At 48.7% G+C, this 70149-nt stretch overlaps 1 protein-coding gene and 1 long non-coding RNA gene across 12 annotated transcripts; one reads left to right on the top strand and one right to left on the bottom strand.

Annotated features, from left to right (window-relative positions):
• Positions 1-18856: 18856 nt before the first annotated feature.
• Positions 18857-55579, top strand: RPS6KA1 (ribosomal protein S6 kinase A1). 6 transcript variants are annotated; one of them, XM_038531450.1, is made up of 22 exons: positions 18857-18990; positions 25252-25296; positions 33837-33953; positions 34208-34289; positions 34496-34576; positions 34752-34831; positions 35907-36013; positions 37113-37150; positions 37497-37639; positions 38029-38099; positions 38416-38504; positions 39512-39576; positions 39834-39936; positions 41377-41507; positions 42807-42932; positions 43155-43244; positions 43615-43773; positions 52199-52360; positions 52601-52677; positions 52942-53059; positions 53931-54068; positions 54609-55579. In XM_038531450.1, exons 1-22 carry the CDS (start codon positions 18928-18930, stop codon positions 54729-54731), a joined length of 2208 nt encoding a protein of 735 aa, XP_038387378.1. In that variant the 5' UTR covers positions 18857-18927; the 3' UTR covers positions 54732-55579. The 6 variants fall into 6 exon arrangements, with proteins under 6 accessions (XP_038387378.1, XP_038387381.1, XP_038387379.1 ...); XM_038531451.1 differs by lacking the exon at positions 18857-18990 and adding an exon at positions 20208-20285; XM_038531452.1 differs by lacking the exon at positions 18857-18990 and adding an exon at positions 22780-22848.
• On the bottom strand, positions 25504-40735 carry LOC102157349. 6 transcript variants are annotated; one of them, XR_005355936.1, is made up of 5 exons: positions 33817-36448; positions 32057-32111; positions 31578-31721; positions 26345-26418; positions 25507-25894 (listed from the first exon to the last, which is right to left on the bottom strand). It is a non-coding gene; the product is annotated as an uncharacterized LOC102157349 (long non-coding RNA). The 6 variants fall into 6 exon arrangements; XR_005355934.1 differs by having other exon boundaries at positions 25504-25894; positions 31578-32111; XR_005355935.1 differs by lacking the exon at positions 33817-36448 and having other exon boundaries at positions 25508-25894; positions 32057-33795.
• Positions 55580-70149: the final 14570 nt, after the last annotated feature.

The raw sequence follows: 70149 nt of genomic DNA, 5'->3' as shown, positions 1-70149 counted from the left end.
CGGGGGCCGCCGGCGTGTCCCCGCACTCCCCTCCCCTGCGTTGCAGGAACTGCTCGGGCCGGCCCCCGAGTGTGTGAGGGCTCGGCGGCTCCCTCCCTCCCCACGCCGAGGCGCGGGTCCCTGCCCTGAGAACCCGCGGAGCCCTCCCTCTCCTCCAGTTTCAACCAGGTTGCGGGAGGACGGGGCCTCGGGCCACGGGAAGCTCGGCGGGCGCCGGGGCCTCCTCTGCTCCCGCCTTCTTCGCGCTCTCCTCGGCGGAGGTTTCGTGCGCTCCCCGTCGGCGGGCGGGCGGCGGCCACCTCCTCCAGCTCCTTTCCGTTGCAGCCTTTGCGAGGGAGGACTTTGGCTGAGGCGGACTTTGAGGGCTGAAGACACGGTGCGGCTGTTGCCCCCCGCTCCCCACCGAGTCGCGGGCTGGAGCGGAGTCCGCAGGACTGTGGTGCGGCGTCCTGGAGTCCTCGGCTTGCGGCCAGGCTTGGGCCTGAGAAACACGCCGGGAAACCCTGCCCATTTGCCCCCCCCCACCCTAAATGTTTTATATAAAAGAAATTCATGCGTCTTATTAAAAAATTAAACCTTACGAAAATATAGATTTAAGAAAATGAAAAGCCCTCATCTCCACTGCTGAGATGTTGAGTATCCTTACACCTTTTCTGTTTATTTACATCCTTAACGTATAAAAATATACATAAAGGAAGGGCTCATGCTGCCCATACAGTTTTGCAACTTGCTCTTCTATGGACAATTTTTTTTCCCGTGTCATTATACGGACATTTTTAATGAGTTCATAGTATTTCAGAATATGGGTATCCCATAATTCAGTTAGCCCTCTAATGATAAACATTCAGTTTATGCCTATTTTTAGAATAATCTTTGTGTTATTTCAAATTACAAATATTTGCTCCTTGTAAAAACTTTTATTTAAAAACATTTTTAGGGCAGCCGGGGTGGCTCAGCAGTTTAGTGTTCGGGCTCCCTACATGGAGCCTGCTTCTGCCCTCTGCCTGTGTCTCTGCCTCCCTCTCTCTGTGTCTCTATGAATAAATAAATAAAATCTTTTAAAAAAAACATTAAAAAATTATTTCTTTATTTGAGGGTATGTGTCCATTTGCCCAAGCAGGGGGAGGGGCAGAGGGAGAGAGAGAATCCCAACTGACTCCCTGCTGAGGGGGGAAGCAGGAGGCAGGTCTTAATCTCAGGACCGTGAGATCATAACCTGAGCTGAAATCAAGAGTTGACCTGCTAAACCCACCGAGCCTCCCAGGCAACCTTCAATGTAAAAATTTTTAAATAAAATATTGGTAAATGCCAAAAATGGTAGTAAAGACAAAATGAGGTTCACCGTATTCCTACCGGGTAGCAAACTCCTTAATTTGTAAGCTACACTTTACAGAAAAGTTACTATATGCCAGATATATGCTAAGTTATTCATGGAACAGCAATCTAAGGGTTGGAGAAATCTCTCCTGTGAGGTTTGCCCAAGATCACACAACTAGAAAGTTCCAAGCCAGGACCTGAGCCCAACTTTACCTGATTCCAAAGCTCTGCTGGTCTCTTACTAGTAACATTTGGGTGTATTTCCTTTCAATATTTTTTTCTATGCAACAGGACAAAAATACTCACATGTAATTATTTATGGCTTTTCCTCTCTCCCAGACTTAGTTCTAAGGAGTCTTTGTAAGGAGGGCAGAGAGGAACAGATCTCAGTAGAGGAGTGGAGCGACCTGGAGAAATTTCCTCCTTGGAGAAATTTCCTCCTAGTCACACTCTGGAAAAGCTGCAACTAAGAGATGGGAGGGGATTGAGCTGGCAAAATTTGGGTGGCCAGGAATTTGGGGGAAAAAAAGGAGAGGTTTGGGGGGCTACTCTGATAGCATGGAACTTTGAGGAAGAGAGATGTTGGAGATTTTGAGATGTACTGTGTAATCCCTTTGAAGTGTCCTCCTTTGGTAAAGACTTTTGTTTTCTGGGGTGCCTGGGTGGCTCAAATCGGTTAAGCAGATGACTCAGTTTCAGCTCAGGTCATGATCTCAGGGTCTTGGGATCAAGCCCCACTTCAGGCTCCCCACTCAGCAGGGAGTCTGCTTGAGACTTCCCTCGCTCTCTGCCACCCCCTCCCCCTGCCACCCCTCCCCCCAATCTTGCAGATACTTGCTCTCTCTCTCTCTCAAATAAATAAGTAAAATCTTAAAAAAAAAAAAAAAAAGACTTGTTTTCTGACAGTGCTTTTTGGAGTTTGATCAATTTCTTTGGTTGAGGAGGGAACAAAAAAGCCCAGCTTTATTTTGGTTCACATACAGTTTGTATGATATATGTATATATTTTATTTACATGAACAGGATAGCTTTCCTGCCCTTGCCCTTCATTTGGGATGTCCTGCCTCTCCCCCTGTCTTTCTCTATTTCCCTCATCCTCTAAGGCCCACTTCTTTGCAAATCCCTCACTATAGACCAGGTAAGGGCAAGCGACTGGCGCCCCTACTGGTGACTTGGTAGTTCATCTTTTTAAAATATTTTATTGGTTTATTTGAGGGAGAGCGTGAGTGGGGCCAGGCAGAGTGGAGGGACAAGCAGACTCCCTGCTGAGCAGGGAGCCCAACATGGGGCTCCATCCTAGGACCCCAAGATCATAACCAGAGCTCAGTGAGCTGCTTAACCAACTAAGCCACCCAGATACCCCGACCTGGTAATTCATATTAAGTGACAATTTTGCCACCAGTGGAATCTCTTTGATTAAAAGAAACTGTGTGATCCAGCAATTGCGCTACTTTTCATTTACCCAAAGGATAGAAAATACAGATTCGAGGCGTACATGCATCCCAATGTTTACAGCAGCATTATCAACAATAGTCAAACTATGGGAGAGCCCAAATGTCCACCGGCTGATGAATGGATAAAGGAGAGGTGGTATACACACACATATACACGCACAAACACACATACACACAATGGATTATGACTCAGCCATCAAAAAGAATGAAATCTTGCCATTTGCAATAACATGGTTGGAGTATAGTAAGTGAAGTAAATCAGTCAGAGATAGACAAGTACCATATGATCTCATTCATTTGTGGAATTTAAGAAGGAAAACAGATGAACATATGTGAAGGGGGGAAAAAGAGAGAGGGAAACAAACCATAACAGACTCTTAATGATAGAGAACAAATTGAGGGTTGATGAAGGGATGTGGGTGGGGCATAGGCTAGATGTGTGATGGATATTAAGGAGGGCACTTGTGATGAGCACTGGGTATTGAATATAAGTAATGAATCACTGAATTCTACTCTAGAAACCGTAGTGCACTATATGTTAACTAACAAAATTTAAATTAAAAAAAAAAAAAGAAACTGTGTGGGTTTGGTGGTTTTCTATATCTTCTGGTGTCAAGCAAAGTACCGTGCACCAGTTATCAATCCCAAGAGAGTAGAGTACTGTGCACCTGTTACAAATCCCAGGGGAGAACTCTAAACCTTTCTAACCCATCTCGTCTTGGTATTTGAGCCGCCAAAGAAAACACATGCAGTCAAGCATTGGATGGAACAATGCTTTGCTCACATAGAGAAGAGTGAGATCACCTTCAGTCTTGGGCACTGGTCTCCTATGGCCAGCAGATCTCTCACAGTTGTGGATACAGGGCAATTTGCCTACATGTTCACTCTTCTTGTTCTGTGGTGGAAGGACCTCATCGCCTTCCAGAGAACTGATAGAGCAATGGAGTTGGCCAGATGCTATATGATGCACACACTCTAAGAAGAAACAAAAGAATACTCACTGCACTTAAGACAAGGAAAGATAATACCACACAAGGTGATATACCCAGCACAAGCTGTATGGGCTCTTTGTCTCTTCGTTGGGAAGTGTTCCAGGCCTAGACTGCATTCTTATGCAGCTGAGTGGGGATCAAAAGACTACAAGCATGATATTGCCTTTCTCAACACTTGGCTAGCATGACTCTTATTTCCCTCTTTGCTTTTGCTGCTAAGAAGCTCAGAACTTTTCTATTTCTTCATCTGTATTTTCTCTTTGCCCCAATTTTCTTAACTATTTATTTCTAGTCTTTAAAAAAAAACAAAAACCTCTCTATTAGGGCACCGAGGTGGCTTAGTTGGTTAAGCATCTGCCTTGGGCTCAGGTCATGATCTCAGGGTTCTGGGATTAAGTTCCACCTGGGGCTCCCTGCTCAATGCGGAGTCTGCTTCTCCCTCTCCCTCTGCCTTGCCCCCACCCCCCGCTTGTGCTCTTTGTCTATCGAACAAATAAATAAAATCTTTATAAAATATTTTATTTATTTATTTATTTATTTATTTATTTATTTATTTAATTTATGAGAGACACAGAGAGAGAGAGGCAGAGACATAGGCAGAGGGAGAATCAGGCTTCATGTAGGGAAGCCTGATCTGGGACTCAATCCTGGGATGTCAGGATCACGCCCTGAGCCAAAAGCAGACGCTGAACCACTGAGCCACCCAGGCATCCCAATAAATAAAATCTTTAAAAAAAAACCAAAAACCTTTCTAATACAGAACACTTCAAACATGCATAAAAGTAGAGAGAATATAATAAATTATCCCCTGTCTTCAATAATTATCAATGTTTTGCCAACCTTGTTTTAATTACCTCTCCACTTTTCCCTCTCTCTGGAGTATTGTAAAGCAAATCCCAGACATCATATCATTTCGCCCAAATTATTTCAGCATATATCTTTAACAGATAGGGCTTTTTCAAACATAACTATCATACCTAACAAAACTAATATAGATTCCCCAAAATCACTTAATGCCTATTTCCTGTTCAAATTTCTTTAATAGTTGGGCAGCCTGGGTGGCTTAGTGGTTTAGCGCCCCCTTCAGTCCAGGGCCTGATCCTGGAGGCCCGGATCGAATTCCGCGTTGGGCTCCCTGCATAGAGCCTGCTCCTCCTTCTGCCTGTGTCTCTGCCTCTCTCTCTCTCTCTCTGTGTCTCTCATGAATAAGTAAATAAAATCTTTAAAAAAGATTTCTTTAATAGTTGATTTATTCCAATCAGGATTCAAATAAGGTTCACACATTTCATTTTTCTCTTAAGTAATTTTTATTTTTTTAAATATTTTATTTATCTATTCATGAGAGACACAGAGAGAGAGAGGCAGAGACACAGGCAGAGGGAGAAGCAGGCTCCATGCAGGGAGCCTGATGTGGGACTCGATCCCCGGGACCCCAGGATCACCCCCTGGGCCAAAGGCAGGTGCTAAACTGCTGAGCCACCCAGGGATCCCCCTCCTTTTTGTTTTCCATGCTATTTATTTGTAAAAGGAATCAGAGCATTTGTCCTGTAAAGTCTCCCAAGTCACAGAAGTTTTCGCTGATTGCTTCCTTAATAGTGTAGTTTAACTTGTTCTTCTGTCACTTGTATTTCAGTAAACTGAAAGTTAGATCTAGCAGCTTGATTAGATTAGGTTTAATGATTTTGGCAAGAATAACTTACTGGCAATGGTGCTGTGTACTTATTAGGTCACATCTGGAGGCATATAATATTTAGTTGAAACATTTTTATTGATTGAACTGTCAGTCAGGCACTTGGCCTGATGCCTTGATTATAAAATTCCCCGTCGTGGGATGCCTGGGTGGCTCAGCGGTTGAGAGCCTGCCTTTGGCCCAGGGCATGATCCTGGAGTCCTGGGATCAAGTCCCACATCGGGCTCTTTGCGTGGAGCCTGCTTCTCCCTCTGTCTGTGTCTCTCCTCTCTCTCTCTCTCTCTCTTTCTCTCTGTCATGAATAAATAAATAAAATATTAAAAAAATAAAATAAAATTCCCCATCAACATTTTATCTATTAGTTTTAGCGTCTACATATGATCCATCATTTCATTAGATGTTACAAAAAGGTAATTTTCCTTTTTAAAAATATTTTATTTAGGGACATCTGGGTGGCTCAGCGGTTGAGCATCTGCCTTCAGCTCAGGGTGTGATTCCGGAGTCCCAGGATCAAGTCCCACATCAGGCTTCCTGAATGGAGCCTGCTTCTCCCTCTGCCTATGTCTCTGTCTCTCTCTGTGACTCTCATGAATAAATAAAATCTTTAAAATAAATAAATAAAATATTTTATTTACTTAAAAAGATTTATTCACCTTTGAGAAATAGAGGGGGAGGGACAAGAGGGAGAGGGAGAATCTTAAGCAGACTCCCCACTGAGCGGGATGCTGGGTGAATCTCATTCTTGGAGGTCATGGCCTGAGCCCAAACAAAGAATCAGATGCCCAACCAACTATACCAGCCAGGCACCGTAAGTATTTATTTATTTTTTAAATTAATTAATTAATTAATTTTTTTTTATTTTTAATTTTTTTATTTATTTGTGATAGTCACAGAGAGAGAATGAGGCAGAGACACAGGCAGAGGGAGAAGCAGGCTCCATGCACCGGGAGCCCGACGTGGGATTCGATCCCGGGTCTCCAGGATCGCGCCCTGGGCCAAAGGCAGGCGCCAAACCGCTGCGCCACCCAGGGATCCCCAATTAATTAATTTTTAAAAGATTTTATTTATTTATTCATGACAGACACAGAGAGCCAGAGGGAGAAGCAGTCTCCATGCAGGGAGCCCGACGTGGGACTCGATCCCGAGTCTCCAGGATCACACCCGGGGCTGAAGGCGGCACTAAACCACTAAGCCACCAGGGCTGCCCTATTTATTTTTTTAATAGATTTTATTTATTTATTCTTGAGAGACACAGAGAGAGGCAGAGACATAGGAAGAGGGAGAAGCAGGCTCCCTGTGAGGAGCTCAATGTGAGACTTGATCCCACTTTGGGATCATGACCTGAGCCAAAGGTAGATGCTCAACCAATGAGCTACCCAGGGCGCCATTTAAATAATCTCTATACCTAAAGTGGGGCTCAAATTCATGACCTGGAGATCAAGAGTCTCTCTGTGGACTGAGCCAGCCAGGTGCCCCAAAAGGTTATTTCTAACTCTGTCGTTCTTTTTTGCATTCAATAGTTGAAATTCTTCCATAAAGAACTTTTTGTCATTCATTATTTAATGTTTCTGAAATACAGTGCATATAAGAAAGACAGGATAAATGCTCAATTTCTCTTATGTATGTTTATAATTTGCCTGAACTCCTTTGTGGAACAAGATGTGAAGAAAAGGCAGGCAGAACAGTGTGTGGAAAGAGCACAGGCCATGGACTCAGCATCCTGACTCCATCATTTATTACCTGTATGACCTGGGGCAATACCTCTGAATTTCAGTTTCCTTACTTGCAAGTTGGGGATACTAATCTCCAACTTCCCCAAATCTTTAGTAGAATAATTTCCAGGCTGAGATCATGCAAGTCCTTATACCCAAAATATAATGTATTCATTCTGCAAAATTTAGAGGATGCAGATAAACACAAAGAAGGGACTACGAGCCTTGTGAAAAGCATCTACCACATGCCTGGCATACAGCAGGTATTTTTATTTAAAAAACATTTTTTAAGTAAACTGTATGCCCAAGGTGAGGCTTGAATCCACAACCCCAAGATCAAGAGTTGTATGCTTGACCTATTGAGCCAGGCACCCCCATATAGCAGGGTTTATTTTTTTAAGATTTGTTTATTTATTTATTTTTTTAAAGATTTTATTTATTTATTGGAGAGAGAGCGAGAGCTGGGAGGGGGTGGGTAGAGAGGAAAGAAGAGGCATAAGCAGACTCTGGCTGAGCACAGAGCCTAACAAGGGGGCCCAATCCCAGGACCCTGAGATCATGACCTGAACCAAAGTCAAACACTTAACTGGCTGAGCCACCCAGGTGCCCCAAGATTTATTTATTTTTTAGAGAGCATGAGAGAGAATGAGCATGAATCAGGAGGAGCAGGGGGAGAGGGAGAGGGAGAGAAACTCAAGCAGATTCCCTGCTGAGCACAGAGCCTGACACAAGCTCCATCTCACGACCCTCAGATCACCTGAATGGAAACCAAGAGTCAGACACAAATGACTGAGCCATCAAGGTGCCCCTAGCAGGTAGTTCTGATAATTCAGTTTTGCTTCTCTGTGTCAATATCTTCCTAGAAGAGAGTAAATTCTTTTTTTTTTTTTAAGATTTTATTTATTCATGAGAGACAGAGAAAGAGAGAGAGGCAGAGACACAGGCAGAAAGAGAAACAAGCCCCATGCAGGGAGCCCGACGTGGAACTCGATCCCAGGTCTCCAGGAATCAGGCCATGGGCTGAAGGCAGCACTAAACCGCTGAGCCATTGGGCTGCCCAGAGAGTAAATTAAATCAGGGGGTGCCTATAGCCTTAGCCCAAGAAAATCTCAGCAAGAGCAAGGGAGGGGGTTGCAGGGAGGGAGCAGGGACCAGATTCCTCTGGTCTTAGGTCAAGAGCTAGTGAACTAAAGCTAAGCATATCTGCCACAAATTTGCAGTGAGATCCTGGGAACGTCATTCGACCTCCCCGTATATAGTTTCTCACCTGTAAGATAGAAGTTGTTGACCTTAAGAGTTGCTGGGAGTTGTTTGTGTGGATGTGGGCATGCCCATCTCAGTGCCAGCCATGGGGAGGTGCTCAGAGGAATGAGTGTTAGCTGGATCTGAGTCTAGGAAGTTCCCTTTCTGGGCTTCCCTTATAAGTAAAGTCACTCACAATGGCTCTGTGGGGTCTGGCTCAGAGCCCAGCTTTGTCATAAAAGTGCTATGTGAGTTGGGTGAGCCACCTCATTTTTGGAGCCTAGATTCCTCCACTTGTGAAATGGCCAGCTTAGAGGTCCAAATCCAGATGCCCCAGGAGCAGGCAGGTAACAAGACAGTGAAGTAGGTGAAGAGTTGATACAATAGGGGGTGGTAGGGGCTGTGGCTACCTAATGAGCCTTCCTAATTTAAGAAGGGCTGCCACTCATCCTGCTGATGGTTACAAATCAGGAATGTGAGCCCAGGTTACCAGACTTTTAAAGAAGCTGGAGGGGTTCCTGGTGGCTAATTTGGTTAGGTGTCTGACTCTTGAGCTCAGGGTCGTAAGCTGGGTGTGAAGTCAAAGAAAGAGAGAGAGAGAAGGGGAGGAAGGAAGGAAGGAAGGAAGGAAGGAAGGAAGAAGAAGGAAGGAAGGAAGGAAGGAAGGAAGGAAGGAAGGAAGGGAGGAAGGAAGGAAAAGGAAAGAAAAGAAAGCAAGTAAGCAAGCTGGAAAGCTGTATATTTAATTTAAATTAAAGCAATGGCAAGTTATCGGAGTTATTTAGCAACCTGTGTGGACCAAACAAATATAAAGCGAGGTTAAGAGAATGGACTCCAAAGTAAGAGACATTTGTGTGCCAACTTTACCACTTAATAACTGTGTGTCCTTGAACAAATCATTTAGCCTGTCTGTGCCTCACTTTTCTTATCTGTAAAATGAGGATAATTATTGCACTTGCTTCACATGCTGTGAGGGTTAGATAAGCAAAGATGGGAGTAGGGTGAGGTTAAAGAGCCATAAACTTGGGTGTAAGATTTAAGGGGTAACCAAAAAACACGGCAATCAAGATAACCAATATTTTCATGCAATATTTTTAAAAGTAGGGCTGCCTGGGTGGCTCAGTTGGTTAAGCATCTGACTCCGGCTCAGGTCATGATCTGAGTCCCGGGATGGAGCCCCAAGTTGGGTTCCACTCTCAGAAGGCAGCTTGCTTCTCCCTCTCCCTCTGTCACTCCCCCTGCTTATGTTCTCTTTCAAATAAATAAAATCTTAAAAAAATAAAAATAAAAAAATTTAAAAATAAAGTCAAAAGTAGGGGGGCCTGGGTAGCTCCGTTAGTTAGGTTCCAACTCTTGGTTTTGGCTCAGGTCATGATCTCATGGGTCATAGGATAGAGCCCCAGGTCAGGCTCTGCACTTAGTGGGAGTCTACGTGGGGATTCTCTCCCTCTACCTATTCTCTCTCTCCCTTTCAAATAAATAAATCCTCTAAAAAAAGTCAAAAGTAATTCAAGAAATATTATGATGAAGAAAATATTGATATTTTAAATAAAGATAGGATCTGAACTAGTACCTGCATGACTGGGCCTCACTCACTTTACCCTAATACCAGCCCTATGGGAGCCTGTCTTCATTTTTTTTTTTTTTAATTTAAAAAAATTTTTAAATTTATTTAATTTTTTTCTGTCTTCATTTTTAAAGTGAGATGACACACAAGGAAACACTTCCAGGCCCAGTGTTTCAAGGGTAAGAGAGAGAGAGCATTGGACTTTGTTCACTGCCATGCTCCCAGCACCCATAATAGTGCTCACCCAGGGTAGGGTATTAATAAATATTTGTTGAATGTCAGAGACAGAGAGAGAAATAAAACATGTCTAACCTCAGAACAAGGCCTGGCACCAAGGAGGTGCTCAATAAAATAATAATGATGATGATAATTGAGAAGATAATGCCATTGTGGGTTTTAATCTGTCTTCAGGTCAATGGTGAACCTAGTATATTTGATACTCAGAATGGATCATCTTTTTAACCACAACATGACAGAATTATCTTCAATAATAATTGTGAAATAAAACTAATAGTGGCCAGAAAAGAAACACAGGAAAAATGTCCTTGTATTGACTTCATATACACACTCAGACCAACCAAAATTCAAAAAAAAAAAAAAAAATTACAACACAAACGGGAAAAAAAGTAACGGACCAATATATTTTAGTTACTATTTATTTATTTATTTATTTATTTATTTATTTATTTATTTATTTTACAAAAAGGAACACGTACACACATACACAAGAAAAGGTGTCTCCAAAAGAGGCAGCAGGGCAGGGTTCAGAGAATGATTTGCACAAAGAATGAGAGAATTGCTATAACTCAAGTTTTGTTCCTTCATTTTTTTTTATAATCACTGTACTATCGTTGTTGATTTCAAATCTGCTTAAATGCAGGGATATGGGGACCTGAACGCCCCAAAGTGAGCTCCAATAATCCTGACCTGCTGTGAACTCTCAGATTGAAGGCATATGTTGGGGATCAATTGTGTAGTTGGGAGTTCCCCAAATTAGCCTCCATGTGGCATATATTATTTATTAAAGGTTAGGTAATATAAATGTACCAATTTGAAGCCTACATATATATTCTTAAAATTCATAATAATCACAGCAATTATTTAGAACTTAGACCAACAGAGAAAGATCTCTTGAGGAGGGAGGATTTTATCACTGACATTGTTTAGAATTGCCAGGGCATGGTGATAATAAAAAGCAGACCTGCCCAGTTTCATTAATGTTTTTAAATTCTCCACAGACAATGCACGCCTTATTTCTTGCACACAGAGGATTTGCCACCACCCTTACCTGATTCACCTCAGCCCCAGGCTACCACTTCTCGATGGCTAGCTAAAACAATCCCAAAGGCCCTTTCAAAGCTGACACTCTACTACTTTCTAATTCTGGATCTGCAAGCTATTTCAAGCCATGTGACCCTGGGTAATTCAGGTAATTTCTCTAAGTCTCAATTTCCCCGTCTGTGAAATGGGAACAATAACCCCAAGCCCATGCCTTATCCCTGTAAGGGCTCCATGAGGTAGTGTGGGATAAGACTTTTTATAAAGAGGGAGGCACTGCATGTAGGTGGCAGTTACACATGCGGCAGGCCTAGATGACAAAGGTGATGTCCCTCTGAAGTCATATAGAAGTTGTTCTTGTGGGGCATTTGGTGGTTCAGGGGTTTGAGTGTCCAACTCTTGGTTTCAGCTAAGGTCATGATCTCAGGGTTGGATCAGCATGGAGTCTGCTTGAGATTCTCCCCCTCTGCCCCTCCCCCTACTCATGATCTCTCTCTCTCTCTCTCTCTCTCTCTCTCAAATAAATAAAATCTTAAAGAAGAAGAAGAAGAAGAAGAAGAAGAAGAAGAAGAAGAAGAAGAAGAAGAAGAAGAAGAAGAAGAAGAAGAAGAAGAAGAAGTTGAAGTTGAAGAAGAAGAAGAAGTTGTTGTTCTTGAATTGAGGATCCGGGATAGGGAAAGGGGATCCAGTGGGTGCTGGACTTTGCAAATCACTGAGCGTGACTATTTCCTTTCAGGAAATGGCTAGCTCCTCTTGGCCCAGAGGCAGGGAACTGATGGCAATGACCCCAGCTTCTCTGCTGCTGTGATGGAGCCCAGCTGGATGAAGCATTTCCCTTCCAGGGGTAGATGGCAGAGGCAGAAGCTGGGTATGAGGAAAATGCTGATGCCAATTGGCTCCTGTCTTTAGAAGAATCTTGAAATTAGCTTACCTGCTTGTTTAACTGTCTCTCCAAAGAGAATGGAAGTTCCTAGAGCAGAGGTTGACAAACTTTTTTTCTCAAGAGCCATCTAGTAAACATTTCAGGCTTTCCAGACCATATGGTTTGTGTTGCAACTACTCAACTCTGTTGTTGTAGCGCAAAGCAGCCCTAGACTACACGTAAACGGAGCATGGCTGTGTGCCAATAAAACTTTATTTGTGGATACTGAAATTTGAATTTCATATATTTTTCACATGTCATAAATATTCTTCTTTTGATGTTCTCACTCTTTTAAAGATGTAAAAACCATTCTTAGCTCACAGGCGTACAAAAATAGTAGGTCAGATTTGGCCCACGGGCCATAATTCACCCACCCCTATCCTACAGGGTAGCAACCCTCTCGGTCTACTCCTTTACTGCATCCCCAGAGGCCGCAACAGGGCCCAGCACATAGCTGGTACCTGATAAATATCTACTGATGACCAACCGCTTTCTCTTTTGTCCCTTGACCTTCGATTCCTTTTCCATCCTCTCTAATTAATAGCAGCAAGCTTCTGCCTCACCCCCAAGCTCCAGGGCAGGGAGGAGCACCCTGACCAATTTTCCAGCAGTCTGGGGACTGTCCCACCTGCACGCTCCTGTTCCTTTTCTTCCTTTCTGACAACCCCATCTCTGGCCTCATTCTTTACCAGCCTTGTGATCACAGTCATGGGAGTGCCTTTAAACCAAAGCCTCTTCTCACATCTTCATGTCACACCAATGGAGAACCCATGTAGTGACTCTCCAAGTCCCAGCCTCCTGCCCTCTCCTCCTGTGCAGGGGGAAGAATTAGGAGGGAAGGGAAATGAGCTATGATTGTTACTTGCCATTTCTCTTGAGCACCTATCATGTGCCAGGCACCACACAGATATTTTATTGCCTGATCTAACTTGATACAGCCACCCCTTGTTTACAGATGCAGAAACTGAGGCTTCCTGGGGTTAACTAAATGCTCGGAGTCACATAGCTAGGAAGTGGCAGAGTCGGGATTAAAGCCCAGGTTGGTGTGGCTCCATTCAAAAGTATGTTTTGAGGGCTTGCCATATGCCAGAGGTATCCAGGGATACAGCAGTAAACAAAACAGACAAGTCCTGCCTCATCGAACTTTATTCTACTGGGAGAAATAAACAAGAGCAAACAGGTAAATAGGCAGTATGATTGCTGGTAGGGAGGCAATCCCAGGAGTATGATAACATAGGTAGGTGATGCCATTGATGGGGCGCTATTTTAGATAGGGCCAGTTCTCCCTGAAGAGGTGACATTTGAGCAGAGGTGTGAATGAAGTAAGGGAGTGAACTCTGAGAGCCAGAAAAAGAACATTCCACGGGAAGGGGACAGCAGGAGCAAAAGCCTGAGGTGGGAGCTACCTAGCATGTCAGAGAGCAGTAAGGATGCCTGGTGGCAGAAAGGCAGTGAGTGAATGGTAGGAGAGATGTCCTGGGGAGCAGGGAGCGGGCTCCCATGGGGCTTTGCAGGCCCAGCAAAATCTACAGATTTTATTTGAAATGTGATAGAGGAACCATGGGAGGGTTTCAAGCAGGGGAGTGATGCCACCCCCAACCCCTAGGCCTCGATGAAGCTGACTAGCGACTGCACCCCCTTCCTCACCTAGTCACCACTACCCACTGTCTGCACTCTGTGAACCCCTGTGCCCCCTTCTGGGCTTACAGTATAGTGAAGTGATTAAGAACACTGGCTTGGAGTCCGAGAGATCTGGGTTCTCAGCCCAGCCTGCAATGCTTACCAGCTAGCTGTATGACCACAGGCAATCCTGCCCCTTGATAAGCCTCAGTTTTCTCATCTGAAAAATGGGGACAATGATTTTTATCTCATGGTGGTATTGGGATGATTTGATGACCTCTTGTTTATAAAACAACTCCAAGCAGGCCAGATTGTATTCTCTCAGTAAGCCCTCATAGTTGGTGATTATTATTTAAATACTTAGCCAAGCTATGGCATTTTGTAATTGCTTGTTATAGATGACAGCCGTTATGATTATCCCTCTCATCGTGTTCTACCTGTTGCCAGGAAACACGTGTGCCAAGACCCTCCTCTACTGAAAGGCTAAGAAAGAATGATGGCAGATCCTCTCCAGAGGCAATGTCCTGTGCTCTTGAACATTTATAGCAAGCACATGCCCAGGCTGCATTAGAGAGACCCAAAACTTAGCCCTCGGCCCCTGTCAGTTCAGCCCCACGCCAGAAAATCTCTTTAACAGGATACAAAATAATAACTTCACTTGTGTCCAGCAAAGCCCTTTCATGAGTCATTCATTTAACAAACACCTCAAGTGACCGCCCAGAACAGCCTGTTCTAACCCCATCATTATTATTATTATTATATTATTAATAACTAGCATTTACCCGCTACTCATGGGGTTAGATTGCCTGAGTCTGAGTCCCAGAGTTACCATTTCATACCTAGATGATGTTGGAATATCACTTAGCCTCTTTGATCAGGCAGTGTGCCAGGCAGTGTGTCAGGTGCCAGGAAGACAACAAAGAACCAAGGTGGGACTCCTGCCCTCTCAGAGCTTACTGTGCAATTGAAGAGCCAGATTTTTTTTTAAGATTTTATTTATTCATGAGAGACACAGAGAGAGAGAGAGGCAGAGACATAGGCAGAGGGAGAAGCAGGCTCAATGCAGGGAGCCCAATGTGGGACTCGATCCTGGGACTCCGGGATCACGCCCTGGGCCAAAGGGAGGTGCTCAACTGCTGAGCCACCCAGGCATCCCAAAGAGCCAGGTGTTAATCAAATAATCACAGAAACACAGGTAAAGGTACAATCTTGGGAATTATCCATTGCTAGGAGAGTGTATAACAAAGAGATAAAGGAAGTTGTCCTGTTGGAAGTGAATGTGGAAATAAGCTGGTTTGAGGAAGAGGGAAGACAGTTTCAAGTACAAGGAGCAGTTCAAAGGCCCTGTGGCAGGAGAACTGAAGGAAGGTCAGTGTGGCTGGAGCCTAGAGGGAAATGGGGGAAACTGTGAGCTGATGCTATAGCAGGATCACTGCCTTATAGGTGATTTTTGGTCTCCACAGCTCTCTGCTGAGTGGCAGCTACCACTACAGCACAGACAAGCCAGCTGACCTGCCCAAGCTGGACAGGCAGGGTTCAGGTGTCCTCTGGGCTCCCATTTCCCAGCATGACCCACCACTGCCTTTCCAATACCCTCGGGAGAGAGGACATAGGAAGTGAAACTTATTCATAGGAACGCACAGTCACTACTCAGTCCTTGAGATGATGCACTTGATAGGGAACCCTTTCCTATGAGAAGGGAAAGGAAGAGGGCCAGGGACCCCAGGAAAGGGGGCAGATGGATTGTGCCTGATTTCCCCTCACTTCCTCTACTCCTGCTCATCTCCCCCATCTCCCTCTCTCAGTCTTTTGCCCTAATGCTCTGGAGTCTCTTCCTGTCTCACTTCAAGCCGGCTTGCAGCCAGATATTTGGCACCTGTGTGATATCTGTTCCATACCCCAGGTAGGATCACTAGATTTAGCAAATCAAAATACAGGATGCCCAGTTAAATTTGAATTTCAGATAAACAGCAATAGTTTCTTAGTCTAAGTAAGTCCACATATTACAATGCTAGCCCTGAGCAGCAGGGGTCGGGGCATTGCAAACTGGTTCCAGGCAACCAAGTTGGCTGATACTAACACTGATGTCAATAATGGTTGCCACCTCTGGTCCAAGCTGGTTTAGCTCCCACCTTTTCTCATCAGGGAGGCAGAGAGGGAGTGAACAAGAGAACAAAGTTTGGGCCCACATTGCCAGGGTTGTCTCTCAGCTCTGCCATTTCCCAGCTGTGTAACCTCAGAAAATGGGATGCTTAATTTCTCTGTCCTCAGTTTCCTCATCTGTGCACTGGAGATAGTAACAGCGCCTACCTCATAATGTTGTAAGGATTCCATGAGTTTATACAGGTAAAGTGCTTAGAACAGTGCCTGGTCCCTAGTAAGTACTGGGTGTGTGTTGGCTGTAATTCTTTATGTAATCACACCAGACTGAATGTAAACTCCATGAGAGCAGGGGCTATTTTGTTTATTGTTCTATCCTCAGCATCTAGAAGCAGTCCAGGTACACAATATATCCTCAGGAAGAGGGTCTGGCATGTAATATGTAGGGATAAATGTTTACTGAATTAAAATGAACAGAGAGGTGCCTGGGTGGCTCAGTACATTGGACAACTGATTCTTGATTTTGGCTCAGGTCATGGTCTTGGGGTCCTAGATTGAGCTCTGTGTCAGGCTCTGTGCTCAGTGGGGAGTCTGCTAGGGGATTCTCTCCCTCTTCTTCTGCCCCTCTCCCTGCTCACATGCACTTTGGCTCTCAAATAAATAAATAAGTCTTTTAAAAAACGGGGTACACCTGGGTGGCTCAGTCAGTTAAGCATTTGCCTTCAGCTCAGGTCATGATGCCAGGGTCCTGGGAGCTAGCCCCACAAGGGGCTCCCTGCTCAGTGGGGAGTCCACTTCTTCCTCTCCCTACCCCCCACTCATGCTCTCTCTCACTCACTTACTTTCCCTCTTAAATGAATAAATACAATCTTTTTAAAATAAAATAAAATATAAAAATAAAATAAAAGTAGTGCTCGGGATAGACCCAAAGGATTTGGATTATAATTCTTTCACAGATAAGGAAACTGGTTTAGAGATATACAATGAGTTAGGTTCCCAATGTTGAGGAGGTAGTAGAGCTAGGATTCAAATAAAGTTTTGTTGGGTTCTTGGGGGAATCCCTGGGTGGCTCAGCAGTTTAGCACCTGCCTTCAGCCCAGGGTGTGATCCTGGAGTCCCGGGATTGAGTCCCACATCGGGCTCCCTGCATTGAGCCTGCTTCTCTCTCTCTCTTATGAATAAATAAATAAAATATTAAAAAAAAAAAAAGATTTGTCGGGTTCTGGATCACCTGGCTGGCTCAGTCCACACAGCATGTGAGACTTGATCTCAGGGTTGTGAGTTCAATCCCCATGCTGGGCATAGAGCCTATTTAAAAAAAAAATTTGACGGAGGGACGCCTGGGTAGCTCAATGGGTTAAGCATCAGACTCTTGATTTGGCTCAGGTCATGATCTAAGGGATGTGGGATTCAGCCCCAAATACGGCTCTGTGATAAGCAGGGTGTCTGTACCCCTCTCATAAATAAATAAATAAATAAATCTGTTAAAAATTTTTTGTTGGGTTCCAGTCTTTTCCACTGAAAACTCAATTCACTTGCTACTCTGGGAAAGTCGTGGAATAAGGGGAGCATCTGGATTTAGGAGAAGGCCTCACACACTTTGATTTCTTAAAAGTCCCAATCTGCACTTGACCAGCTGGGTGACCTTGGGTAAATCACCTCATCCTTGGGAGGCTGTTTTATGATTGTAAACTAGGTGGTGGGAATTTAAAGAAATCACAGGTTGATGGAACTGGTTCACAGAAGATTGTTTTTGATGGAAAGAAACAATCCTTTCCATCCCCCTGCCTTAAGATTTATTTATTTATTTACTTATTTATTTGAGTGGGGGAGGGGCAGTGGGGAGAGAGTCTTACCAGAGGCAGGGCTCAATCCCACTACCCTGAGATCACCACCTGAGCCAAAACCAAGAGTCCCACACTTAATCGACTGTGCCACTTAGGCGCCCCAACCATCCCCCTGCCCTTGGAACAGCTCTGCAGATAACTGGCCATTCTGCGCCACCCATGAACCCTGCAAGCCCATCCCCCCACTGCCCCACCTGTGAATAAGTCTCACCACACCTGGAGCCCTAATACCTCTTTAGGTGGAGGCTGAATCTCTCCAAGCGGAATCTTTCTCCATGGCCTTTAACTCCAAGTGGAGCCCAAGTGTCCCTCAACCCTGGGAGTCTGGTCCCTGCCCTCCTCAGAGGGGGCACAAACACAAATCAACCCAGAGCTGGGCCTGAAGTTGCAGAGATTGTGGGGAGACCTGGGTGGAAAACAGCCCCCTCTAGGACAGATGACCAAAAAATGTGTATTAAGAAATCACTCTGGGGGCGCTGTGGGTCCTGATGGTGGCAACAGAAGAATGAGTAGGAACCTACCTGGAGCTGGGGCGCTAACATCCTCAGGGATCTCTAGGGCCTCTGAGGGGAGGGCCCGAGGGCGGGGGCGGGGGGTGGTTAAGTTCCTTTCCAGCCTCTGCCTGGGTCGGGCCGGGGCCTTGGGTGTGAGTGCGCGCGTGGGGAGGGGAGGGAGGGAGGCGGGAGGAAGGGGCTAAAGGAACTGGGGGCTTCCCTCCCAGAGGAGGAAGAAGGAATGGCTGGGGCGTGATTCCTAACGAGCAGATGAGGGGAAAGCGACGACCCCGGCGCGGTCCGCACGGGGAGGCCCAGGTTCGGGAGGGAGGAGCCGGGAAGGCCTCTTCCCGGCGAGCAGAGCCCGGCCAGGGGCTCGCGGCGGAGGCGGGGCCTGCCGTCCGCGCGCCGGGGGCGGGGGTCCGCTCCGGGAAAGCCGCGCCGCGGGGGCTGGGGCGGGGCCTCGGCGGTCCCGCCCCCCGCGCAGGTAGCCAATGGGCGCGGCGGCGCCGGGTGACGGAGGGAGCCGAAGTGCGAGTGCCGCGGCGGCAGCGGCGGCGGACGGCCCGGCCCGAGCGCGGGGGTCTCGCGGAGGGCGCGGGGGCGCGGGGGCGCAGAGCCGGGGACCCCGGGACCCGGGAGGCGGCGCGGCCCGGGCCTCCGGAGGAGCGCAGGCGGCCCGGCGGCGGCGCGATGCCGCTCGCCCAGCTCAAGGAGCCCTGGCCGCTCATGGAGCTGGTGCCGCTGGACCCGGAGGTGAGTGAGCGGGGCGGGGGACGGGCGCCGGCGGCCGGCGAGCCTGGGTCCCCACGGGGGCGGGGCGGCTCGCGGCGCCGCTGCAGCCTGGCGGGCGCCCTCGAGGGCGCGAGTGCACTCCGATCTCTTGCCCTTCCTCGGCTCCACCCCCCGTGCCCCGGGTGTGAGTGCGTGCGTGAGGGACAGTTCCGCCAAGCGCCCAGGACCCCCTTAGCTCGGAGAGGGGGGTCCCGCGGGGCGCTGGGATCTGGCTGGTCTCGCCCCACACACCTACGACCTGTACCGGGAGCTGTCGGAGCGTCCTCTGTCAGCGCAGATGGGCAGGGCTGCGGTGCCAGATGTCTGGGATTCTACAGGAGACAAGGGTCATGGGAACCCCACGTCTCCTTGACGTCTCCCAGCGCCTTACCCCGAGAGCTCCCCGCTTCTCTGTTGCTGACCCTAGCAGGATTACCCCTCTCGGCACTTGGCAGTTGTGGAATATGGGGTGACACCACCCGTCTAGGGCTGAAACTCTTGGTTTTCCTTGCCCCAGGGCTAGGGCCAGAGGATACCTGTGTCCCCTACCCTAGGCTGTGGAGAAGAGACAGGGGAAGAGCCCTTAGACCTTGTGAAGATTATCCCAGGAGACAGAGAGGACCTTGGTGCCTGCCTCCTTTCTTGTGAGCCCTCCCATAGGAAGGGTTGGGCCCCTGGGGCATTTGGCCTCTGCCACCTTGCCTCTCCCAGAAGCAGCTTCTGCCCTCTTCTGAGGATTCTGTGGTGCCAGGCCCTAGGATGCAGAAGGCCAGCTCTTCCTGTGCCCATTGACCCCCAGGGTCAAGGTCAAGAACCTGAACCAGCAGATTAGGAAAAGTTTCTCCTCAGCCTCGTGCTGGGAAGAAGGCAGATGAAACTCCAATTCTCCAGGGGTGTGTGTGGGGGGTATAGTGGGAGAGTGTGAAGACCTCAGTGAGCCCCGGGGGCCAAAGGTGGTTTTTCTCCTGGCTTGGTCCCTAGCCCCTGCCTACCTCCCCTCCTCTGCCTTCTCTTACCTGAGGCAACCGCCAAGTCCCCTGCCTCTCAGGGCCATAGGTTGGGATCAGAGGACCCTGGATCCCCAGCACCCAGGGTGTGCTACCCCTTTAAAGGGATGGTCATAGCTGACACTGGCTATTGGAGGGTGGGCGCGGCAGGATTAGGTAACCAACCTGAAGGTGCAATTTGGAGTAAATTGCTCTGGGATCCCTGCCATGGGGTTTTTACAGGCCCTGCACGACTCTCTCGGAGGTTCTCTCGCTGACTCACCCTCTGAGGTGAGGAACACTGCCCTCTGCAGTAACCCCCCCTCCTGCCACCTCCCGGCAGGCCTGGGGCATAAGGGCCTGGTTGGAGGGGCGCTCCGAGGTGGATTCCTTTGCCCTGGCATGCCCCTGTGACTTAGGCCTCCCTAGAGGAAGGTAGGCTGGAAGGACTTAACCCAAGGACTTACCTTGGGTTATACTGGTAGGAAGGGCAGACACCCTGGAGCTTGATTCCCAGCACAGGGCACTACTTCCTGCTTCCCTTTGGGGAGTCCTGGGGCAGGGGACCAGGTTTCAACAGGAAACTCAACTCAGTTTTGAATACTATTGCACCTGAATTCTGTGAGAGGAGAAGGCTAGTCCATTTCCTTGGATTGGGGGCGTCGTGATTTCTCAGAGCTTCACCTTGGAAACGCTGTGTGACCCTCAGCTGGTCCTTAGCCTCTCTGCATCTCTGTTCCTCCAGTGGCCAGTGCTGGGTTCTAGCTTCATGCTTCCTGGGCCTGAGAGGTGCAGAGCCCTGGGTACTGCTGCCTCTTCCCCCCTCCTCCACTCCATGGAAGTGCCAGGCGACTGGGTGTTATTGTTTGGGTAATAGGAGCCACGGGGCAGCCGGGGCCGCTGGTTGGGCTGTTCTCACCGGAGAACAGGGCCTCGCTGTTCTTAGCCCGGGTGATATGTAAGCGATACAGTAGCCTGACCCGCCAGTATGGGCGCTGCCACCGGCTCCTGGCTGGGGAGGAGGTAGGCAAGGGGCTGCTGGGGGCATTTGGCAGAGGCTTGGGATCTGGACTGCCCTGCCCTCCTCATGACGCTGCTGAAAATGGGCTGCTGGGAGGCAGGGCCTGGCCCAGGTGGAAGTGTGGGTGAGGACTCTGTCCAGGCCTTCCCTGGCCCTGCTGAAAGCAGTCACCTTCTCCTTAGCTCAGCCCTGCCATGTATAGAACTTTCCTATGTGCCACCTACCCTGCCTCACCTGTGTTACCTTATTAAAATAATTCTCAAAACAACTTCTCAAAGTAGGGATTATTGGGGTGCCTGGCTGGCTCAGTCAGTAAAGCATGCAACCCTTGATCTAAGGGTATTGAGTTCAAGCCCCATGTTAGGTGAGGAGCCTCTTTAAAAAAAAAGATTATTGGGGTGCCCGGGTGGCTCAATTGGTTAAGGATCTGCTCCGCCTCATGTCAGGATCTCAGGGTCCTGGGATGGAGTCCCACATTGGTCTCCCTGCTCACGGAGGATTCTCCTCCCCCTCTGCGCCTCCCCCACTCATGCTCTTCATCTCTCTCTCTCTGAAATAAAATCTTTTTTAAAAAGGGATTATTACCCCCATTTCGTATGGAACAGCTGAACTCAGGAGAACTGGCCTTTGAATTAACGTCAGAGACAGGGTAGGAGTCCAGATCTCACGCTGTCTTCTACTGAGTTGGGGGGTTGGGGCTCAAGGATGGGCAAAGGCTGGGATCAAACTGGCCCAGGTGGAAGGTACTCCAGGAGAGGCTCCGGATGTTGGCAGACTCTCCTTGTCTTGCAGGGCCTCTGTCCAGCCTTTTCGGAGGGCTGGTGGTGCCAGCCAGCCCTGGCACCTGGCCCCCAGCCTCCAGCAGTGTGCAGGGCTGCCAGTGCTGGGCTCTGACCCCAGCTCCTGGGGCTGCTTCCTGCCCATGAGGCACGTGCTGCCTTTGTCCATCTGCTGCCTGGCTTCTCCAGACGCTGCCCTGAGCCTCTCTTCTCAAGACAGAGCTGCTTGGGTGGGAAGGAAGAATGCCTTTTGGAATCCATCTCTGACCTCTGAGTAGGGGGCATGGTGGTCTGGGGGCTCTAGGCAGCTGTCCTATGAGCAGTGCTCTCTGAGGAAGAGCGAGAAGAGTGGGAGAGGCCAGAGGGCCCTTCCTATACCAGCCTTTTTAGACAAGGTCTTTCACTCAGTATTCTGTAAGGTCAGCATCATTGTCCCCTTGCATTCATTCATTTATTCATTCATTCAGCAAATATTTATTGAGTACTTATCATGTGACAAGTACTATGCCAAGCAGCAGTGCAGCTGTAAACAAGACAGACCCAGCTTCATGGTACAGATGAGAAAACTGAGGGTCAGAGACGTGATGGGATAGACCCAAGGTCAGAGTGCGTGGCCGGCAGAGCTGGGATTAGCAGCCATGTCTGTGGCCGCAGAACTGTGTTCTTTTGACCTTCCTGTCCAACAGTCAGGCCAGAGGGCACGTGGACCCTGCCTTCCCAAGACCCTCGCTCTGAGGGGATGCTCACCTATGGTCTCTTTACACTGGCAGTCCTTTCTTCAGGGTTGTGCCTCCCTTTCTAGAAACTTGTTGTGCATCAGCTCTTACAGGCATGCAGTTCCATGAGGATGGCACCCAGGCCAGAGACCCTGGGACTGGAGGCAGCCAAACGGCCTGTGGGGTCCCCTGAATCATCCACAATCCTGCTCAGTAAGCCCACACCTCTGGGTGCATCCAAGGCCTCCTCCCCTCCCTCACTGAGGACTTAGGCTTGCAGCCATATGACTTTGGGCTATGGCCCCGTGTCCCATCACCTGCTAGCTGAGGGACCTCAGGTAAGTCCCTTAGCTCTGAGCCTCATCTGAAAAATAGAAGTACTGAACCTCCCCTGGTCTTGCTCTCTTTGCTGAGCTGGGCTTTTGTGTGATAGTCTGTGTGCTGGACCATGAGCTGGGTGCTAGGGAAATGATGATGGACAAGCTTCTTTCTGAGTTAACCTGTGGTTTGGTCGGTGCTGTCAGGGCCCAGAGGAGGGAGGAGAAGACTTACGCTTTGTGAACAGAGGAGAAGATGTTGGAAGTGAGTCCTGAAAGAAGGCCAGAAGTTTGCCAAAGTGACAAGGCAGGAGGGGGGTTCTTGGTAGAAGGAGCCACCATATAGATGCTTGAGGATATGAAACAAGCTAGTCTGTTCAGGGTCCCAGGTCATGTGGTTAAGCTCAAGAATAGGACTCAGTATTAATAATGGCTATTGTTTGTGGACCAGTTGTGTGCCAGGTATAGATATTTATCGGTGCTATTTTCTTTGCTTCTTGTAGCCACTCAATGAGATACATTACTTTTATCTCCATTTCACTGATGAGGAAACTGGAGCCCTCCAGGAATGAAGTAACCCCAGGGTCATGCAGTGGTAGAAGCCAAAATTTGAACCCAGAAGGTCAGGTTCTAGAACCCACACCTTAATCACCTGTGTTGGGTAGTTGGGGGTGATGGCCTTAGATGCCAAACCAAGGAGCTGGGACTTTATTCTGAGGCAGTGGGACGCCATGGTAGGGTCTGGAGCCTAGTGCGTGGAAGATTCTCAGTAACGAGTGAGTGAGCGAGAGAGTTGATTACTCAATGCAAGAATCATGCAATTCTCAATGCAAGAATCACTCAATGCAAGTTGAGTTTTAGGAAGGATGCGGGCTCGGGGTGGGGAGGGGTGCTAGTATGCATGTAGGGTGTTGTGACCATCTGTAGGAATTATAGCAAGAGTCTAGAATGCTGGGTGAACTCTGGATATAAATGCATCATGTTCCCTATTGCTTGCTCCCCGGTCCTGATCAACCCAGCCCTCTCCGCAGGTTGCTGGGAGATGACAGCATGTATATGTATGTGTGTGTGGAGGGGCCTGCAGAACAATGCCCTCTGGGGAGGATTAGGGGCATTAAAGGGGCTCAGGGGGCAGGATGTGCTGCAAGCAGTAGGGAGGAGCTGCTCCAGGGGCAGGGAGATTATGTAATGGGCAGAGCACAGCTGTGCTTGCTTCTGCCAAGCAAAGCCACAGCTGCCCTGTGGACCCGGCCCCTGGCTCCAAAGTCCTGACCTGCCCTAGGCTGGGTCTTGCTAACTGTAGGAGCCTCTCTCTGCCTCACCACTCTTGCTGTGCTAGGAGGGGTGGGGACAGCTCCTTCCTTGCTTCCCAAGGCCTGGTTACTCACCTCATATCACACAGGAAAGGGATGGGCTGGGTTTGGTATACCCTTGAGGGCAAAGTGTAGGGGCTGGAAAAAGTAGGACTGCCTAGCAATGGGCCCCAGTGGCCGCCTCTCTACAGGTAGTTCCCCTGCTGAGGTGTGGGCTGCTCTTCCTCAGACCTTTTTATTGATTGATTGATTGACTGATTGCCTCCTGGGTATCAGAGACCAGATATTGAATATCCACTTGCCAGTTGAATGACCTTAGATGCCATCACTATGCCTCTCTGAGCCTCAGTCTCTTCTTCTGCCAAATGGGAACAGGGCCTACCTCTCAGGTCAGGAGGATTTAATGGTGCCACAGGTGTGAGGCACCGAGCCCAGTGCCTGACATGTGGCAGGGGCTCAGAAGAGAGCAGCTGTTAGCACCAAGTCCTAATCTCTGTCCTCCCCCTTTATTAGAAAGGGCAGGCCTCTGTGTCCCTGGGTGTGACCAGTGGCACGGTGAAGGAATGCAGGGGCACCGTGTGGCAGCAGCGGTTCTGCCTGGCAGGGGTAGGGGAGGAGTCCCAGAATAGAGCAAGGATAGGGCAGCCGCTATCTCCAGGCTGGACACTTGCCCAGACTTGGTCTCCTTACATCCCTGCACCAATTCTGGGAAGTGGGTGTAACTCTCCTCACATTACAGATTGGGAGACTGAGACTTCGTGCAGTTGATTAGTTGGCCCAGTTTGTGTCCAACAGAGCTGGGAGCCACATATGCCCTTTCCTTCTCACTGGGAAGAGGTGGCATTTGAGCTCAATCTTCAAAGACGAGGGGTTTGCTAGGCAGAGAGCTTGAGGGAGGGAAGATTGGGACATGCTGGTGAGGGGCTGTTGCAGGAGGGCTTGAGACCTGCGCTCCCACAGTGAAAGTGGAGGTGGAGGGCTCTGACCTATGTGGCCTCCCTAGCCATGGGGACAGTGACAAGGTGGGGGGCATTCTGGCAGGGTCTGTTTTTGCTCTGTCCCACCCTCCTAAGATCTGATAATGTCCCCCAATCTCCTTTCTCTTTTCCAGAATGGACAGGCCCCAGGGGAAGAAGCTGGATTGCAGCCATCTAAGGTGAGGACCAAAGCAGGCATCCTGAGCAAGGGACCATTTGCATGGCTGTGAAGGGGGAGGAGGGAGGCACCCAGCTCAGCCTTCCTCTCTGCTCCCACCAAATCCTCACGGTGACCCTGTGCACAGAGACCACTTGTTCCAGTTTTCCTATTTTTTTCTTTCTTTTTAAAAGATCTTATTTATTTACTTTTTAAAGATTTTATTTATTTATTGGAGAGAGTGTGCACAAACAGGGGGAGGGGCAGAGAGAGAGGGAGAAGCAGACTCCCCACTGAGCACAGAGCCCACCGACATGGAATCCATGCCTGGCAGAGATCACAACCTGAGCTGAAGTCAGCTGCTTAACCGACTGAGCCACCCAGGTGCCCCTACAGATTTTATTTTTTTAAGTAATCTAAACACCAATTGTGAGGCTCCAACTTACATCCCCGGCATTGAGAGTTGCAGGCTCTACCGACTCAGCCAGCCAGGCGCCTCTCGACCTTCTTATTAGGCAAGGGGACTGTAGCCCGACAGGGTCAGGAGCAGAATCCAGGCTAGAACTCTGCTCATCACCCAGGCACTTCCTCGGTTTATTTCCTCATGGCAGCTGGACTAGCTGTAGGGAAAGGGCCGAAGGGGTGATGGGAGAGGCTCAGGTCAGCTGGGCTTGACGAGGCCCTGGAATCTTCTGGGTCTAACCAGGGCCCAGTGCCTGGCATGTGGCACTCTGGCCTATTCTCGGGGTTCCCACCTCCTAGCCCTAGACTGGTTCCCTCAGCCCTACCGTCTTTGCTTTCCTTGGGTGCCTCCCTTGAGCCATTCTCAGGCCCTGTTGTTGGTTTTGTGTGTTGACAAAAGCACCAGGGGCTGGGTGACAGTCAGGTGACCTTGGGTGGGTCTTTTGTTCCTTATGGGCCTGGGCTTTCTCATCTCTCCCTTGGGAAAGGCCACGCCCAGTTTTCAGAATCTGTGAGGCCCCAGAGCTGCTGACCACAGGGTGGGGGGCTCGGGAAGCTGCCTAGGAAGGACAGGACGGGGGTTCTTGGGTTCTGGCTGTAGAGCCGACCTGCATTCGAGTCCTGGCTCCATCCTCACTATTTGGCCAGAGGTGTTCTCCCTTCTGAGTCTCAGCTTCCTCATCTGTAAAAGGAGGATGACAATGCCTACGTCACAGGAGTGATGCAAAGGACAGAGGAGGTAGTCACTGCCTGGCACGCAGTACGTCAGCACCAGCAATATGAAGACCCTGGTGTGTTACTCTGCTTCAGTTCATTCCGTAGCCATACCTGCTAGACCTGGGTCAGCCTGGGCACTGGACTTGCCATAAACTTGACCTTTGAAATAGACCCAGGGCTAGTCCTGATGTTTGCCTTGTCTCTGCTTCCTAAGATAAGGGAGCTAAGTTGGCTGGGCAGGGCAAGGTGAGATAAGTAGGCTCCTACCCCTCTTCTGATGGTTACTTTGGCCACCTTGGCCAACAGAGGCCAGACCAGGTGGTAGAGACTGGGTCCCTTGGTTTGTCTGGGCCCCTTGTCTGGAGAATCTCCTTCCACAAAGTAGCTGCCTCTAGTTGCCTAGTAACAAAATGAAGGGACTCAAGGAAAAGCCAGGATGTTCACATCTTGGGGTTCAAGTTCTGGGGGTTGCAGAGGAACTTACAGCTTTGAGAGAGCAGGTGATAAGTATAGCTTCTCACCTCAGGGGCTAGAGAGGATTGCTCGGAAAGGGCAGGAGCTTACTGAGGCAGTAAGATCAAACCTACATTTGATCTCAAGCCTATGACCCCTGCTCTTGAGCAGAAGACCCTGGGATGGGAAGGGACATAAGGCTGGAGATCGATGGGCTAGGAGAGCCTTGAATGCCACATTAAGGAAGAGAAAGAGCTTAACCCTTACCGGGGACCACACCAGGAGCTTTGCGTTTAGTTTTCACAACACTGCTGATGTAGAGATTGTTACTATTCCTATTTTACAGATGAGATCATTGAGGTCCAAGGTCACATAGCTGGTGAGCAATGGAGTCAAGTCTTGCTTGACCACAGACACATACTTCTCCCAGACTAGAGAACACTGTGTGCTGCAGAGGGGGAGTATTGGGTCCCTGTGACCCCAGGTTGCACCATTTCTAGACACCTGTTTATCTATCTTTTCTGTTGCCCCCAGAACCTCACAGTATCCCCGGTGCCTATTTCAGGACTCAGCACACCAGGGGGCGCTCAGCCTGTGTCAGGACCTCATCGCTTTGTACAGTGGAATGAGCCTGGGGGCAAGGCCAGTTTATCCTTTGCTTTATCAGACTTTTGGTGTACCTTTCTATGGCACTGGGGGATCCTAAAATGAAGTCAGTACCCCCAGCCTCAGGTCACTCTCAGGCTTGAGGAGAGGGTGGAGGCAGGAAAGCTGTGTGGTGGGTGCTGTGATGGAGGAGAACATGACTATGGGCACAGAGAATCTCCATTCTGTGCCAGACCCCATATTGGGCAGAGAAATATATCACTTCCCAGGTGCCCCCCGTTTCTCCCGGTGACATGATAGGATGAGCATGTCCGGGGGAACTCAGCCAGGGGCATCTGCGCTCAAGGCTGAGCATGGACCAGATGGATGGTTACTGCTCTGTGTGGCAGAGGAAGAAGCGTTGTGGTGTGCTATAGGGCACCAGGCCACCTTCCCTGCAGAAGTGGCATTTGGCTAGGCCTCAAAAGGCAGGATTTGGCAGCCCCAGAGAGAAGTGGGCCTTCCGGGTGGAGAAGAGACAGGGAGGGGCACTTGGGAGTCAGGCATTATAAATGAGTTCAGAATCCCGCCCCATTCATTCTCATTTGCTGTAGAACCTTGGGCAGGTGCTTTGCTCCTCAGGTTCAGATGCTTTTCCTGTAAAAGAAGACTAGGGTCTGCCCCTCAGGGCCACCCGGAGGAGGGAATGTGATATGTATAAATTAAACAGTCCCACAAAGTTTGGTGTGGTTTTTTTTTTTTTTTTTTTTTTTTTTAATTTTATGTTTAAGTAATCTCTATACCCAGTGTGGAGCTCAAACTCACAATCCCGAAACCAAGAGTTGTCTGCTCCACTGACTGAGCCAGCCAGGCATATTACCCAAGTTTGGTGTTTAATGCTTGCTTATTTTATTCATTTTAGGCAGAAAGGAGCATTTGGGTTTTAGCAGCCATAGTATAGGCTGCGGTCTAGGGCAGGAGCTCCCCAGATACCTTCAGCACCCTAGCACACCTGGTGTCCTCAGACATCCTGGGGTTCCACTCACCCCCCTCCCTCCATGAGGATAGACCAGGCACCCCAGGCCCCATCCCCCGGCTATCTCCGGAGCTGGACCCCTTTGAAGCGCCTGCAGGTCTATTTTGAGAGCTGAGCGTCTCCCCCCTCCCCTCCTCTCTTCCTGTTTATGAAACCGTGATCCATCCCGGATCCCTCATACTCCCCTGGCTGAAGCACAAGCAGGATGTGACTATGGACTTCGGGGAGCCTTGGAAGCCTCAGGTGTTGGGGGGAACTTCCCTTGGACTGGCCAGGGTAGGCTGGCCCACCCTCCCCAGCCTTGGGGCCATGTGGCTGGGCCGTGTCCCCTTAGCCTGTCCAGAGGAGACTCAGCAGCAATAAGGTTGCCCATCCCATCCAGGGAGAAGTCCTGTTTACAATATCCCGTTGTCTCTGTGGCCCATTTTACTTGTAGCAACAACTTTCCGAGGGTGGAATATTTAGTTTTAACCTCTGTTTTACAGACTGGGAAATTGAGGCTCAGGCAGGGAAGGAAGTTTGCCTGGGAGCACTCAGCTAGTGAATGGACACTTCTTAACTTCCTACCCTGCACTCCTGGCCTCAGCCTCTTCTTCATGCTGGTTTCTCTCTCCATAAATTGTTTTTTTGCCCCTCCTTTCTTCCTGGCCAACTCCTGTCCATCCTCAGGGTTCAGCTGAACTGTCCTCTTTCTGGAAGCTACTGCCTCTGGGCGCCCATAGCTCCGTCACAGCCACTTGTGTTTTGTTATCATGTGTTTTCAGGAGCTGCCTGAGAGGAAGAGCCTGAGTCTTAACCTGTGCGCCTCCTAGTGTTGGCTCCTTCGGGCTTGGGGACACAGAGCAGGGGCCAGTTAGTTGTGGGGGACGTCCAAAGGGGAACAGGTTCTCCTGGAGGGCGGAAGGTGGTAATGAAGCACTGGCGTGTAGGCTTTGGAAGCAAACACTCCTTGATTTTGCTTTAGATGTCCCCTTTTCTAGCCACGTGGCCTTGAGCAAGTCACTTTATCTCTGAGTCTGGTTTTCCTGTCTCTGAAATGGAATGACAGTGTCTCGAAGCTAAGTCACAGGGCCTGCCAGAACTCACGCCAGTTGAGGTTGAAGGAAAGAATGGCCTTGCGCAATACATGCTTGGTTTATAAGGGGCACAGTTCTCATGGTCACTCGTGCCAGTCCTGGCTGAGGGCAGCAGGGATGCCCGGGACCCACGGGCCTCTGCTCACCTGCCCAGGGGGGGCACACTAGGAGACATCTCAGGGGCAACCTGTCCCACCAGAGGGAGCAGGCCTGGGAGGCCCTGCATATACTGCCAGCTGGGGAAGGGGCTGTCGGTGTCCGTTACAGCCGAGACTGGCAGCTGGGCTTGGGCTGCAGCTGGTAGAGGGAGGGCCAGGGTGGGGGGACCCTAGGGACCAGGGATCAGGCTGGGGGGCTCTGGGCTTCTCTCCCAGCTGCCTTGTGGGAGGAAGTAAATAAGAGGAAGTATCTATAAGGGAGAATAGGGCAGGACCAAGGGATGTGGTCTGGTGCCTGTCCTCCCCCACTCTTGCCACCAGAGGCCTCACAGCCCCAGCACATACCCTCGGTGAAGGCAGTTCTGAGCCCATTTCCTTCCTGTTGCCCCTTCCTGTACCCTGCTAGCTGCAGAGTCTTCCTTTGCTTCTGAGGGATTTGAGGATTTGTGGGGGGCCCAGCTGGCTCTGGACCAGAGAGCTTTAGGAACCCCCAAGCCCTCCTGCCTGCAGGAGCCAGGCGCAGTGAGTGGTCTGTCGAAGGTGGTGTTTTCACAACCGCCAGCAGGCCATCGTCAGACTATCGCTGCAGGCCCTTTGAGGACTGGAAGGGGAAGTCTCTGTGGACGTGGGGGCGTGTGTTTCCACATGTCTGTGGAAATGGTTTCCGATCATCAGCCTGTGTGTATTTGTGGGCGTGCCAGTTCCTGTGGGTGTACTGGTGTGACTGGTGCGGCGAGGCCACGTGGAAAGGGGCTGGGCCTGGTCAACTCCTGCCCCACCACTACCTGCTTCTCTCAGACTTCTGTGAGGTCCTTGCTAGGCCCTTTGGCCCCCTTCCCATCGCGGGGCCCACGACCGGCAGGCTTCCACAGGGCAGGGCCGGGTGTCATGGTGCCTGCTCTGTGGGCTGCCCTTTGGGGTTTGCATAGCCAAAGGAAGGTCACGATGGGGGGAAGGAGCTTCTGAACTCTGGGCTGGGACACTCAGAGACTGTGGCCTGGCTGACTTCTGCCCCACATTTTCTCAAGGGGATGTTTGCAGGTGCTGGGATGCCCAGTGTGTCACCACCTCATTATCTTGTGACTTTCATCCGTGTTCTAGTCTCCCCTCCTTAGGATCAGAGGAGGTGAGGAGGGCTCTCTCCTTGGGGTCCCCCTGGGGTCATGGGCTTGGGTCTATAATGTCCCCTCCTCAGCAGGGGAGCCTGACCCATCTTCTGTCCCTCCTCTCTGCAGAGGGGAAGTGAGAAGGAGGGGGTCAGGGACCCTGCCTTCTGGGCCAGGAAGGCTGAAAAAGCAGAAGTAGAGGAATAACGGGGCCCTTTGGCCACCGGCTTGAGCCCCACCATGCAGACCCCGGCAGATTTCCCCAGGGGTGAGAGAGACACACTCCCCTATCCCAGAAAGGTGAGCAGAGGGTTGGTCTGCCTCCAGCAATGTCTTGTCACCATGGCCTTGGGCAAGGAATGGGTTTGGGAGTGGCTCTGTCCCCTGGGGTTTCCGGGTGACTGCTTCTGTCCCCAGGGAGTGTTCTCAGACGCAGGCAAGCAGAGGCTCAAACCTCAGGGCGGGGTGGGCAAGGGTTGCTGTGTGGCCTTGGCTCACCTCAATCCCTATGTCCCACCCAGGGTTATGCTCAGGGGCCTGAAGAGCCTGTAGCTTCTTATGACTGTAGCTTTTGTGGCTCTCTGAGGTCCCCTGAAGATGGGGCCGTGTCTGTCGGGTCCTAGACCTAGAATGGGAAGTCCCTGGACTGATCCCGGTACTGAGGGAGGGGATGGGCTTGGATGGGCAGGGCATGGCTCTCGCTGACTTACCTGCTCACCCTTTCCTGGCACTTGAGGCCTGCTGACCCCATGCCAGGCAGTAACTAGGGGAAGGGTTTGAGTGTCACTGGCTCTGTCACTGGTCCATTCTCAGGCTGGGTGAGTCACGGTCCTCTGGCCCTTGGTTTCCTGTATCTGAAATGGGGATAACAGATTTGGGAAACCTGGATCAGAGTCAAAGCCATCAGACTGCATTCTCAGCCCACTGTGTTAGTCCTGGGGCCTCTCCAGGCCCTGGCATGGGATGAAACCTCAGAGGTGTGTCTGCCATGAATACTGGGCTGCTCTCTAAGATGCAGGATGTTTGCAGGTGATATCCCCTCACCTCTTCCCCCACCCCACCTCCCAGAAGACTAGCAAGAACCCAGAGCTCTGCCCTTGAGTTCCGGGCCTGGCTTTCTGTGCACTGGCCTGGGTATCTGTCAGTCTACTTGGGCCTTACTGACTGGCTTTCTCTTTCTGTGTCCCACCTGCCTCTGTTGTCGGGTTCCTGTCTCTTGCCACTTGATGAGTGCCTGTCTTCACCTGTTGGGTACATGTCACGTGTTGGGTGCCTGTTGGGTGGTGTCCCCTTCTGTCTCTGCCTGTTGAGTACATGTCCCCATCTGTCTCCACTTGTTGGATGCAAACCCCCATCTGCCTCTGCCTGTTGGGTCCCCATCTGTCTCTGCCTGTTGAGTTCACGTCCCCTTCTGTCTCTGCCTGTTGGATATATGCCCCATGCACCTCTACCTGTCAGGTATGAGTTCCCTCCTGCCTCTGTTTCGGTGGGTACATGTCCCCATCTGTCTCTGATCATTGGGTAAGTGTTCTTCCTACCTCCCTTTGCTGGGTATGTGTCCCTATCCATCCTTGCCTGGTGGGCATGTGTACCCTCCCACCTCTGCCTGTTGGATGCCTACCTTGGTCTGTCTTTACCTGTTGATGCCTGCCTCTATCTGTTGGGTGTCCCTCTTTATCTGCCTCTGCATGTTAGATGCCAGTCTTTGCCTGTTGGGTACCTGTCTCCCCCTCAGCAGCTGGAGTGGCATGGGGCTCTCCCTTTGTAGGCCCACAGGGAGGATGGGGGAAGGGGGAGGGCCGGAGGGCAGCACTCAGGCAACGGGGAGGGGGGCAAAAGAGAGGAAGGGAACGTGGTAAGATTGTAGGCCTGGAGCTGGGAAACCACAGGCCCTAAGTGATTGGCGGTGCTGAGCTGGGCCCAGCCCCCGCCCTCACCCTGCACATCCGCCTTGGGCCCGGCCACCTCGGAGGCAGCCCCGGACGCTGCCTGCTCCTGCCATGGTGCCTTGGCCCTGCCGGGCGAATGGAGCAGGATCCCAAGCCGCCCCGCCTGCGGCTCTGGGCCCTGCTCCCCTGGCTGCCCAGGAAGCAGCGGCCCAGGACCAGCCAGACCTCTTTGCCTGCCCCTGGCCCTGGCTCTGGCCCCAGGCGGGACTTGGTGAGTGTGCCCAGATGTGTGGTCCTGGCCCAGCTGTGGTCCTTGGAGCAGGTGCCTGGGCAGCTAGTTTGGCCTTAGTTGGCTTCCGGCTCTCCTAGCCCAGGCCTGGCCCTACTGGACAACTGGACCCTGCCCAGACTTGCTTCCTGGGGAAGTGAGGAAGCACTTCAGGGCTCCAGGGCAATCCCGGCAGATTGGAGGGAGGGCAGAAGGGTCCTAGAACAACTAGGACCAGCAACGGATTTTTAGAAAACTCCTAGAAGGAAGTTTCAAAGAGTGGATCATGGAGTCTCGGCCTTAGCTCCTGTCCACCCCTGACTGGCACTTACTGGGTTGGTGGGGGTGGTCTCTAGTGACTCTTGAGTGTCTGTGCATCTGAGCACTGTCCTTCTGGCCAAGGATCCTCTCATCCATTCTGACCCGGAACAAAAGCCTGGCTCTACCTCCCCGGTATGAGAATACACACTACTTCCTATTGTGGCAAAACTAACACCTTTGCAGCAGGGGGAGGGGAGTCCCACAGGCAGGACCTGGGCTGTGCCTGGGTATCCCTTTGGGTCTCACCAGGTCAGAGCAGCAGGGGCAGTAGGAGCAGTGCCTCCCCCTGACTCAGCACCTTGGTAGTTTGACCATCCCTGGCCCTTGAGGCCCTTTTGGTATTGATGAACCAGCAGGCTGGCCCCATCAGTATGGCCATCTGGTATGGCTAACAGGGCCCTGCCTCCAGGAGGAGTAGGCTAGGATGGGGACCATATTCCCTGCTCACCTGGATGGGACAACCATACTCACCAGCTCTGTTCCTCCATCAGGATGAGGGCGTCCTAAAGGAGATCTCCATCACGCACCATGTCAAGGCTGGCTCTGAGAAGGCCGACCCATCCCATTTTGAGCTGCTCAAGGTTCTGGGCCAGGGATCCTTTGGCAAAGTGAGTCCTGAGCCCAAACTGGGAGGGCAACTCATGTCAGAGGTGGGGGTTAGGGGTCACTTTGGGGTTCAGGATCAGAGGGCAAGGGTTGATGGGTCTGAGGGGAGGGCAGGAGGTCACTCTGGTACCCAGGGAGGCCCGAAGGTCAACCTAGGACTCTGGAAAATTAGAGGTCAACCTAGGACCCAGAGGATAGGAGCTGATAGGCTTAGTCCCCTCCCCAATTTCTCTGCTTTTTCCCATTGCCTTCTCAGGTCTTCCTAGTGCGGAAAATCACCCGACCTGATAGTGGGCACCTGTATGCCATGAAGGTACTAAAGAAGGCAACGCTGAAAGGTGAGTGAAGGTCACCTCCCCAAGCAGAGCCGAACTGGGCACAGGAGATGGGACTAGTGGGATGGGCAGGGTGCCAAGGGCTCTACTCTGGGCACTGCCGTGAGATGGGAGGGACACATGAAAGAGAGAGCCCTTCTTGGCCAGGGCTTGGGGATGACTGTTTTGAGGGGCTAGATTATCTGTGACTGCGTTTCTCTTCTGGCCAGTGCGTGACCGCGTTCGGACCAAGATGGAGAGAGACATCCTAGCAGATGTGAACCACCCATTTGTGGTGAAGCTGCACTATGGTGAGATCACAGACCCTACTTGAACTCCCACCCGACCTACCAGCCTTTGCCCTTGCCTGTGGGCTACTACCTTTCCCCTAGGTCACCCCTACCCCAGCAGACAAAGGGAGCTTAGGGTAGAGGGGCAGGGCCCAGGGCCCAGCTGGCTCCACCATTGCCTTTTCCCTCTCCCCAGCCTTCCAGACGGAGGGAAAGCTCTATCTTATCCTGGACTTCCTGCGTGGTGGAGACCTCTTTACCCGGCTCTCTAAAGAGGTAAGCTGACACTTGACTGCCATTGGGCCCCGGATTGGAGCTGGAGGGACAACGAGACCTCTTGTCCCAGGGCTCAGTGAAGAACATGTCCAGTGTGGCTTGGACTTGGGACCACTCAGGCTTGCCCCGCAGACCCGACCTAGGAACCCACTCTGGGACAGAGCGTACACCCTGGCAAAGCCTCAGAGTTTCTCCCAGGATGGAGGAGGAGGATCAGGCCATGGTTCTGATGCCACTCTGATTCCCAGGAGCTGAGGGTTCTTTCACCTCTGTACCTCCATTCTTCCGAGGTTGCCCTAGGCAGGGCTGTGAGGATGGGAAGAAATCCAAATCTGCCCAGAAATTTAGATATTTTAACATTATGTCCCATGTGTTAACCAAAAGGATTTTAACTGACATAAAAGAATTTGAGCCAGATATTAAAATGGGACCATTAATATAAGTCAAACTTGAGAAGAGAAACACGCTTTTAAAAAAATTTAAATGTTATTTTAGTGTTTGAATAGGTAATACGTTTACATGATTGAAAATAAAAATATTGAGAAGTCTTCCTCCCACCCCATCCCTCTATGCCCCCATAGGTAAACATTTTTATTGATTTCTTGGTTAAGTGCCCCAGGTTTCTTTAGTAATACAAACCATTCTGATACATGTTCTGAATTCCAACCCCCATTTCCTTACAAAAAGTACTACCCTGTATATACTGTTCTGCATCTTGCCTTGTTCGAGATGATGTATCTTAGAGATCAATCCATATCAGAACATGGAGAGACTCCTTGTCCTAGTTTATGGCTGCATAGCACTCCATCATGCACGGGAGAGACAATATATTCCAGTCTTCTGCTCAACCGTTGGGCTCTTTCCAACCCTTTTGCTATTTCCAAGCAGTGTCACAGTGAGTGACTCGTATATTAGTCATTTCATACTCACATGCCTTCATAAAGAGAAGAGTGTATGGCACTGGGGTGTCTAAGGGTCTTCCCCAAGGAAGGACCAGGAAACTGCTAACTGTCCACTCCCCTTGCTCCTGAGCAAGAGGCACTCCCAGCTGATGCCAACCTCTTGCCTGTCATAGGTTATGTTCACAGAGGAGGATGTGAAGTTTTACCTGGCTGAGCTGGCTTTGGGCCTGGACCACCTGCACAGCTTGGGCATCATTTATAGAGACCTCAAGCCTGAAAAGTGAGTAAGGCCCAGGCCCCATACCAGCCTTCCTAGGGAGTACAGAGTCAGGCCCTGGGGTCTCTCCTGACAGGGGTAGGTGTACCTCTCTCCAACAAAGTCTCCCCCTCTGTGGCTTCCCCATGATATATGGGTGGAGCAGGGTGGTAGTGGCAGCAGGCTCCCCTTGGGGGGCTGGCTAATTACCAGTGTTGCCGTTGACCAGGCCTAGATATCTCCATGCAGGTTTTTTGCTATTCCAGTGTGATGTCTGAGATGCCACCACTAAAGGTCTTTCCTTGATATGGTCCTCTTTAGAATTTTCCTTAATATCTAAATATCCTCTGGACACCTGGGTGGCTCAGTTGGTTAAGCAGCTGTCTTCAGGGGATCCCTGAAGCAGCGTGATCCTGGAGACCCGGGATCGAGTTCCGCATCAGGCTCCCTGCATGGAGCCTGCTTCTCCCTCTGCCTATGTCTCTGCCTCTCTCTCGCTCTCTCTCTCTGTGTGTGTCTCACATGAATAAATAAATAAAATCTTAAAAAAAAAAAAAAAAGCGGCTGCCTTCAGCTCAGGTCATGATCTCAGGGTCCTGGGATGGAGCCCTGCATCTCACTCCCTGCCTAGAGGAGAATCTGCTTCTCCCTCTGCCTCTCCCTCATGCGCTCTCTTTCTCTGAAGTAAATAAATAAAATATTTTAAAAAAATCTAAATATACTCAAATGATAACTTGAGGGGGAGCCAGGGGCAGGTGCTGGGATGGCTTGAGATCTAGCTTTAGAGTTAGGCAGATCTGAATTCAAATCTTGTCTCTACCACCTATTTCCTCTGTAACCATGTGGAGTAATTTAACTTCCCAGAGCTTTAGTTGCCCCATTGTTAAAATAGAGCCATAATAATCCCTACCTCATCCAGTTGTCCTAAGGATTAACAAAAAGGACAGGCAACATGTCTGCATGGCCCTGCATGGTACCACCACCCTGCTCCACCTGCCTCTCATCAGATGAATCTGGGTGGACTACTTTCTCTGGGCTAGGCCCAACCCCCCCAGCCCCTATGGTATCACCAGAACCCAAGGGGCCACCGCTGAAGGGCCTGACTCCCATCTCTCCATTACAGCATCCTTCTGGATGAGGAGGGCCACATAAAACTCACTGGTGAGTAGAGGGCCCCTGACCCTCCAGTCCTAGGGGAGGGTAGGATGGGCTCTTGATAGGCCTGGGCTGATGCTAGGAGATCCATTTTTCCTGAGAGTCTATGCCAGGCGCTTGGAAGCGGTCAAAAGCCCAGACGCTAGACCTGGGACAGCCTGGGTGTGAACCCTAGCTCCCCATTGTATAAACTTGAACAAGTCACCTAACCTCTCTGGGCCTTAGCTTCCTCCTGAGTGTCATGGGGTGCTGCCCTCAGTCCTGTGGCCAGGAGGGTTGGGTGTACAGGGGTTGGCAGCAAGGAAGGCCAGGGAGTTCCTACAGATGTGTTTTCTCATCCTCCTTGCCACAGACTTTGGCCTGAGCAAGGAGGCCATCGACCATGAGAAAAAAGCCTATTCCTTCTGTGGGACGGTGGAGTACATGGCCCCCGAGGTCGTCAACCGCCAGGGCCACACCCACAGTGCAGACTGGTGGTCCTATGGGGTGTTGATGGTGAGTGCCTGGATAGGGGTAAAGCATTCAGCCCATGCCTCGGGCCCCGGTTTTCTCATCTGTATAGTGAGGGAGGTGATAATCATTAAGACTTCCTCCTGTCTTCTCCCAGCCATGCTGCCCCACCCTCAGCCCAGCTTTAGTTTCCTTCCTTAGGAGGATTCTAGGCTGGGCCCCACGTGGACTGCCCACAACCTGGGATCTGGCCTCTCCTCAGCCTCAGAACTCTAGTCCTGCTTTTGGTGTTCTGCTTGACACAATTCTTGAACCAGGTGGACCTGCCATGGTCCAGCAAGAATCCTGGGAGTGGAGCTGAGTGGCCTGAGTGGGAAGAGGTGGGGGACATGGGAGACAGAAACCAGAGCCTAATAGACCCTTGTCCTTTGCAGTTTGAGATGCTGACAGGCTCCCTGCCCTTCCAGGGAAAGGACCGGAAGGAGACCATGACACTGATTCTGAAGTAAGCACCAGCCCTGTCCTGACACTTCAGGGTCTCCCCTGGTGCCTGGTCTCAGATTGAGGGCTGAAATAATACTCTGTACCTGCCTCCGATTTCCCCATTAATGAGATCCTCCTCTGGATTAAGCGTTACGCTTTCCAGAGCCCCCTTTTCATCCACCAGGGCCTGTGGGTGGGGAATCCCTGAAGTCTTTGGGAGGTGAGTTAGTGGATGGTTTGTCTGAATTGAGCTGGAAACTAGACCTGGACAGAGTGGGGAGGGGAGACAAGGCCTCTGGGGAGGGCTCAGCCCTGATGAGACCTGGGGGCTATTTTAGGGCGAAGCTAGGCATGCCCCAGTTTCTGAGCACAGAAGCCCAGAGCCTCCTGCGGGCCCTGTTCAAGCGGAATCCTGCCAACCGGCTTGGTAAGCAGCCCCAGCCCGGGAGGGGAGCGGGGTACAGCTGCAGTCTAGGCCACAGAGCCACATCTGGGGCTGAAAGGGGCTGAAAGGGGCCGTTGTCCTTTGTGTGGTCAGACAATGCTATGGGCCACCCTGCTTTCTGGCTCCATGTGTGGTGTTTGGGGCAGGGGGTGACCTGTGTGTAGGGGGAAGGCAGGAACTGAGTCATCCCCACTCCCCCTGGGGACAAGGACAGAGGCCCCCACACAGCTCCTTCGCCAAGGCTGCTGGCACAAGAGAAAGAGCATGAGCTCAGGAGTCAGGAGGCTCAGGTCCCAATCTTGGCCCCATGTCAAGTCCTCACTGCCCTGCATACAGCAGTCCTGCCATAAATATTTGTTGAACGAGTGCCATTTATGAGCTAAGTGACCCAAGGCAGTTGACTTCACCTCCCAGAGCCCCAGGTCCTTGTCTCCATGGGAGATGATACTTCATTTAGTCGAATCTGTTGACTAAATGAAGTTGCATGAACGTGCCTGGTGTGTAGTAGATGTCCAGTATGTCTTGTCCAGTATGGCTCCTTGGCTCCTAGGTTCCTCAGGACCATGACCAGCTTTATAAGGTCCAGTCCTGGTCCCTGGGGTTGAGTGAGAGTGTGCCTGGTGGTTGACAAGGACATGGGATAAGAACAATAGAAAGGATAAGAACAATAGAAAGGAAGCCTGGGCTGGGAGGGGGATGGGGGCCTCTGCAGATCTTAGAACAAGGCCAGTTTCTGTTCTTGGACAAGTTGCCTGACCTCTCTGGGCCTTTCTTTCTTCTATTAGCACATTGGAGCTTGATCATAAAGGTCTCTGAAAGTGAAAAATGCTGAGTGGACAGGAGGCCTTTGGGGTGATGGCTGGGTGGATTTGGGGCAGTAGACTGCTGCAGCCACTAGTCCCAGACCACAGCGAGGTCACACAGCAGACAGAATGGGTATGTGGGGGTGGACCATCCAGGGGCAAAACCCTCATCTGGGCTCTTTCCAGGCTCCGGCCCTGATGGGGCAGAAGAAATCAAGAGGCATGCCTTCTACTCTACCATTGATTGGAATGTGAGTGTGTCTATCCACCCTAGTCACCCAGTTAGGATTTTGCCTGTGGCGGGAGGCGGCTTGTACCAACAAGGGCTCCAGATGTGGAGCAGAGGCTGACGGCATGGCCTTAGAGGCAGGGCTGGCCTCCCAAGGGCCAGCAATTATGCCTCTACCTGCATGGCCTGTGCTCCAGGCCAGTGACCTTCTCCTGTGTGAGGCCCCTAGTGGGCTGTCAGGGGTGCCATGCTGACTGGAGTGCCCACCCCACCTTGCAGAAGCTATACCGTCGTGAGATCAAGCCACCCTTCAAGCCGGCTGTGGCACAACCTGATGACACCTTCTACTTTGACACTGAGTTCACCTCCCGCACACCCAAGGGTGCGTCTGTTGTCTGGTTTGTGCTTGGGCTGGCACAGGAGGGAAGGAGGGAGTCAGAGGCTCTCTGGGATGTAGGGGTGGGTGATCAGGGACTCTAGTCAGCCCAGGTGTGTGGGCAGACTGGAGTGTAGGTCTCTGACTCTTTGTCCCCATCTCAGTCTGCCTGACTCTCCCACTCCAGGGCTCTATGGGTCTCTTTGTATCTGGGTGAGGGGGTGGGGGAGTGGGTGGTTAAGGCCACAATAGAAAAGTCAGGCCCCCTGCCCCGGGCATCTTCCAGCCCACTGGGAAGACCAAACACATCAGGCTCACATTCACGTCAGGGCTAAAGAATCTGGCCCAGCAAAAACATGAGGTGGAGACAGTCTGGCAGAGTAGAGGTGACAGCACCCACAGGTCAGGGGCCAGTGTGAGAATTGCCTTTGGCTGCTCTGATCACTGGACCTCCGTGTACTCATCTAGAACATGGGCTCAGCCACAGACTCCCTTAGGCCCTGGGGTTACTGCAAGAAGCCAAAGAGGGGGCTTCTGGGAGTTTGATAATCCCAATATTTTGGTCAGATATTGTAGGGTAGTGTTAGCTCTGAAAGAATTCCCAGGTGGATGGGTTTTAGCAGAGGGGGTGCTCTTCTCACTGTGGCTTGCATGTCTCTGATGACAAGGAGCTTAGCACTTCTCCAACAGTTTGTCCCATCTTGATTAACTTACCTGACGAGTATGTACCAGGTTCCTACTGTGTGCCAGTGATCAGCCGGGGGATGAGGAGGGCCCTGCCTTCATATGGCTCAGACTGTAGCTGGGGTGGAGACATGAAAACTACTGGGCATTGTGACAAACACAGCTTCATAGAAATGAGCTGGGGGAGCAGCCTCAGGCAGAGTTTCTCAGAGCTGAGTGTGACAGCTGAGCCTTGAAGGAAGGGTGAGCAGTGGAGTACCTGGTTAGAGGGAACAGCATGTGCTGGGGAGCAGGGGCTCCTTTAAGGACCTGGGAAGTCCAGCGAGGCTGAGCTGTAGAGTGGGGACAGAGGAAGCTGAGATCACAAGGACCTCAGTTTGCCAGGCTGAGGAGTTGGGCTTTTTTCTGAGGGCAGAGGGGAGCACTTGAAGGCTTTGGGCTGGGGGTAGATTTGCAGTTGGGATCATCCTTCCTGCTGTTCTGCAGAAGATGGACCCGAAGGGGCAGACCTGAAAGGGGCACCCCAGAAAGGGATGAGGTGTCTTGGCCTGGGTCAGACGCCCAGTGTGTGTGGGATCTTTTCTGTTTCTTATGTGTCAGGGCTGGGCTGGTCTAAATACACATGAACGGATGGGCTTAACTGAAGCCCTCTCCACAGCCAGCTGCCGAGGCAGGCCTGGAGGCACCATGGTCTCCTTTTGCTGGGCTGCCTCGGGGTCAAGGGCACCTTCTCAGAGTTGCATCCCTCTCCTGTCCCTGCAGACTCCCCAGGCATCCCCCCCAGTGCTGGTGCCCATCAGCTGTTCCGTGGCTTCAGCTTCGTGGCCACTGGCCTGATGGAGGATGACGGCAAGCCTCGGGCCCCACAGGCACCACTGCACTCAGTGGTACAGGTGAGGGGGCAGGAGACTGCCACTTAGTTGTCTTTCCTACCTAGAAGCCACAAAGGCAGAACGGCTGACAATACAGGCTCCGGAGTTCAACCCCTGACTGTCACTGTGTGGTCCATTGGACCTCCCAACCTCTGTGGGCCCCAGTTCCTCTGTTTGTAAAACAGGGATGACAACATGGATATGCATTTCCCAGCAGAGCCAGGGACCTTGTAGAGCCTAGATAAATACATGTAAGGGGGTGCCCTTGCTGTGATGCTGTGGAGTGGCTGTCAGGTCCCTGACAAGGATGGGCTGGGGAGAAGGCTCATGTTTCCTCCCATTTGTCCCCCATTAGTACACTTTGCCAGCCCTGTGAGAAATTTAGAATTGAGAGGCATGAGCTTACTGCCGGGGTTCAGAGCTTCCAAGGTAAGGAACTTTGGATGAGACAGTTACCTTCCCAGTGCTCTATTTCCTCAGCTGTAAATGGGGGTGATGATAGAACATTTCTCCATAGGTGGTTTGTATGTGTAAAGTTAAGGTGACTAATATATTATACCATAGGGAGGTCTTTGTCCAGGACAAAGTTTTTTTTTTTTAAAGATTTTATTTATTTATTCATGAGAAGCACAGAGAGAGGCAGAGACACAGGCAGAGGGAGAAGCAAGCTCCATGCAGGGAGCGCCCCATGTGGGACTCCATCCCGGGACTCCAGGATCACACCCTGAGCTGAAGGCAGATGCTCAACCACTGAGCCACCTAGGCATCCCCAGGACAAATATTAAACCAGACTGGATACAAGGACAACAAGCCTGAACCAGGGGTCATGTGGTCACCTGCTGAAAAGTACTGTGAATAGGGCCACACACTAGGCACCACAGAAGCATTTGCTATTATGAATGGCTCAGAACTGTAAGACACCTCATGAGGTGGGCTATGACACCCCAGAAGGGGGAGGCAACTCACACAAGTTCACAGAAGGTGGCAGAGTTGGGACCCAGCTCAGGGCTCCTGCGTCCCTCAGGCCTGCCCTGCTTCCTCAGAGCCACAGATCTCTCGATGAGTGTGTTGTGGCTCTGTTGCCTGCCCCCCTCACCCCTGTCTAACCACAGCCTGGAGCCGTTGCAGGTGCCCATATAGAGTAGAAAACTGAGGCCCAAAGGGCCAGATTCTTGCTCAAGGTTACGGGACCAAGATTCTGCCCCAGGCCTCTGGCTCTTGCCTGGTGCCACCTCCACTGAGCCAAGGCCTTGGATGCTGGGGGATGACCCCCACATTCTAGAGTAGAGGATCAGCCCCACCTGTTGCTCTCTCCTACAGCAACTCCACGGGAAAAACCTGGTTTTTAGCGATGGCTACGTTGTAAAGGAGACGATTGGTGTGGGCTCCTACTCCGTGTGCAAGCGCTGTGTACATAAGGCCACTAATATGGAGTATGCTGTCAAGGTGAGCCTCTTGAGCGTGTCTCAGCCAAGGCTGCTGGGCTGTGGGGGGAGGCCAATGTAGTCTTGGCCCTTTGGTGGGGGAGGGTTGGTTCCTTAGGCTCTGTGGGTGAGTGAAAGTTATGTGGCTGAGACTGTCCCCCAAGGCCTACAGGGTGGGCTCCATGGCAAGGATGGACTCTGGAGACTGTCCTCCTGATATTGCCCATGTACTCTCTTTCCTCAGGTCATCGACAAGAGCAAGCGGGATCCCTCAGAAGAGATTGAGATTCTTCTGCGGTATGGGCAGCACCCCAACATCATCACTCTGAAAGACGTAAGTGGGGTCCTTGAGACTGGGATGGGGCTGGGGCACTCAACTCTGGGATTTGTCTCAGGACTACCATTCCTTTGATTTCTAATTTTCCTCTGCTCATGAGAGGAAAAGATCCTTGCTTCCCAAGTCCCTCCACTTCAGGCTCAGGCATTCTCAGGCATTCACTGCCCCTTGGTGGACCAGTGCCAACATCCTCCTGTCTAGGGAGGACAAGGCCCCAGATAAGTGAAGCCCCTGTGAGGGCCACTGAAGCACAGAGCAGAACACATGTCCAAGGCTCATGTCATTCTTTCCTGGCCTAGTGACCGGGTAACCAGGGGGCTCAAGCCTGGCATGGAGAGGAGGGACCTGATGATGAGGTCTCTGGCAGGTGTACGATGATGGCAAACACGTGTATCTGGTGACAGAGCTGATGCGGGGTGGGGAGCTGCTAGACAAGATCTTGCGGCAGAAATTCTTCTCCGAGCGGGAGGCCAGCTTTGTCCTGCACACCATCAGCAAAACCGTGGAGTATCTGCACTCCCAGGGGGTAAGTCTGGGGTAGGGGGCACTCAGTGGGGATGATGGGCTGCCGAGGGTCATACCATCACTACAGTGCATGAGCCATGGCCTGGCCCAGGCAGTAGTAGTCTTCAGCCAGCCAGACAGAGGGGAGACTAGGGATGGTGGGTGGGTAAGTAGATGCATGTAAGGAAGGGAAGGAGGGAGAGATGAGGCCAGATTGTGAAATGGACTGTTTACACAGTACTTACTGTGTGCCAGGCACCATGCTAAGTTCTTTCCTTACATTATCTCAATTGATTTTCACAACAATGCAATGAGGCAAGTGCTATTATTGGCCCCACTTTACAGGTAAGAAGACCAAGGCTCAGAGACGTGAGATCACTTGCCCAAGGGCACACAGCCAGGGAAAATAGAGCCAGAATGTCTGACTGAGGCCTGTGGTTGAAGAGCTACAGATAGAGCTGTGAGTTGGGAAGCAGCAGGGCCAGCAGGGAGTTGAATCTGGTTGTGGGTTTGGCTGCTAGGACAGAGGAAGTGGATGCAGGAAGAAATGCTGCTGGAAAGATAGCAGGTACTAGAGAAGAGGTATTTGTCTGAACCATACGACTTGGCCTTTATCATTGCATAGGATGGTGGTAGAAAATTTACTGTGGTGTGTATAGAAGCTGAAAGCAGAGTTAGCATGAGTTTCTCCCTGGAGAGATGATGTTTTGGGGTGCTTCCAAGTCAGACAGCGTGGGTTCTGGGATCCAACGATTAGCTGTGTCCAAGTCCAGTGTGTATGGTTGGGAAGGCCTCTCACCTCTCAGCCGCTTCCTTATCTGCAGACTCAGGATAGTGGGAGCCGCCACCTTGCTGCACTGGGGAGGAATAGGGCCAGATCATTGCTGTGCCTTTTTTTTTTTTTTAAGTTAACTTTTTATTAGCAACGATTTTAAACATATACAAAACTATGATAAGAGTATAATGACCCTCCAGATACCCATCACCCAGATTAAAGAATTGTTGAGATTTTTATCTCCCTTCTTCCCTTTCTCCCTTCTTCTCTTTCTTTTCTTTTTTCCTGTTTCTTTCTTCCCTTCCCTTCCTTTCTGCTCTCCTTCCTTCTTTCCTTCTTCTGCTTTCTCTCTCCCTCTCTTTCTTCTTCGATGTTACTGAAGTATTTCTCCCAACTTTTTATTGAGGAAAACATTCAAAGTTAAAAAGAATCTTATAGGGATGCCTGGGTGACTCAGTGGTTTAGTGCCTGCCTTTGGCCCAGAGTGTGATCCTGGAGTCCTGGGATCGAGTCCCGCGTTGGGCTCCCTGCATGGAGTCTGCTTTTCCCTCTGCCTCTGTCTCTACCTCTCTCTCTATGTCTCTCATGAATAAATAAATAAGTAAATTTTTTTTTTTTTAAAAAGAATCTTATAGTGAAAACCATTTCCCTTCTAGGTTCACCAAATCTTAACAATCTGCCACATTTTCTTGATCTTTGTTTCTCTCTTAGTCTCTACTTCTCTATCTTTATCTCTACATATAAATATACATTTTTTATAGTTGCATTTGAAAGGAAGTTGCAGACGCTATGACACTTGGCTCATAAATACCTATAATTAAAGTATTTTCTTTTGTTTATTTTTTAAGATTTATTTATTTATTCATGAGAGAGACAGACTGAGAGAGAGAGGCAGAGACATAGGCAGAGGAAGAAGCAGACTCCTTGCAGGGAACCTGACGTAGGCCTCGATCCGGATCCCGGGATCACGACCTGAGCTGAAGGCAGGCGTCCAACCACTGAGCCACCCAGGCATCCCTAATTAAAGTATTTTAAAACATATCTTAGACCTTTCATAATCTTAGTTGTAGATCCATAACTCTAAAAAAGACATTTTCTTTCATAACAACTCTCAAAATTAACAATTACTGTGTTCACGTAGTAGTCAATAGATACACTTCCCTATTGACCTTTCAAAAAATCTTTTTTGCCATTAGCATGTTGGAATCACAGTCTCTGCATGATTTACATCTTTCATTCACTTGTTACTCCCTTAAGTCTCTTTAAAAGCTAGGATAAAATTTGCGTACAGTAGATATTAAGTGTATAACCTGATGAGTTTTGTTAAATGTGGCATCATTTATGGCATCATTTTAATTGTTTCTGTATTGCCTATATTTCTGAAGTCTTAATTATATTCTGCATCAACTTCTTTTCAGAAGCAAGGAGTTAAAAAACACTTCATGGGGGCACCTGGGTGACTCAGCCAGTTAGGCACCTGCCTTTGGCTTGGGTCATGGTCCTGGGGTCCTGGGATTGAGCCCCGAGTCAGAATCCCTGCTCAGCGAGAAGCCTTCTTCTTCTTCTCCTCCCTGCTTGTGCTCTCTCTCACTGTCTCTCTCTCAAATGGATCAATAAAATCTTTTTTTTTTTTAAGATTTTATTTATTTATGAGAGACAGAGAGAAAGAGAGAGAGGCAGAGACAGAGGCAGAGGCAGAAGCAGGCCCCATGCAGAGAGCCCAATGTGGGACTCAATCCCAGGTCTCCAGGATCACGCCCTAGACCGAAGGCAGCGCTAAACCGCTGAGCCACCTGAGCTGCCCTAATAAAATCTTAAAAAATAAAAACAACAACACACACTTCATAGGAGGTGCAGTGTACTTCATATGGCATCACATCCCCAAGCACAGTGTAACTTGGCCCCCATTAGTCATTGGTCCTCTCAGGTGGTCACAGTCTAGGGATGAGTGAATGGGTGGCAAGTGGTGAGTGAGTCTGATGGTGTCTTGTAAAGACTTGCACCAGCCTTTCATGGTTTCATCCTTTCAGGATCTTCGCCTGAATTAATCATTTCATTAGAGTTTGCAAAAATGGCAATGTCTGATTCTGTCTAATTTATTAGGGAAGATTCTTTTGTAAAAAAAATAATCAGAGCTTTAATTTGGTTACCACATGTACTGCTTTAATGGTCATGTTTGAAGAAGTTTTGGCTTTTGAAATGGTCAGTGCAAATAGGCTAATATTTAAATAGATCAGGTCAGATAGTAAATGCTTCCTTTTCCTGTTTTGTTCTCAAGTGGGTGAGTACTAGGTAAAGTTACCCCAGGAAGGTTTAGAAGACAGAGCCAAAACAGTGAGTTTCCAGTGGGTCACCTAAAGCTCAAAGCAAGGACAGACTTTCTAGAGTAAGAGCTGCTTCCTTAAAAAAAAAAAAAAAAAAAAAAAAGAGCTGCTTCCTCTACTAGGGATATATAAACTCTAAATACAGACAACCACTTGGTGAGAGTGTTATGGGGAAAAGTTGTCTCTTTCCCCATGCCATGAGTCTGTGGGTCTCTAAATTTTCTGGCCCTTTCCAAATACCAGGGGAGATGATGAGGAAATGGGAAATTCTCATTGAGGGATTAGAAGGGAGATTCTTTGAGCTGATTATGAATTGGCAGTATCTGTAGTCTAGAAGCTGGGAATCTCCTAAGAGGGATGGGAAGGGGATGACCAGGAACAGGGCCCACTGGGACCTTCTCTTTGATTTAATGTTATCTTTTTATTGAAGTATTACATAAACATGAATCATAATGTACAAGTCAGTAAATTTTCATAAAGTGAATAAACACACACATAACCAGCACCCAGATTGAGAATCAGAGCTTTTCTAGTTTCCCCAAATTCCCTCATATCCCTTCCAGGCCCTGCACCCTTCCCGAGGATAACCATTCTACGCTAACTGCTAATAGCTTAGATTAGTTTTCCCTGTCTTTGAATTTTACATACACATACTCTGTTGTATCTGGCTTCCACCACACCACATGCTCTCTGGGATTCCTCTACCCTGTTGCCCTGTGACTGTAGCTTCCTCATCCTCATTTCTGTGTAACTTCTGCTGTATGAACAGACAATGCTTTGATTGTCCATTCTACTGTTAATGGACATTGAGTTGTTACCAACTTTTGACTATGACAAGTAAATAATGTTGCTGTAAGATTCTAGCACTGTCTTTTGGTGACTACACATGTGTGGCTTTTGTTATTGTTGTTGTTGTTTTTTAAAGATTTTATTTATTTGAGAGAGAGAGAGAGAGAGAGAGAGAGAGAGGGAGGGAGGGAGAGACCATGAGCAGGGGGAGGGGCAGAGAGAGAGGGAGAAGCAAACTCCCCATCCAGTAGGGAGCCCGATGTGGGACTCGATCCCTGGACCCCAGGATGATGACCTGAACCAAAAGCAGATGCCCAACTGACTGAGCCACCCAGGAGCCCCACACATGTGGGTTTTAATGCTGTGTACAGACCTAGCAGTGGACCCTCCGGGTTGCAGTGTGCGTGTGTGTGTGTGTGTGTGTGTGTGTGTGTGTGTGTGTTCATCTTTAGTAGGTGATTCCAAACAGTTCTCCAAAGCTGTTTTGCCAGCTTACAGCCCCTCCAGAGTGTGTGGGAGTTCTGGTGCTTGCCAACACTTGGGCTTTTGCATCATTTTAATCCTAGCCATTCTGGTAGACATGGAGCGCTTTCTCATAGCGGTTTTCATTTGCATTTCCCTGATGACCAGTGAAATTGAGCACCTCTTTGTGGGTTTATTGCCTTCTTTCATAAAATGCATGTTCAAGGCCTATGTTTATTTTCAAAAATTGGGTTGTCTGCCTGTTTCATCTTATTTTGCAAGAGTTCTTTAACACATGGAGCCCTTTTAAGCCTAGCTTCCCTCATGTTGTTTCCAGAAGGGCCCCCACTATGCCCAGGATGGCCTGTTTGAGAACTCAGTAGAGAGTCACACTTTGGCTTCTCTGCTTAACCAGATGATTTCCACAGAAGAACTTCACTGTGTGTGTGTGTGTGTGTGTGTGTGTGTGTGTGTGTGGCTGGTCTCAGGTGCCTAAATGCATATCCTTTAGTGATGGAGATAATGACAAAGGTGTGGCTGCTCACGGTAGCGGGCATTACACAGCAGTTCCCACAGGCCAGAGTCCTAAGCACTTCACATATCAACTCACTTAATTGTCTCAACAAACAATTGGAAGTGGGTATCGTCATTATGCCCATTTTATAAGTGAGAGAGCTGAGGCTCTGAGAGTAAGTAAAAGTCTCCTTGCTAATCTGGCTTCCCAGTCCTCTAGTTTTCTGATCCTTGTTGTCCTATAGTCTCTAAGAGCTTTTATTTTTTTTAAGCTTTTATTTATTTATTCATGAGGGATACAGAGAGATAGGCAGAGACATAGACAGAGGGAGAAGCAGGCTCCTCACAGGGAACCTGATGTGGGACTCGATCCCTGGACCTGGGATCATGCCCTGAGCTGAAGGCAAACGCTCAACCTCTGAGCTACCCAGGTATCTCTCTTTAAGAGCTTCTTAACAAGCACTCACTGTATCTTAACATCCAGCCTGAAGTTAAGGGTTCAGCCCAGAGAGTACTGGAGTTACTATGATCTGGTATACTGTCATAGTACTGTTACTATGACAGAGTAGCTGTCATTTCCCATGCCCTGTGCTAAATATTCCTGGTACAGAACTTATATGCTCCTTCCTGACTCAGCACAGTCACCAGCCCCATTTTCTAGGTGAGAAAACAGGGCTAGAGTGATTAAGTGACATGCCCAAGATCACGATACAGGCTATTAAAGCCAGGATTCACACCCTGGCCTGACTGTATCACCAGCCTGCCAGAGACCACAGCCTACTACTCAGTGGCTACATTTGACCTGCACACATATTTTGTTTGGCCTGCGAGATGTAGGGTGGTTTTTGTTTTGCTTTTGGTTTGGTTGAGTTGGGGAACATGGCCACTTTTGAAACCTGGGTCTAAGCGGCTATGTGGTGACTGTCAGCTGGAGTAGGTTAGGTAGCAGCTGCCCCTTTAGACTGGTTTGCATGGCTCCCTCTCAGCCTGGCTTCCCTCATTGCTTGCACAGCCTGTTGTGCTTTTCAGAGCATACCCTACCCTTTCCCTCACACCTCACACATACGCCTAGGGGACAGGTATCAGAATCACTGTTGGGGCTACCTGCCATAGTGAGCCACAGTTACCTGTAGGAGTTTGTTGTTTCTCTGTGTTGTGTTAGGGCAGGATAAAGATTGAGAACTTTCATATCCTCATTTCCTGAAAGTGTCATCTGTGTCATGCTAAACTAAAAAGACTGTGGAATTAAGGTCAGAGCTGGGTTCAAGTCTCACCTCTGCTTCTTACTTATATGAGCAAGTCCATTCTCTTCTCATAGCCCCTGTTTCCTTCTCTGTAAAATAGAGCCGGCAGCCCCTGCCCTGCCCACTGACCTAGGTATAACTGGCAGCCCCCAGGAGATCATGGTCAGGAGAGTACTCTGTAAGGAAGATCACCCATACAGGGTAGTTGGTGTCCTCAGCTAAGCATCCCTGACTCTGGGAAGCTTGGCTGGGCCCTTCCCAGGGAAGAGAATCTACATTCTTAGGGTATGGCCTTCTCTTTGGGGCCATATGATTGCATTAGGAAGGACAGAGCCCAAGGAATTGATCGGGTACTGTCCAGGAGGAGGCTTCCCAAGGGTTTGGGTATAGTTCACAGTGTGTCGCCAAGACCACTTTGCCAGTGTAGCCCTCTCCTCCTCATCTGGCACTGTTCCCTCTGTGGAGGCGGACTGTCCTGAGCTGTGTCTACTCTCCAACCTTCCTGTCCCACACGTACCTGCTAGAGGACTTTGGGGCTCGACTGGGACTGTGAAGGAATCATCTCATAAAGCCAACTAATCTGTGAGAATCAACTAACCTCACCTGCAAGATCTCTCCATGTTTCAGAGGTAGATTTGTTCCTTCACTGCACAGAGTTCACTTAGCACTTGCTCTGTGCTTGGTGCTAGAGGTAAGCAGGCATTCTGCAGACAGATATGGTTATTTATGGTTGAAGGAGCCTTCATTGGCCTGAGCTCAGGACACTTGAGAGGATGTGGTTGGTGGACAATGAAGCTGGAATGGATAGCCGAGCCCCCCACACCAAGATGTGGACTTTGAGCTTTATCTTGCAGGTAGTAGGGAGCCATTGAATGTTTTTGACACCACCCTGTTAGCTCATGGGAGGAGGAGCAAGAGGGTAAGACCGAATTTAGTCTGAGATGTGTTGGGTTTGAGGGTCTGTGGAACATTCAGTGGTTGTTATCTGGTAGGCAGCTATATGATCCTGGACTCAGGAAAGTTCTGGGCTAGGGTTGGCGATCTGAGAGTGGTCGATAATTAGGTAATGGAGGAGTAGCTATATATATAACCCTACAGAGGGAGGGGGGAGGATGGAAAGTGGAGTGGTACATCCCCCTCCGATTACAGAGGAGCAGGCCAGAGGAGTCATTTGCTTCAGGGCTCAGTAGTGTCATTCAGGCATTCAGTAGATGCTCATTGAATACCTACTGTGTGCCTGGAACTATTCTAAATGTTGAGATACAGCAGAGATCAAAATACCCATGGAAGTACATTGCAGTGGGTAAATTCAAAAAAACAATTATTTAAATATTATATCAAATGGTGGTAAAATGCTATAGATAAAAATAAAGCAGGATAAGGAAACTAAGGAGTACTACTTGGTGATTGCTATTTTATATGGAATGGTCCAGGGAAGTCCTCACTGAAAAGGTAATATTTGAGCTGAGACCTGAAAGAAACAAGAGAATGAACCAAGCAGATGCTTAGGGGAAGAATGTTCCTAAAATAGGAACAATAAGTGCAAAGGCCCTGAGGCAGGAGTGTGCTTGGCATGTTGAAGGAAGTGCAAAGAGGCTGGTGTGGCTGAAGCTGATTGAGCAAGGAGGAAGGTGCTAGAGGACATAGAGTGCAAGAGATGTGGTTGAGAGGGAGGGGAGAGATCAAGTGGGGCCACGTAAGCCTTTTTAAAGGACCTTACCTCTTAAGAGGAAAAGCCTTGGAGGAGTTCCAGCCAGGATAACATGATCTGACTTATGTTTAACAGGATCACTCTGGCTGCTGTATTTAGAACAGACTGTAGGAGGCAGGGCAGAAGCAGGGAGACCAGCTAGGAGGTGGTTGCCATAATACAGGGGCAGACGATAGGGTTCCTGGTTGGGATCAGTGCTGCCAGTAGCAGGGTTGGAAACTGATTGGGCTCTGGATATATTTCAGTGGTAGAGACAGCAGAGTTTGCTGATGCCATGATTGAAGAATGTAAGAAAAAAAGAATTGAGAAGGACTCTTTGGATTTTGACCCAAGCAATGGGAAGCATTGATGGAGTTGTCTTTAGGAAAAACTGTGATAAGCAGACTTGAGGGGAGAAATAAGTAGAGTTTGGACAGGTGTAATTAGGGCTGCCTCGCAGATATCCACATGAAATTCCAGTTGGTAGTTCCAGCAACACTAAGAGCCCCATTTCAGCCCCTTCCCTTTCTTTCAGATTCTGGGTACTTCTGTCCCTCTCCTGGCCTTCTTCCTAACTGTCTCATCCCTGGCAGTAGACCTGGGCCTCTAGCAGCCTGCCCACAGCAACTGACTGGACCCTCTGCTCCTAGGTTGTTCATAGGGACCTCAAGCCCAGCAATATCCTGTACGTGGACGAGTCTGGGAACCCTGAGTGCCTACGCATCTGTGATTTTGGCTTTGCCAAGCAGCTACGGGCAGAGAATGGGCTCCTCATGACACCTTGCTACACTGCCAACTTTGTGGCACCTGAGGTGAGTGTTCCAGCCTCCTTACCTGCAAGAGTAAGGGGTCTGGCATAGGAGACCTCATGCCCTTTTACAGAGGCCCCACACTGTCCAGGATTCCAGTCTGTATGGTCTCAGCTTAGGTACCAATCCCAGCCCGTGGTTGGGATCCTTGTCCTATGCTTTGGGGAGTAGCACACTAACATATGTGGCCGCTTGCTGCTGCTCTCTAGACTAAGCACCCTCCCCTGCCTTCCTTCCTGCCAGGTGCTGAAACGCCAGGGCTATGATGAAGGCTGTGACATCTGGAGCCTGGGCATTCTGCTGTACACCATGCTGGCGGGGTGAGTGACCCCTCCCCCCTGCCCCTTCTTCCAGCCCTGGTACACAGGTAGGAGGGGTGCTTGTCTGATGCGAGAGACTCAGGCCTGCCTCAGGAAGGTCTGAAGATAGGGACATGGCCCTGCCTTTGGGAGCCCCACATGGAAGGGGAAGATACTGCCCTGGGGAGTACCCAGTCTGAAGGGAGAAACACAGCTCCCCACACCCACACCCACCCCAGGATGGAGGCCAGAGGCTATACCCAGACTGGGTGGACTTTTCTCCAGATACACTCCATTTGCCAACGGACCCAGTGACACACCAGAGGAAATCCTGACCCGGATCGGCAGTGGGAAGTTCACCCTGAGTGGGGGAAATTGGAGCACAGTTTCAGAGACAGCCAAGGTGAGTCTGTGAGGCCCTGTTCATTTGGGGTGGCGAAGCAGGGTCCTATCCCAGGGCTTTTTAGCAATTCATAAATAGGTGACCTGCAACCTCGTTTCTGCAAGTGGAATGTTTCACAAATCCCTGATGCTATATTTCCCCAAGTGGAAGATTCCCAGGCAGACTACCCTCCTACCTTGTTTGGACCACTTGGTGATCATTCATGGCTCTTCCCATGTTCTGAGCCCTGTGGGGGACAGAACTGCCATGATCACAGCCCCTGCCTTGTGGGAACTTGGTGTGAGGAGACCTACAGGCTTGCCTACAAGGAACAGAGATGCCAGGCAACAGAGAAAGGCAGGTCCTCCTCCAGGGCTGCAGGTGTTGGAGGTGTGGGGCAGATACTGACTACGTCAAGCAGAGGCCTTCTCAGAGGAGGGGACATTTGAGCTCTCACTGTTAGCAAACTTCCTGTTATGGGAGCCTCTGTGCCAGACAACGGGTTGAGCCCGTGATAAATAGTCCCTCACATCTGCCTTATGAGGCAGATACTGTTGTTCTCTCTCTTTCTCTGAGGGGAAACTGAGGCTCAGAGAGCTGAAGTAATTTGCCCAGGATACTTAGCTAATAAGCAGAAGAATCAAGTTTTGAATCTGAGTCTGCCTCTTCTCAATCTTAGTTTCTCCCCACCTTCCTGCATGGCTTCTAGAAGGTGAAAGAGAAAGGAAAGGACTTTCCAGGAAGAAGTCCCAAAGAAGGGCATGTGCTTGGGGAGGCCTTGGAGTGATGTGGAGAATGGATGACAGAAAGGGTTCAGGCTGGAGATGGTGGACTTAGCTGTGTGCTCCCCTGCCAGCTCCTCCCACCGACCCTCTTATTGCTGTGCCCCCAGGACCTGGTGTCCAAGATGCTGCATGTGGACCCCCACCAGCGCCTCACAGCTAAGCAGGTCCTGCAGCACCCATGGATCACCCAAAAAGACAAGCTCCCTCAGAGCCAGCTGTCCCACCAAGACCTGCAACTTGTGAAGGTATGACCACTCTGGGCTGCTGGGCATCTGGTGGCCCAGGCCAGGGTTCCATGGGCAAGAACTTGGGTGGCATAGCCTGGAGATGCCATATCTGTCTGTCCTCAGGGAGCCTCAGTCTAATACACAAGGGTGTCAACAGTCCTCTGGGGGACACAGGCTCTGAGCTCTGAAGCTTCTAGTCTGAGGAGGAGGCAGGACTAATGAGCATGAAGGACCACCAAGGCTAGATTAACAGGGGGCTGGGGATCTCTGGGTGGCTCAGCGGTTTGGCGCCTGCCTTTGGCCCAGGGTGTGATCCTGGAGTCCCGGGATCAAGTCCCACATCAGGCTCCCTGCATGGAGCCTGCTTCTCCCTCTGCCTATGTCTCTCTCTCTCTCTCTCTCTCTCTCTCTCTATCTCATGAATAAATAAATAAAATCTTAAAAAAAAAAAAACGGGGCTGGGTGGTGTAGAGCACTGAGAGAGGCTGGGGAGCACATGTCCCTGCTCCCACTTGTACCTCCGACCATTATGATCTGACCTCTCACCTTCTTTTCCAGGGAGCCATGGCGGCTACATACTCTGCACTCAACAGCTCCAAGCCCACCCCTCAGCTGAAGCCCATCGAGTCATCTATCCTAGCCCAGCGGCGGGTGAGGAAGCTGCCTTCCACCACCCTGTGAGAGGCAAAGGCATCCAGGCCGCATGGCGGTGCTAGCTTGATGGAGGCAGCATACTTCCCAGAGGGAGCAGGCCTGAATCACAGGGCCAGAGGGAGCAGAGCCCGAACGGGCCCAGGAAGCAGCCAGCCCAAATCACCCCTGCTGAGGGTGTGAGAAGTGCCTTCTCCTTCCCCAGGATGGACTCTTCTCAGCTCATGTTCTGCTGGTTGAAATCAATTCACTGTACAAACTCTCATCTTTTTTTAAGAAAAAACTGGCGTCAACTGCCATGGATTTTTATAAGATCCATTTGCCTTTCTGGGAGCAGAAAGAGCCAGTGCAGCCCCAGGAGGGGCACTGAGTCACACCAGGGCTCTCTGTGGCTGAGAATCCGTAGAGCTTTGGCATCCTACCCTGGGGAACCCCACGACCGGCCATCTGTAGCCATCTGCACATACCTCCAAGGCAGTCCAGCACCACCTTCCAGAGCCCTTGGCTGTTTAGCAGAACTTGCTCTATCCACGGTCAGCTCCTTTTCCGTTCTGTTCTGCTGGGGGTTGGGTGGGGGTGTCTAAACCTCTTCCTGACAGAAGAGAGGACCAAGACCCCAGAGCCTCCAGCTCAGGCACCAGCATCTACACTGGCTCTGCTGTGGGTTCCCTGCAATGAGATTGGGCAGCCCCAGGAGGAAGATCCAGAAAGCACTTTTTGGCTGACTTGTGTTGGAGTCTGCTACAGGACAGAGTTCACAGGAGGCCTGTGGGGTGGGCCAAGAGGGGCAGGGGCTCTTTTTCATTTCTTCCTCAGCTGGTTACTCAGGGTTCATCTGTCCATGGCCTTTCTAATAAACTTGCAGTTGAGTTGAAGCATGCTTGCCTCCACTTTTCATCCCTGAATTTCCCCTCTCTGCTGTTGGGTATTGAGGACTTTGGCAGCAACAAGAAATGGACCAGGGCCAATGAGCCCAGCTGCTTGGAACTCAGGTCATTTGGGGAGCATGTGGGAGTACCACCAGCCCTTCCTACACATTCCTGCCAGGGGATTCCTTCCATTCCATGGTATTAATAATAGTAACAGTATTATTAGCCACCAGCGATCAAGTGCCAGACACTGTACCTGAGCCTTACATGTATATCTCATTTAACCTTAACACTGTGATGTAAATGCTATTCAGTTACCAACTCTGTTTATAGATGGGGAAATAGAGGCTCAGAGAGGGGAATGACATTTTCTCCACAGTAAGTATTTTCTTACCCACCTTGGCCCTGCTCCAGATACTGGTGAAGCAAGTAGAAAACAAGGTCATTGTTTTCATGGGTCTTTCCTCCTACTAGGGGAAATGGACAATTAACAAACTGAAGTCAGCTATGAACAAGACATATGCAGGATTAAATTGGGGTATGAGCTGGCATGATGTGGAAAGCCTCTGTGAGGAGGTGACCCAGAAGTTGAGATTGAATGATAAGGGGCTATCCAACACTGGGAGGCAGGGCAGAGCCTGGACAAAGCCCCCAAGCGGGGAACAGCCTGGGCATGCCCAGGGAGGAACCAAAGAAGCCAATCAGGGCCAGGGATTTGCATGAGATGAGGTTGGAAAGGAAGGTGGGGCTGGTCATACTGGGCTTTGTGGCCCAAGATAAGGAATTTGGGTTTAATTCCAAATAAAATGTAAGCTTCTAGAAGAAGTTAAGCAGAAGAATGACATGATTTGGTTTACATTTTCAAAAGATGACTGACTAATGTGTTGAGAATTAGTGGGGGTGGGGTGGCAGCAAGCAGGAAGCTGAGTGACCAGGTTAGAGGCTACTGCAGTGGCTCAGATAAAAGATGAAGTTGCCTGGACTAGGACAGTGGGAGAGGAGATGGGGAGAGAGTGAACAGGTAGGATATGCTTTATAGATAGACAGCATTTGCTGGCAGTTTGGACATAGAGGTTAAAAGAAAAAGATTTACAATATCTTCCAGATTTTTGACTTGAGCAGCGGAACACTGAGGGAAATGTGGAGGAACAGGTTTGAGAATTCTATGGGAGATACCTTTTAAATACCCAAACAGAGGGCAGCCCCAGTGGCTTGGCGGTTTAGTGCCGCCTGCAGCCTGGGGTGTGATCCTGGGGACCCTGGATCCAGTCCCACTACAGGCTCTCTGCATGGAGCCTGCTTCTCCCTCTGCCTCTGCCTCTCTCTCTGTCTCTATGAATAAATAAATAAAGTATTTTTAAATAAATAAATAAATAAATAAATACCCAAACAGAGGGATCCCTGGGTGGCTCAGCGGGTTTAGTGCCGCCTTCAGCCTAGGGCATGATCCTAGAGACCCAGGATCAAGTCCTATGTCGGGCTCCCTGCATGGAGCCTGCTTCTTCCTCTGCCTGTGTCTCTGCCTCTCTCTCTGTGTGTGTCTCTCATGAATAAATAAATAAAATATTTAAATTAATTAATTAATACCCAAATAGAGATGTCAGCTAAGAGTTGTAACTAGAAGTTGGAGTTCTGGAGAGAGGTCTGGATTGGAAGTATAAATCTGGGAGTCATTAGCTTAGAGGAAGTTTATAGAGCCAAGAGGCTGGGCTTTTGCAACTGTGGTCCACAGACCAGCAGCAACAGCAGTGTCTGGGAACTTGTTAGAAATATGGAATCTGGGATCCCTGGGTGGCGCAGTGGTTTGGCGCCTGCCTTTGGCCCAGGGCGCGATTCTGGAGACCCAGGATCGAATCCCACATCGGGCTCCCGGTGCATGGAGCCTGCTTCTCCCTCTGCCTGTGTCTCTGCCTCTCTCTCTCTCTCTCTGTGACTATCATAAATAAATAAATAATTTAAAACAAAAAAAAGAAAAAGAAATACGGAATCTGGGTCCCATCCCCAGACCTACTCAGATTCTATATTTTAACAAGATCTACATATGGTTTGTGTACATGCTAAAGTTTGAGAAGTGCTGTTCTAGGGACTCAGCAGAGAAGAAAAGGGGCTGGAGCATGCTAGCACTTCAAGGTGGCACAGAGGAGAGAGAGCCAGCAGAGGAGAGAGCCAGTGAGCAAGGCCTGCCAGTCTGGCAAGATTTGAAACCTTATGAACCAGGGCTTTTGCTCCTGTTATTTCTCAGCCTCTCCACTTTGTAGGTTAGAATGCCAAGGCCTCAGAGGTAAATAAATCCTGTTAGGATGGAAGGAGTTTTGCTTTGTTTTTTAAGATTTTATTTATTTATTCATGAGAAACAGAGAGAGAGAGAGAGGCAGAGACAAGCAGAGGGAGAAGCAGTCTCCCTCCAGGGAGCCCGATTAGGGGACTTGATCTCAGGACCCCGGGATCACAACCTGAGCCAAAGGCAGACACTCAACCACTAAGCCACCCAGGTGCCCCAGGATGGAAGGAATTTCTGACACGAGCAGCTCAGCTTCAGAATTGGCCTAAGCATGCAGGTTCTGAGCTAGCAGCCTCACCGTGGGAGCAGGGAAGGCAAGGGCTAAGGGCTGTGAAGTCCCAACGGCTAAGAAGCCCTCCTGAACACCCACTGACACACAGTGCTGACCCCTTGAGACTCAATTTCTCCATCTGTGCAGTGAAACCAACATGGTCTGTCCTGCCCACCACACAAGGTTGTCCTCCCTTGGCCTCTTCACACCAACTGGAATCCTGAGCATCATCCCTGACTCCTTCTCCCACTTCCCACATCCACTCTGCATCCTAGCCCCATCAATTCCATCTCCTAAATATTTGGGGGATTTATCCCTTCCATCCTCCCTGTCCTCATATTTTTGTTCTTTGCCACAGCCTACTAATTCCCTCCAGTCTTATGTGTCCCCATCATCCTTTAGAATTACAAATCCAACCCAACATCTGCCCTGGAGTGGCTCCTCATAGTCCACAAGATAGAGTTCAGTCTGACAGTGTCCTGTGTGATCTCGCCCCTGCTGAACATCAGCTCTTATAACTTGTCCTCATACTGCTCACAAAACCCAAACTTGCCATGCTTCTGCCTCCCCTGGATTCTGTCTATGTGTTTTGGTTGACTTCTAATCACTTTTTAGGAAAATTTGACACTTCCAAGAAACCAACTAGCATACACAACGCAAACTTTAGCAGTCCTCCTTTGGGATCCCCAGATACCTTCATGCTCCATTTCTTTGTACATCACACTGTTTGGAAACAGCTGATGATGTCTTCCCCTCCTCCCTCACCAGACTATGAACTTGAAGATGTAGACTGTGTTTTGTTCATTTCTGTACCCCAAGCACCTACCACCAGGCCTGGAACACAATATTTTTGTCCTTAGCTAGTGTTTGTTAAATGCATGAGCACAAGAGAAAGCAGGAACAGACTAGACTAGACTTGGTGGTGAGTGGTACTGGAGGAAGGGTAGATACTACATCATCAGAGTTGCAGAAGCCTGGAAAGGCATCCAGGGAGGAGGAAGAGAAGCTGGTGCTCTGAGGCCCAGGGCAGTTCATGTCTTGTCCCAGGCACCAAAGGGAAGATTCAAGAACCAGGAATTGGTGATGGGTGGGGTGGGAGCCCATAAATGTTTTCTTAGCAGCTAAACTCTAAAGCATGAAATGCTTCACCTCTCTGAGCCTTGGTTTCCCCACTTGCTAAATGGGATCATAATTCATGTCCATCTCACAGCACCACCTGAAGATCAACGAGCAAGTGAATATGAATATTTTTAGGAAGTTAAAAGTACAGCTTGTACCATTAAGCTTGTTCTGACTTTCACAAAGTCAAGACAGCTCCCCAGGAACTTAGTGGACTCTAGAAACAGTTCCCAGCTGCCAGCATCTCAGCCAGGAACTTCCTTCTTTGAGTGTTGACTCCCTGGGCAAAACCCACTAATAGAAATAACCTGGCTTGGGGGAACAAATTGTCAGTCCATATGTCCCTAAATTCTAGAGTCATTCTCCCTTTTAATGCTCAGTAACAATCCCTGAGCTCCCACCCTGTAGGACACCTCTTCCCATGAGATATTGGCTCATTAAACAAATGAGATATTGAGCATTAAACAAATACTAGAGGTGCCTGAGCAACTCAGTCACTTAAGGGTCCAACTCTTGATTTTGGCTCAGGTCATGATCTCAGGGTTGTGTGAGTATAGAGCCTGCTTAAGATTCTGTCTCTCCTGGGGTGCCTGGGTGGCTCAGTTGGTTGGGCATCCAACTTTTTGTTTCAGCTCAGGTTGTGGTCTCATGGGTCATGGGGTTGAGCTTCTAGGATCCCTGGGTGGCTTAGTGAGTCAAGTGTCTCCCTTCAGCTCAGGTCATGATCCCAGGATTCTGGAATCAAACCCTGGGAGCTCTGGGTTGGGCTCCCTGCTCAACAGGGAGTCTGTTCCTCTGCCCCTCCCTCCTCTCGTGTGGTCTCTTGTGCTTTCTCTCTTGCTCTCTCTCTCGAATAAATGAAAAATAAAATCTTAAAAAAGAAAAAGATTCTCCCTCTGCCCCTCCCCCTCTCTAAAAAATGAATGAATTAATGAATACTAAGTGGAGGTGTTGGACACCAAATGTTTTCCATGCTTTACTTCATTTGATCCTCATGTGAAGGAGATACGATTAATTCCACTTCATACATGAGAAAATTGAGGCTTGGAGGTTGACTTGCCCAAGGACACAGGTGAGTGGCAGAGCAGAACTCAAAACGAAGCCTGTGTGATTCTGAAACTCACTCAGTGAGTGTGCTGTCCCACCTCTCTGCTTCTGAGAAAGCCCAAAATCGACTTAAATGTTCCACAGATTCATCTGGTTATCACTCTTCCCCTCAGGCATATGGTCATAAACGTTCCTATAATGTTGGGGTTGGGGTCTCAATTAGAGGATGTAGCTGTTACACAGTTACATTTCCCAGCTGGCAAACACCAGAGAACATGCTGGGAAATGCAGGGAGTTTCCTATGCAGTCTTAAAAGGTAGTGAGTTCCCCATCACCTGGGCTGCATACACACAGAACTAATGAGCCTTATCAGGATCTTAGAAGAGTTTCTTGTTCCCTGCTGGGTACTGTTTAGATGGTCTTACATGTCCCTTCTGAGTCAGAGACTCAGATTCTCAATTGTTGGCACAGGCATTTCTTATATTTTACCCACTATGTACCGTGTTCTCCGCTATTGTTTCTAGGATAGCCATCCTCAGAAAAAAAGGCTAGTTTCCTACATATGATACCCAAACATTTGGTACTTTGGTTAACACTTAGATTTTTCTCACCCAACCCTATAATAAAAGGCTACCAAAAGACCCACCAATCTGTGATTTGGCCATTCATTTAATGGCCATAATAATTAGCAACATGATTCGTTGAGTTCTTTCTTTAGACTGAGCACAATATACATGTCATGGCTAATGCAATTATCCCCCATTTTTCAAAAGTTCACGATAGGCCACTTTGCTTTTACGAAAGACCTACATTAGTATCTGGTTTTGCTAACTGAAAAAAATTTGAAGAGGATTTTCACTTATGCAAAAAAGCAAAAACAAAAAGCCTTCAGCATTTGTTTTACAGTGAACTCTTAGAGAGGCAATGCTCACCCCAAGCAGCTCCACCAAGCTACTCCTGGGGGAACTTCACTCAGCATCAAGCTGCCATAGCTTGCTTACTTCCTTGCTTACTTGCTTGCTTTTTAAAGATTTTATTTATTTATTTGACAGAGAGAGAGCTCCAGAGAACACAAGTGGAGGCAATGGCAGAGGCAGAGGCAGAGGCAGAGGGAGAAACAGACTCCCTGCTCAGCGGGAGCCCGATGTAGGGCTTTTCCCAGGACCCTGGGATCAGGACCTGAGCCGAAGGCAGACACACAACTGACTAAGCCACCCAGGCACCTCCTTTCTTTCTTTCTTTTTTTTTTTAAGTAAGCTCTACACTCAATTGGACCTTGAACTCAGGACCCCAATATCAGGAGTCACATGCTCTACCATCTAAACCATATCTTTGAACTATGTCTGTGAGCATCTGTGCTTTATCTGTTTGTTCTCTGCATCCATTAGCAAAATGGATTCTTTTTTTATAAGATTTTTCTTTTTCTTTTTTTTAAAGACTTTATTTATTCATGAGAGACACAGAGAGAGAGAGAGAGAGAGAGAGAGAGAGAGAAAGAGGCAGAGACATAGGCAGAGGAAGAAGCAGGCCCCACAGAAGGAGCCCGATGTGGGACTCAATCCTGGGACTCCAGGATCGCGCCCTGAGCCAAAGGCAGGCACTTAACCTCTGAGTCACCCAGCCATCCCTAGAGGGGTTCTAAGGGTATCAGAAAAACCTAAGAGAGGGTACTTTTGGGGCCTCAGAAAGCTAAACAGTTTTTTCCATACAAATTAATGTTAATTGCATCTTCACTTTATGTCATTTTTGCTTATAGTTTTCATAGAAGCACTGTGCTTTAGTGGAGGAAACCTGCACTTAAAGCAGTCTCATGAGGTAGGTATTATAATTTCCATCTTATGAGATTTAGAGAGAAAATCTGCCCACAATCCCCCAGCAAGTTGGTAACTGAGTCATGTTTTGAACCCAGGTCTATTTGGCCCCAGAGCTCATAGTATACCACTCTGATGCACAGGCTGGACTTCATCCCACAGTGACTCACAAAATCTCACAGTCAAAAGGGCTCTAAAAGACTGAGACCCTATCTCCACCCACTACAGGAATCTCCCATAGATGGTTATCCAGTTCTGCTCAAATACCGCCAGTGACGGAGACTCCACCACATCACAAGGTAGTCCCTGCACAGTTGGAAAGTTCTCCACTTTAAAAAAAAAAAAAAGAAAGTTCTCCACTTTGAGGTCAAGTAGCTTCTATTTCTTGGGGGATTCCCACTAACTCCAAGAGACTCAAGGGAGAGATGACTCAACAGTAGTAGGAGAGAAATCGAAATGAGCACCCCCTCACCCGCAGTGAAGGTAGCCGCGTCAGCAGGATGCTAAGGCCATGCTGCCATGAGAGGAAGACCCTCTGAGGCAAGCGAGCAGGAGGGCCTCTGGCCATCCCCCAACCCCAATTCCTGGGCCCATGCAGGGGGCCCCTACCTGTTCCCTTCTGCCCTGCTCCTCTGTGAAGGCAGCAGCAAGTTAGTAGTGGGAACAGCATTGGACGTGGGGATCAGACCTGGAATCACACTCCAGCCCCAATGCTGACCTGCTGTGTGACCTTGGACAAGTCATTGCACTGCTCTGAGTTTCCCTTAACTGTCAAACAGGACGATTGTGAGCCTTAAAAGAGAGGGTGTGTGAAGTGCCTACAGAGCTACTCAGTTACAAGCAAACAGCAACCAGGATATAGAAAGCTATCTAGAGTTGTGGTTAAGTGCAGACTCTGAGGTTAGGCTACCCTGGCCTTTTTTAAAAAGATTTTACCCATCCATCTGAGAGAGAGACAGAGAGCGAGAGCATGATCAGGGGTGGGGGGAGGCAGAGAGAGAGGCAGAAGCAGACTCCCCACTGAGCAGGGAGCCCAACACAGGGACTGATCCCAGGACCCTGAGATCACAACCTGAGCCGAAGGTAGACGCCCAACCAACTGAGCCACTCAGGTGCCCCTAGTCGTTTAAAACTTCTTTTTTAGGGGATGATCCCTGGGTGGCTCAGCGGTTTAGCGCCTGCCTTTGGCCCAGGGCACGATCCTGGAGTCCTGGGATCGAGTCCCACGCCTGGATCCGGGTGTGGAGCCTGCTTCTCCCTCTGCCTCTCTCTCTCTCTGTCTATCATGAATAAAATAAATCTTAAAAAAAAAAACCTTCTTTTTTAGTTGGGGGGGAAGGAGAGAGAGAATCCTAAGCAGTCTCCACTCTCAGCACAGAGTTGGGCAAGTCATTTAACCTCTCTGCTTTGATTTTTTCTTCTGACACATATGAAGTACTTAATCCACTTAAACTGTGTTGACTGCTACCCATCCCCTCCTCCCAGAGCATAGACTCCAACTTCTCAATTCTCTCTCTCACTCTTTCTTTCTCCAACACCCTTTTAAGTAGAGGGAATCACATCCAAAGCCTGGAGAGAAGTCCATCCAGCCAAGCATTTTTGTCCCACAGGGAAAGGATGAAGCCCTCTCTGAAGGACCTTCTCTTTCTTTTCACCTCCTACCCCAGAGCCTCACTCTTAGTTACACTTCATGTTTATGACTCAGTCTGAAACTTCTTATTATAAATCGTTTCCGCTGTTTCTCTTCCCTTCATTTGCTCCACACCCACTGCCCAGGCTGTGGGCCAAATTGAGAAATTGAGGGGCAGATGACACATATTTGAACTGGACATGAGAGCTGTACTTGTGATGGGCCAAGAGTCACTTACCCATCACAAACTCTTCCGACTAGGGCTGGGTTTGGTCAAAATCATTTCTGCTCTCACGACAGAGCTTTACAGTTATCAGACCCTTTGCACGGACTTCAGAAAGCACCTGAAAGAGCTAAATTCTCACCTGGAGGAATGAGTAGAGGACTGGAATCAGAAGGCACGAGACTGAAGTCAAAACTCAACACCAGCCATGACTAGCTATGTGATCGTGGGCAAGTAGATTGGCCTGTGAGCTCTGAGCCTCATTTTCCTCATCTGCAAACTATCCTCAAAGGGTTATAGGAAGAAAGGCTCCGGCAGAGATTAGGTACAGAGCAAAGGGTAGCCAAGTTGCAAGAATGCTTGACAGAATATTCAGAGCTAGGTGAGACCCTCTAGAACCAGAGGATCTCAAATCGAGGTCCAAAGGCTTTCCGAAATATGGAAATTATATGTGCAGGTAAAACAGGGCATATATGTGTATTTTTCTGGGAGGAAAGGGCACAGGGATGCCATCAGATTTCAAAAAGGGTTTGTGATCCCCCTAAAATGTTAAGAACTATTGTCTCCAGGAGCGCAGATAACTAGCATTTTTACTTCCTAAGTATGCAGGACAGACTCTCTGTTCCCGCACTGGGCATTCGTTCATTCAGAAGACATGTATGTTCCAGGAACTGAAGATACAAAGATAAATGCTCTTAGCTTATCTGTAGCACTGCAGATCAGAGAGGTTAAGTCATTTAGCCAAGGTCACACACTTCCGAAGGACGCCTACTTAGGATTGGAACCCGAAATCTCTGACTGCAAAGCCAGCCACTGTGTGTCTCAGTGGAGGGGCCTTCTCAGGTCTGTGGCTTGCCAGAGTTCCCTCTGGTCCCAAGACCAGCAGGATCAGCATTCCATAAGAAACGTCCTGGAGTCATCACGAATGAGCCAGATTTCGCCAATGGGCGCACCTGCTGGTGGTGATGCCAATGAGGACTGTTTCCCTTCCTTAAACTCCAACTGAGGCTCCAACCAAGAGGGAATTCCACATGTGTATTTATATCAACCATATCGAGGTTTGATTTACATACAATAAAAATGCATACTCTGTGTACAGTTGAATGACTTTTGACAAATACATACACTGGTGAAACCCATAACATTCTCAAGATCTATGTTTTCATAACCCAGAGAATTGCCTTGTGTTCCTTTCTCAATCTCCTCCAGTGTCAGACAGCCACAATTCTGATTTTTGTCACCACAAATTAGTGTTGCCTATGTAGAACTCGTATACATGGAATCGTAACAGTATGTGCTCTTTTGTGTCTGACTTCTTCTGTTCAACAGAATGGCTATGAAGATTCATTCTTCATTCCCTTTTGCTGCTGAGTTGTATTCCACTGAATGAAGAGATCATAATTTGTTTAATCCATTCATCTGTTGATGGGCATTTCTCCCCCCACACACACCCAATTTCCTAACAGGAATATTCATGTAGGATCTTTGTGTTGGCATATGTTGTTTTTGTTTTTGTTTTTTGTCTTGGGTAAATACACACAAGTGGCAATGCTGAGGCATCTGGGTGGCTCAGTGGTTGAGCGACTGTCTTCCAACTCAGGGCATGATCCCAGGGTCCTGGGATTGAGTCCCGCATCAGGCCCCCCTACAGGGAGCCTACTTCTCACTCTGCCTCTCTCTGTGTGTCTCTCATGAATAAATAAATAAAATATATATTTTTAAGATTTTATTTATTCATTCATGAGAGAGAGAGAGAGAGAGAGAGAGAGAGGCAGAGACACAGGCAGAGGGAGAAGCAAGCTCCATGCAGGGAGCCCGGTGTAGGACTCGATCCCGGGTCTCCAGGATCACACCCTGGGCTGAAGGCAGGCACTAAACTGCTGAGCCACCCAGGGATCCCCAATAAAATATTAAAAAAAAAAGAAGGAGGAGAAGGAGAAGGAGAGGAAAAGGAGAAGAAGAAGAAGAAGAAGAAGAAGAAGAAGAAGAAGAAGAAGAAGAAGGAGAAGGAGAAGGAGAAGGAGAAGGAGAAGGAGAAGGAGAAGGAGAAGGAGAAGGAGAAGGAGAAGGAGAAGAGGAAGAAGAAGAAATGCTGCATCACAGATTAGGTGTACATTTAACTGTATAAAAAATTACTCTTTTCCAAAATACACTTTACACTCTGGCCAGCAATGTCTGAAAGTTCCAGTAGCTTTATACCCTTGCCAATCTTTAGTATCATTACTCTTTTTAGCTTTAGCCATTCTAGTGGGTGGGAAGAGGTTTCCTTTTGTGGTTTTAATTTGCATTTCTCTAATGACTAATGATGCTAAATATCTTTTCATGTGTTTCCTAGTTATCCCTATATATTCTTCTGTCTGTTCAAACCCTTTGAAACAGGTTTGAACTTTAAAAGTTAAATTATCTTATAGATTGTAAAAGATTTGTTGTATATTCTAGTACAACATCTTTGTCAGATACACGTATTGTGAATATTCCAATCTGACACTTGACATTTTATTTGAAGAGCAGAATTTCTTAATTTTGATAAAATACAATTTATTTCTCAAATTTTAATATTGTGTGATATTTTCCTTTTTTTTAAGATTTTATTTATTTATTCATGAGAGACACAGAGAGAGAGAGAGAGGCAGAGACACAGGCAGAGAGAGAAGCAGTCTCCATGCAAGAAGCCCAATGTGGGAATCGATCCCGGGTCTCCAGGATCAAGCCCTGGGCCAAAGGCAGGCACTAAATTGCTGAGCCACCCATCTCTGTTTGATATTTTCCTATCCAAAGAGGTTTTGTTTTGTCTTCCCATCTTTTTTTTTTTTTTTTAAGATTTTATTTATTTATTCATGAGAGACACAGAGAGAGAGAGAGAGACAAAGACACAGACAGAGAGAGAAGCAGGCTCCATGCAGGGAGCCTGATGTGGGATTCAATTCCCAGACTCCAGGATCACACCCCAGGTGGAAGGCAGACGCTCAACCACTGAGCTACCCAGGCGTCTCTGTTTTCCCTATCTAATGGTCACAAAGATTTTCTTTTAAGGGATACCCAGGACTGTAATGAAAATTGTACTAACAACCACTGAGCCTTTTGCACCGAGCACTGTGCCAAATCATCAGAGTGACCACTATGAGGATTATTATCATCTCCACTTAAAAGATGAAGAAACCTAAACAATGGGAAATTAAATAATTTACTCAAGGACTCACAGCTAGGAAGAGTCAGAGTTGGGATTAAACTCAGGTTTGTCTAAACTGGAATTCCCTGATCCTAACCTTCACTGCTTTCCTACCTCCATAATTTTAAACCTAGGTGATGGTTAACCTGGGAATTTTAAAGATCTGTAAATTTTTTATTGGAATTGCCTTAGGTCTATAACTTAATTTGAGGAAAATTAACATTTTAACAATACTGAGCCTTCCAATTCATGAACACAGTGTATCTTCATCTCTTGAGGTTTTATTTTTATTTATTTTACGCTTTTATTTGTAAGTAATCTCTACACCCAACGTGGAACTCAAACTCACAACCCCAAGGTCAAGAGTTACATGCTCCACAGATTGAGCCAGCTAGGCACTCCCATCTGATGAAGTTTTATTTAATTTTGTAGATGTCAGTGTTCTGGTCTTGCATACCTTTTGTTGACTTTTTCCTTAAGATTGCAGTGTGTTTTTTGTTTGTTTGTTTGTTTGTTTTTAAGATTGCAGTGTTTTGAATAATGTTATCAATGGCATTATTTCTTAAATTTCAATTTCCAAACGTGTTGCTAGTATATAAGAATACAATTTATTTTTTTTAAGATTTTATTTATTTATTTGTGTGTGTGTGAGAGAGAAAGAGAGAGAGCGCACAAGCAAAGGGAGTGGCAGAGGGAGAGGGAAAAGTAGGCTTCTGTCTGAGCTGGGAGCCCAAGGTGGGGCTCAATCCCAGGACCTGGAATCATGACCTGAGCCGAAGGCAGACACTTAACTAAGCCATCCAGGAGCCCTCAACTGATTTTTTAAAAAAAGATTTTATTTATTTATTCATGAGAGAGACAGAGACGCAGAGACACAGGCAGAGGGAGAAGCAGGCTTCATACAAGGAGCCCAACATGGGACTCCATCCCAGGTCTCCAGGATCACATCCTGGGCTGAAGGGTGCGCTAAACCGCTGAGCCACCCGGGCTGCCCTCAACTGATTTTTATATATTGACTGTGTACTCTCCTATTTTGCTTAGCTTACTTATTAGTTCTAATAGCGGTTTTTGTAGATTCCTTAGAATTTTCCACATAGACAATCTTGTCCTCTGCAAATAAAGATAGTTTTATCTACTCCTTTCTTAAAAAAAAAAAAAAAAAAAAAAAAAGTATTTATTCATGAGAGACACACAGAGAGGCAGAGACATAGGCAAAGGGAGAAGGAGGCTCCCTGTGGGTAGCCTGATGTGGGACTCAATCCCCTGATCCCCGGATCACGCCCTGAGCCCAAGGTAGACGCTCATCCACTGAGCCAACCAGGCGTTCCTCTCTTTTCTGATTTGTATGCGTTTTATTTCTTTTTCTTGCTTATTACATTGACTAGAATCTCTGGTACAATATTAAATTTCAAACATTTTTGCCTTGTTCTCAATCTTGGAAAGCACTCAAGTCTTGCACCGTTATGTATGATGTTATCTGTGGATTTTTCCTAGATATCCTTTACCAGGCTAAAGAAGTCCCTTTCCTTCCTAGTTTGCTGAAGGAGTTTTTATCATCAATGGATTTTGGAATTTGTCAAATGCTTTTTTTGTACCTATTGAGATGATCATATCTTTTTTGCTCCTTTTTGTTGTTTTAGTCTATTGATGTAGTGATTATATAGATTAATTTTAGATGTTAAGCTTTGCATTACTGAGATACACAGCTATTCTGGAATGGGTGTCTATTCTGGAATGAATTTGGTCATTTGTATCTTTCAAGGAATTTGTCCATTTCATCTAGGTTATTGACATCTAATTTACTGGCATAAAGTTGTTCATAATATTCTCTTATTATTTTAATGTCTGTGGTGTATATAGTAATGTTCCTGGAATGTCTTTCATTCAAATTTTAGTAATTCATGTCTTGTCTTTTTTTTTTCCTGATCAGTTGGCTAGAAATTTATCAATTTTACTGATACTTTCAAAGAAAGCTTTTGTCTTAATCAACTTTTTGTATTGTTTTTCTGTTGTCTATTTCATTGATTCTTGCTTTAAAATCTGCAAAATTTATCCTGCTTCCTTCATTGGAAGCTGACTAAAATGCCAACTCTGCCTCATTCTCATAAATTGCTAGTAAAAGTGCCTGACCTTTCTGGAGGGCACAGTGCAATAACAAAATGTTTTAAATGTGCACAAAATGCACATACTCTTTGCTTCTGAAATACTACTTTGAGAAACTTTGTTTTTTAAGATTTTATTTATTCAAGAGAGACACAGAGAGAGGCACAGACATGGACAGAGGGAGAAGCAGGCTCTTTGCAGGGAGCCCAATGTGGGACTCGATCCCAGGACCTCAGGATCATGCCCTGAGCTGAAGGCAGATGCTTAACCGCTGAGCCACCCAGGCATCCCTTCTTGAGGAACTTATATAGTGTTATACTGGAAAATATTTAACGTCCAACAGGGACAGGGAAAACAGCTTTTACTGACTTTGTGGTATAAATGTTCCCACAATGACCAATTTCGAGCTACTAGCATACATGTGTAGCTGGAAAGAGATATCCACAGTTGGCTCTCAGGAGCCAGTACAAATAGGCTCCAGAATACCACTGAATTTATGTTAAAGAGAAAATTAGGAATAGATATAAGAAATTGTGTACAAATGTATCCCACAGTGTTATTTTATTTTATTGGTGGGAAATATGATGGGTCAAACTCAATTGGTGGGAAATATGGTGGGTCAAACTCAAATATAATACACCAGTGAGGCAAAAAATGCATTATGGTACAAGCTATATGATAATATCTTACAGACATGAATAAAATTTTGTTTGGGAAAACTATTGAGGACATAGGGAAATATTTATGATATAACATGTTAAAGAAGCAAGTATAATATAGTATATGAAAAATTTTTTAAATTTATGTATAGAAAAAAATCCAAATAATAAACAAAGTGTTTTTTTAAGATTTTGTTTATTTATTTGAAAGAGATAGCATGAGATCATAAGCAGGGAGAGCTGCAGGTAGGCAGGAGAGGGAGAAG

Source organism: Canis lupus, chromosome 2 (assembly GCF_011100685.1).
Source record: "Canis lupus familiaris isolate Mischka breed German Shepherd chromosome 2, alternate assembly UU_Cfam_GSD_1.0, whole genome shotgun sequence".
Classification (NCBI taxonomy): domain Eukaryota; kingdom Metazoa; phylum Chordata; class Mammalia; order Carnivora; family Canidae; genus Canis; species Canis lupus.
The sequence above is the reverse complement of the archived record's forward strand: the minus strand, read 5'-3'. Positions and strand labels throughout refer to the sequence as shown.

Coding starts and splice junctions, on each gene's coding strand:
- RPS6KA1 (XM_038531449.1), top strand. CDS start 32,893: ATGGAGCAGGATCCCAAGCCGCCCCGCCTGCGGCTCTGGGCCCTGCTC. Junction 38,100..38,415: donor ACCATGACACTGATTCTGAA/GTAAGCACCAGC, acceptor GGGCTATTTTAG/GGCGAAGCTAGGCATGCCCC. Junction 53,060..53,930: donor CAGTTTCAGAGACAGCCAAG/GTGAGTCTGTGA, acceptor CTGTGCCCCCAG/GACCTGGTGTCCAAGATGCT.